At 42.4% G+C, this 67,234-nt stretch overlaps 2 long non-coding RNA genes across 3 annotated transcripts; one reads left to right on the top strand and one right to left on the bottom strand.

Moving 5' to 3' along the window:
- Positions 1-7,346: 7,346 nt before the first annotated feature.
- LOC113632491 (uncharacterized) lies at positions 7,347-37,734 on the bottom strand. 2 transcript variants are annotated; one of them, XR_003437832.1, is made up of 6 exons: positions 36,641-37,734; positions 34,628-35,118; positions 28,218-28,533; positions 27,254-27,344; positions 10,236-13,502; positions 7,347-7,521 (listed from the first exon to the last, which is right to left on the bottom strand). It is a non-coding gene; the product is annotated as an uncharacterized LOC113632491 (long non-coding RNA). The 2 variants fall into 2 exon arrangements; XR_003437831.1 differs by lacking the exon at positions 36,641-37,734 and having other exon boundaries at positions 34,628-35,786.
- Positions 8,053-32,959, top strand: LOC113632492 (uncharacterized). Its single transcript, XR_003437833.1, has 3 exons — positions 8,053-9,395; positions 31,019-31,478; positions 31,725-32,959. It is a non-coding gene; the product is annotated as an uncharacterized LOC113632492 (long non-coding RNA).
- Positions 37,735-67,234: the final 29,500 nt, after the last annotated feature.

The following is a 67,234-nucleotide window of genomic DNA, read 5'->3' as shown; positions in this document are numbered from 1 at the left end:
TCTGACCAGAGTTACTGACATACCTGCAACAGGCTTTATTTGTAACTGCACATACTCCCCTTTTCTCAGCCAGGAGATAATTAAGCACTTGCCTGTTGTCAAGAACAACATCTGCTAGTGAGTCTAGGGAAGTACGGAGGCCTTGTAAGGCATCCCCCATATTTTTAGATAAGTCCTTAAGGGCCAGCGTTGAGATTGTGTAGAGTGGTTTCATGCTATGTGAAACCTCCACAGGAAGCCACCAGTGTGAGGGCAATCTATACTTCTGCCAGAATGAGATCTATTGCCCTTTTATCTCAGGGTTGGGTGATATCATGAATGGTTATACCTAGGTTCCTGGAACACAGCTGGCCTAGCATGCATTGTGCACAAATTGGGGACTACCTAAACAAGGGTAGCCTAGAGCCCAACCTGGAGAAGGGTAGGAGTTAGGGTTGTTCTTATGGGGCAATTGGTTTACTCTCAGGCCACAAAGGAAGAGGTACCCAGGGGGACTGCATGCCTGGTGCACTTCTGAGGAGTTGAACCACCTCCATAAGTGGCTAGCCCAAGACGGGGTGCCCTTGCAGTGTGGGGAGAGAGGCCCACCTGCACAGCAGGGGTCACTGGGGTATTCTTGACTAGTGGTTTTCCCCCAGGCCTCAGGAGGGCCATATACTAAACACCAGACAACCAGTGTCTTCCCTCCCCAAAGAGTACATTTCCCATCTGGTCCTTGTGTGTATTCATGGAGTCAGTGTGGAGGGCACCAGTAGGAGAAATTTCCATAGAAGTCAATCCCGGGGCACTTAATTGTGGGGCAATGGAAGAAGCACTGATCAGAGTCCAGATCAGCCACACGGTGTTACTGGAAGTTCCGCCCTTTGGTAGAGGCTGTTGATAGGGGCAGTGGCAGCAAGACCGGTAGACAGATGGCACTGTAGCGTGAGTGCTCTGTACTCCTTAGAGGTGTTGATGCGAGGGGTGAGCTCCGTTAGGGATGACATATGAACTTCAAGAGGGGTAGGATTAGCAGACCTGTTAAGCAAGGTGAGAGTGAGGCTGTCATTCGTAGGAGTAAAATGTGATAGCTTTAATCCATAGGCATCACCTTGTGGGTGGGGGTGACAGACCAGCACTGGGATGGATTTTGTCCACGGGCTGTGATCCTCAAGAAATTTACTACTGCACTGAATTCGCATTCCGCGTGGATACTTATGAGGCAGAGCAGAGAAGGAAAGGAAGAACAGACAATAATGGCCACTCATGCTGCCACCTGTATTAATATCCCCTATATCCAGCATGGACAGAGATGTTTGCCAGAGGAAGGGGTTTCACAGAACAGCAGAGCCAAGTAAGACAAGGGCAACTACTCAGCCTGTCTGTCCCATTACTTATTGGTAAATTCGTCCTTTTGAAAAGTAATTTAAGGTCTGTGACAGGTTCACAGATATATTGAATGGGTGCCCCAGTAACTTCCTCAGGCACAGGTCTATGCCCTGTAATTGTAAGGCAGAATGAGTGGTCACTGTTACTAGATAAGGTCCTATCCGCTTGGGGTCTAACTGGTCTTGTGGATTTCCAGCCTTCCAGGTTTTCAAATAAAGCCAATCCCCAGGGGAGCAAGGATGTAAAACCGTGTCAGAAACGGAAGGCAGCTCTGGATTCCTGCAGGCATGTAAATCTGATTACTTCCCCTCCCTGTAAGGTATATTTCCATCGGTCCATAGCCCTAAGTTTCGTCTTGGAGCTGGGTCCTTCAGGAATGGGCCTCCCATGCATAGGCTCCTAAGGATTCAACCTGAGCTTTCCTTTAGGGGCTACTTGCATTCTCAAAAGTGCTACAGGGAGAAGCAAGATCCAGGGTTGATGAGTGTCTTGACAAAGTTTGGTTAAGTTTCTTTTGAGGGTTTGATTTGTTCTACTTTTCCTAGGGACTGTGGTCTCCAAGTGGAGTATAAACCCCATGTATACCTAGAGCTTAGACTCCCTTAGTAATTCGGGAAAGGCAGGCCCACTGTCACTCTGGATGGACTTACGGAGCCCAAACCGAGGGATTATTTCCTTAAGTAGGGTCTTAGAGACCTCCAAGGCAGTCTCAGTTTGGGGGCGGGGGGAATGCCTCCATCCACCGGGAGGTGTCACTAAAACCCAGCAAATGTCTAAAAGTTCCTTGTGCCCAGGGCCTGACTGTAAAATCACTTTGCCAGTCTTGACCTGGATATGTGCCTCTAAACTGGGTGGGGGGTCACTCCATTGACCTTGGGGTTGGGGCAGGGGAGTGTTGGGCTTATTCCAGAGGCAGATAGGGCAAGCTTCAACCACCTGTTTAAGGAGATTATGGACACTGGGAGTAGTCATGCATTTGATGAACCACTGATACAGGGCCTCCTGCCTGTAATGTGTGCTCTGGTGAGCTTGCCTGGTGGCCTGCAGGGTAACAGCTGATGGGAGGAACCGCTGCCCATGACCATTAACCATCCATCCCAGATATTCTGGGCTTTTAAAATAGCCCCATCTCAAAGCCTTTTCCCTTTCTTCTGGGGTACATATGGGAGTGTAGGAGTTAAGGTCTGGGTGAGCTGGTAGGAGTGGCATTTGAAGTCCGTCCCCATCCTCAGCTACTTGTTTAGCTGCCATGTCTGCTCTGTTAACTCTTTGTTTTTTGCTTCTCCCTTTAGTTGGCCTCTGCAGTGAATAACTGCTACCTCCTTTGGCAGGCGTATAGCCTCCAGCAGCTGCATAATTTCCCTCCATTCTTTTTTTTTATTGGAGTATAATTGCTTTACAATGTTGTGCTATACAATGATGTGAATCATCTGTATGTATACATATATCCCCTTCCTCTTGGACCTCCCAATCCCGCACTTCTAGGTCATCACAGAGAACCGAGCTGAGCTTCCTGTGCTTTATAGCAGGTTCACACTAGCTATTTTACAGGTAGTGTATCATGTCAGTCCTAATCTCCCAATTCATCCCACCCTCCTTCCCCCCCCCCCCCCCATGTCCACATTATTCATTCTCTACGTCTGTGTCTCTATTCCTACCACGGAAATAGGTTCATCTGTACCCTTTTGCTAGATCCCACATACACACGTTAATACACAGTATTTGTTTTTGTCTTTCTGACTTACTTCACTCTGTATGACAGATTCTAGGTCCATCTGCCTCAATACAAATAACTCAATTTCGTTCCATTTTATGGCTGAGTAATATTCCATTGTAGATATATACCAAATCTTCTTTATCCATTCATCTGCTGTTGGACATTCAGGTTGTTTCCATGTGCTGGCTGTTGTAAAGAGTGCTGCAATGAACACTGGGGTACACGTGTCCTTTTGATTACGGTCTTCTCAGTATATATGCCCACTAGTGGGATTGCTAGGTCATATAGTAGTTCTATTTTTAGTTTTTTAAGGAACCTCCATACTCTTTCTCCATAGTGGTGGTCTCAATTTATATTCGCACCAACAGTGCAAGAGGGTTCCCTTTTCTCCACACCCTCTCCGGCATTTACTGTTTGTAGATTTTTTGATGATGGCCATTTTGACCGATGTGAGGTGATACCTCATGTAGTTTTGATTTGCATTTCTCTAATGATTAGTGATGTTGAGCACCTTTTCATGTGCCTCTTGGCCACCTGTATGTCTTCTTTGGTGAAATGTCTATTTAGATCTTCCACCCATTTTTTGATTGGGTTGTTCTTTTGATATTGAGCTGCATGAGCTGTCTGTATATTTTGGAGGTATACCTGGTCGGTTGCTTCATTTGCCTATATTTTCTCCCATTCTGAGGGCTGTTTTTTGTTTTGTTTGTTTATAATTTCCTTTGCTGTGCAAAAGCTTTTAAGTTTAGGTAACCCATTTGTCTTTGTTTTTATTTTCATTACTCTAGGAGGTGGGTCAAAAAAGATTTTGCTGTGGTTTATGTCAAAGAGTGTTCTTCCTATGTTTTCCTCTAAGAGTTTTATAGTGTCTGGTCTTACATTTAGGTCTCTAATCCATTTTGAGTTTATTTTTGTGTATGGTGTTAGGGAGTGTTCTAATTTCATTCTTTTCCATGTAGCTATCTAGTTTTCCCAACACCACTTATTGAAGAGGCTGTCTTTTCTCCATTGTATATTCTTGCCTCCTTTGTCATAGATTAGGTGACCATAGGTGCTTGGGTTTATCTCTGGGCTTTCTCTCCTATACCACTGATCTATATTTCTGTTTTTGTGCCAGTACCATACTGTCTTCACTACTGTAGCTCTGTAGTACAGTCTGAAGTCAGGGAGCCTGATTCCTCCAGCTCCGTTTTTCTTTCTCAAGATTGCTCTGGCTATTCGGGGTCTTTTGTGTTTCCATACAAATTATAAAAGTTTTTGTTTTAATTTGGTGAAGAATGCCATTGGTAATTTAATAGGGATTGCATTGAATCTGTAGATTGCTTTTGGTAGTCATTTTCACAGTACTGATTCTTCCAATCCAAGAACATGGTATATCTCTCCATCTGTTTGTATCATCTTTAATTTAGAGTTTTCTGCATGCAGGTCTTTGGCCTCCTTAGGTATTTTATTCTTTTTGTTGCAATGGTAAATGGGAGTGTTTCCTTAATTTCTCTTTATGATCTTTTGTTCTTAGTGCATAGGAATGCAAGAGATTTCTGTGCATTAATTTTGTATCCTACAACTTTACCAAATTCATTAGTTTTCTCGTAGCCTCTTTAGGATTCTCTATAGTATAGTACAGTACCATGTCATCTGCAAACAGTGACAGTTTTACTTCTTTTCCTCATTTCTTTTTCTTCTCTGATTGCCGTGGCTAGGACTTTTGAATATGAGTGGCGATAGTGGACATCCTTGTCTTGTAGCTGATCGTAGTGGAAATGCTTTCACTTTTTTACCTTTGAGAATGATGTTTGCTGTGGGTTTATCATATATGGCCTTTATTATGTTGAGGTAGGTTCCCTCTATGCCCACTTTCTGGAGAGTTTTTATCATAAACGGGTGTTGAATTTTGCCAAAAGCTTTTTCTGCATCTATTGAGATGATCATATGGTTTTTATTCTTTAATGTGTTAATATGGTGTATCACATTGATTTGTGTATATTGAAGAATCCTTGCATCTCTGGGATAAATCCCACTTGACCATGGTGTATGATCCTTTTAATGTGCTGTTGGATTCTGTTTGCTAGTATTTTGCTGAGGATTTTTGTGTCTACGTTCATCAGTGGTATGGCTGTAATTTTCTTTATGATATCTTTGGTGTTGGTATGAGGGTGATGGTGGCCTCGTAGAACGAGTTTGGGAATGTTACTCCCTCTGCAATTTTTTGGAAGAATTTGAGAAGGATAGGTGTTAGCTCTTCTCTAAATGTTTGATAGAATTCACCTGTGAAGCCATCTGGTCCTGGAATTTTGTTTGTTGGAAGATTTTTAATTACACTTTCAATTTTATTACTTGTGATTTGTCTGTTTATATTTTCTATTTCTTCCTGGCTCTGTCTTAGAAAGTTGTACCTTCCTAAGAATTTGTCCATTTTTTCCAGGTTGTCCATTTTATTGGCATATAGTTCTTTGTAGTAGTCTCTTATGATCCTTGTATTTCTGCAGTGTCTGTTGTAACTTCTCCTTTTTCATTTCTAATTTTATTCATTTGAGTCCTCTCCCTTTTCTTCTTGATGAGTCTAGCTAATGGTTTATCAATTTTGTTTACCTTCCTAAAGAACCAACTTTTAGTTTTTTTGACCTTTGCTATTATTTTCTTCCTTTCTGTTTCATTTATTTCTGCTCTGATCTTTATGATTTCTTTCCTTCTACTGACTTTGGGTTTTCTTCTTCTTCTCTGGTTGCTTTAGGTATGAGGTTAGATTGTTTGAGATTTTTCTTGTTTCTTGAGGTGAGACTAAATTGCTATAAACTTCCCTCCTAGAACTGCTTTTGCTGCGTCCCGTAGGTTTGGGGTTGTCATACTTTGTCATTTATTTCCATGTATTTTTTATTTCCTCCTTGATTTCTTGAGCGAGCTCTTGGTTATTTAGCAGTGCAGTGTCTAGCCTCCATGTGTGTGGGTTTAATTTTTTTCCTGTAATTGATTTCTAATCTCAGAGTGCTGTGGTTGGAAAATATACTTGATACATTTTCAGTTTTCTTAAATTTACCAAGGCTTGATTTGTGACCCAAGATGTGATCTATCCTGGAGAACATTCCGTGAGCACTTGAGAAAAAAAGTTCCACTTTTGGGTGGAAGGTCCTGTAAATATCCATTAAATCTATCTGGTCTGTTGTGTCATTTAAAGCTTGTGTTTCCTTATTTTCTGTATGGATGATCTATTAGTGTAAGTGGGGTGTTAGAAGTCCCCCACTATTATTGTGGTACTGTCAATTTCCCCTTTTATGGCTATAAGCACTTGCCTTATGTATTGAGGTGCTCCTATGTTGGATGCATAAATATTTATAATTGCTTTATTTTCCTCTTGGATTGATCCCTTGAGCATTATGTAGTGTCCTTCCTTATCTCTTGTAACCGTCTTTATTTTAAAATCGCTTTCATCTGATATGAGTACTGCTACTCCAGCTTTCTTGTGATTTCAATTTGCATGGCATATCTCTTTCCATCCCCTCAACTTTCAGTCTGCATGTGTCCCTAGGTGTGAGGTGAGTTTCTTGTAGACAACACATATGGGTCCTGTTTTTGTATCCATTCAGCCAGTCTGTGTCTTTTGGTTGGAGCATTTAATCCATTTACATTTAAGGTAATTATTGATATGTATGTTCGTATTACCATTTTCTTAATTGTTTTGGATTTTTGTGGGTCTTTTTCTTTTGTGTTTCCTGCCTAGAGATGATCCTTTAGCATTTGTTGTAAAGCTGGTTTGGTGGTGGTGAATTCTCGTAGCTTTTGCTTGTCTGTAAAGCTTTTGATTTCTCCCTCGAATCTGGATGAGAGCCTTGCTGGGTAGAGTAATCTTGGTTGTAAGTTTTTCCCTTTCATGGCTTTAAATACATCCTGCCACTCCCTCTGGCCTGCAGTTTCTGCTGAGAAATCAGCTGATAACCTTATGCAAATTCCCTTGTATGTTATTTTTTTCTTTTCCCTTGCTGCTTTTAATATTTTTTCTTTGAATTTAATTTTTGTTAGTTTGATTAATATCTCGTTTGTTTGTTCTTTAGTTCTTCTAGGTCTTTGTTAAAGACCTTGATCTGTGCCTCCATTCTATTTCTGAGATTTTGGATCATCTTTACTATCATTACTCTGAATTCTTTTTCAGGTAGGTTACCTTGCTCCTTCATCTGTAACATAGTCTGTTGTCTCTTTTTTTGATGGGTGGGACTGCGTTCCTGTTTTACTGTTTGTTCGGCCTGAGGCTTCCAGCACTGGAGTTTGCAGGCAGTTGGGTAGAGCTGGGTCTTGGTGCTGAGATGAGGACCCTCTGGGAGATCTCACTCTGATTAATATTCCCTGGGGTCTGAGGTTCTCTGGTAGTCAAGCAGTTTGGACTCTGTGCTCTTACCACAGCAGCTCAGGCCCGACTTCTGGCCTGGGAACCAAGATCTCACAAGCTGCACAGCAAAAGAAAAGAAGGCGCAGTACAATAACAAAGAATAAAAAATATATTAAGAAAAATAAAAATATAATTGAAACAACTACAACTAGGCAAAACAGAACCACAACATAAAAACAGAAAAAAAGGGGGGCGGGAACAAGCCCAAAGGAGCAGAATAACAAAGTATAAAGATTAAAATGTAATTAGAAAAATAAAAAATTAGAAAAAATATAAATGAATCAACTAGAAGGTGAAACAACCACAACCTGAAAGAAGAAAAAAAAAAGAAAAATGCCAGACAAGGCCTTGGCTGTGGAGGCAGAGTTTAGACAGGGAGTGGAACTTAGGCAGCAGCGGGCTTTAGTGGGGGCAGCAGGGCCTAGGCTCAGGTCCTTGTAGCTGGAAAAAGCCTTGGGGGTGGGACCTAGGCAGGGAAAAGCAGCATGGCCTGAGGGGTGCCTTGCACTGTGGAGTTTGGAGATAAAGGGGTGTGTGGGCAGGGTTTAGGCCCAGCAGGGTTGGAGGGGGTCTTAGGGTGCTGGGTGTAGGGGTGGGGCTTAGGCTTTGTGCAGCAGGAAGGAGACTCTGAGGGTGGAGCATTAGTCCTGGGAGCCCAAGAGGCTCCCTGGGTGCCCAAGAGGGCAGGGGAAGCACTTGTTGCTCCCTTCCATTCCTTTGCTCTCCTGAGGGTCTCCCCTGTCACTGCTGAACCCCTAATGTGGGTGGGCCCCAGTGGGTGTAGAAACTCCTCCCCTCTCAGAGGCACCTGTCCCCTCAGTCTGGTCTTTACTTTTGCTCCCCCTTCCCTCCCTCCCACTCCCTCAAGACCCACATGGCTGAAGGGGGCCTTGGTGGGCAGAGGGTCAGGCCTGGGATCTCAGCAGGCTCCCTGGGGCCCAAGTGGGTAGGGGAAATGCTGGCTGTGCTCCCTTCTGATCCTCTGCCCTCCCAACAGTCCCCCTTCTTCCCCCTTGGGGCATGGGAGCCCCTCCCCTACCCCAGCTGCCTCTCAGGGGTGCTGGTTCTGCTCCCCACCACCTCTCCCCCTTCTTCCCCACAAATCCTAAGCAGTTGCTTAGGACATCCGAGGGGGTTTTCCTTCAGTCCCTGGATGACTCCTTGAATCCTATTCTAATTTATGGGTTTCTTCGCAGCCTATTGAATGCCCTGAAGTATCAAGTCCCTGAACTGTGTGAGGTGCTGCTGACCGTTTTCCTCTTAATGGTTCCACCCCTAGAGTCCATGTCAGGAATGGCCTGGATTCAAGTCTGGTATAGAGTGTGTCCTGCATTATTTTGGTCTTATCAGCTTCCTCCTTTGCATCAGTTATAATCAGTGCCTTTTCTTCCCCAGAGACTAAGATGTTCAGGAGGGTTTGGACACCCACCCAAGTGGGGAAAGGACTGTGGAATATTCCTCAGACTAAATTGGGCAGGGAGGCCAAATGCCCCTTTGGTGTGTGTCCAGTTCTCCATTTGCTCAGCTACAAGGACCCAAGGACTTTGGACGATTTGGGGGTCCTTTTCTTGTTTTCCCAGTAGGCAAGGTGATTTTCCTGAAATCTGGCAGAAACATTTGTAAAGAGTTTGTGTCTGAGAAGGGATCCCTAGGGATCTGCAGTGGAGGGTAGTGGGGAGAGACCTGTCCAACAGAGACATGTACCCTGCCCCGGGATGGCAAATTGGGATACAACAGACCAACACAAAGGATGTGCTCTAGGATGTGCTCTTGGGTTTTTGATTACAGCCTGAAGGTGGGAATGCACCAGGGGTTCTGGAGGCTGTGCGCATTCACAGTTGCCTACTTACATTTTTTTCAGTCAGCAGGATGCCTAGTGCTCATCTACCCTGCTCTGTGACAGACTTATCCTTTCGTGGAAGTCTTCCAGTGGTAAGTGCCCCAGTGGCCTTTAAAAATGCTCAACGTGTGCCCACATTTGCAGCAAGGGGTTTCAAGAGCATTAGGACAGACAACAGAGACTGAAGCTTCAATCGTATCAAGAACAGACTAGGACGTACAACACACACAGAAAACAAAGAGATGTTCTTACCATGTGGTGGCCTCTCGTCCAGTCTAGTCCCCTTTTGGGGAACCAGTTCAACGAGACAGCCAATTGTTCAATCTCACTCACTAGTAGAGGACTGGCTATATTTAGACAACTATGTAGCTGTATGGATCCCAAGGAGGGGTCCATACAACTTAATTTGGCAAAAAAAGCAGTGTACACATTCAATGTAATCCCTCCAATATTCAAACTGCATTTCTCATGGAAACAGAACAAACAATCCTACCAATTGTATGGAACAACAAAGAACCCTGAATAGCCTAAGTGAGCCTAAGAGAAAAACACAGCTGGAAGCATCTCCCTCCGTGACTTCATACTACACTATGAAGCTATAGTAACTAAAACAGTGTAGTTCTGGCACAAAAACAGGTGTATGGGCCGGAGGAACCGAAACCCATTTGTACGTCATCAGTTAATTCATGACAAAGGAGCCAAGAACACAAGACAGGGAAAGGACAGTCCCCTCAATAAATGGTGCCAAGAAAGCTCTACACCAAACATCAAAGAACACCAGACACTGTCAACACCACACACAAAACTAATATCCACAATTTTCCACATCAAGCCCTTCCTCTGCTGGGTCCTCTGAAAATGGACACCCCCCCCGCCCCCCGCCGCTTAGCAGTAAAGCACACACAGGAGGTTTCTCCCCACCTTTTCCTCACCTTTTCGTCCCATGGTGGTGCCTCCTGGCAGTTCCTGAAGACATCTGGTTCCTGCCTGCATGGACTCAACAGTGTTGTCCCAATGCTGAAACCATGGCGGATCCTGAAGAGACTGAACTTCAATCAGCAGCATGAGAAGCCAAGTTCCTTCACAAGCCAAGTTCATCAGTGGAGCACATATGCACCTCAAGGATCAGCAAGGTGGGCGTACCACCTCCTGCTGGTCAACTGGGAAGTGCAGGCCACAACCTCTCAGTTCAGTGGAGCCCATGCTCCAAGCTGGCAAGCCTGCAGAAACCACTAAATTTGGAAATTCAAACTGAAATGGAGCCAAATATCCCATGACTTCTCCAAAAAGAGTTACAGAATAATTGGAAACCATATGCAATCAAAAGAATGTAGACACAAACTTTACAGCCTACACCAAAACTCACTCAAAATTGTCCACAGACAAATTTAAAATGGAAAACTATAAAAACTGTAGATGAAAACACAGAAGCAAATCTACATTACCTTGGATTTGGTGATGGATTTTAACACAAAACCTCAAAAGCCTATCCACAAAAGAAATAAAATGAACATGGACTTTAAAAATTTAAAACATTAGACTCCATGAAATACCTTATTCAGAAAACCAAAAGACATGCCACAAACTGAAAGAAAAATTATTTGCAACATGATAAAAGATTTGTACTCAAATTACACCAAAAAATCTAGAACAAACCTCCTTAAAAATGGGTGAAGATTAGAACAGACACTGGCCAAAGAAGATTATACAGACAGTAAATAAGCATACAAGAATATGCCCAACATCATATACCATTAGGGAATTACAAATGAAAACAGAGATAGCACTGCACACCTATTAGAATTAATAAACTCCAAAAAAAAGCCACTACTGATTGATGGGAGGTGAACAGGAACTCTCCTCTACTGCTGGTGAAATGCATATACAGCTACTTTAAAAGATATTTTGGAAGTTTTTTCCAAAGCTAAATAAGACTCACCTCAGGATCCAACATCCTGCCTCCAGTATTTAGACAACTGCTTTTCAGAACTATGTCCAAACGCAAACAAGGATGTAATTAAGCACAGCACTTCTACTCATAATGGCTATAAACTTAAAGAAACCAGGATGTTCTTCAGCAGAAGAATGCATAAGCAAATTGGGGTACCTCCATTTCAAGGGGAGTGGAATATGCCACCCCAATATGCCTCTTGGCATAAGGATTATTTTGAGCTGATTATTATTTTTTTTTTAAAAAGAAGACAACATGAGAATCTCTGAAAACCAAGTCAAGATTGCCCTTTTGTGAGGGAAATATATATATTTATAAGGGAAATCTCCATTTGAAAGGTTATCTCCCTTTCCATTACAAGGAATAGGAAGGATGACTAAATCTCAAGAAACTCTACCAATGGAGAAAGCTACTACTTAAATCTGCACAACACCCATACCCTTCCTTTCTTTTGTCTTTAGATGAAGATGGTATTTAAGGTGATGGTTTGGGCCATTTCAGGGCATTACTCAGTGTTCCTGAGTATCTCCCTTGCATATAGGAGGTACATATGTTATTAAACTTCTGATTATTTGTCTCCAGTTCATCTGCCTTTCATTTTTTATGGGGGGTAAGGAGGGGACCTCAATGAAGAACAAAGAAGGGTAGAGGGAAAATTATTTTTCCTTCCATATATACAATGGTATAGCAAAGGAGTGAACCCTCAACCCATGCAAAAACATAGATGAACCTTACATGTATATTGCTAAGCAGAAGAATCCAGTCTGAAGTGCTAAACACTGTATGACCCCATTTATGACATTCGGAAACAGGTAAAACAGACGGTAAACAGGTTATGGGTGGGGGACTTAAATATTCCATACAATACTTCAGTGATGAATACCTGCCACTATGCATTTGTCTAAACCCAGAAACTTTTACAGCCCAACAAATAAATCATAATGTATTCAATTTTAGTTATTTAGCATATGGGAGTGCCACAGGATGCATTACAGAATTTAACAAAAACTGATTTAGTAATGTATGAGAAAACCTCACTGTTGGTAGTGGGACAAAAGGTGCTGACCTTAGTAATTCTGGAAGTAAATGGAATCTCTAGACTAAATGCAAAATGTACTGTACCCAAACAGTGGACTCAAAGTTCTTTCCCTGCAGGCAGGAGCTAAGAATGTTGAAGCCACTGTATCTGTAATCTGGAATGGAACAAGCAATGAATTCAAAAAATGGAAGCCAGGTTTCTAACCATTGGAATAGGAAGCTACAGATAAGCAAAGGGAGAAGGTTACAATATCCATGTAATAATGGATCAGGGTGATGACATCTATATAAATTCATCTTTAGTTTAACATGGATACAGACAGTTCCACATAGAAATCTTTATAATTAGGTGTATATGCACAGGTTGGAATACATGCATATGTATTTCAGTGCGTTATCAGCTGAGTACATTTAGCTTTCAAACGTAAGTTTTTAATACCATCCTCTAATTAAAGGAATCAGGGCTCTTTGAAGAAATGGCTGCTACTAGGACTCAGTAAATATATGAGCCAGGATAATCTTAAAGTATCAAAGTAAAGAAGTACCAGCAGGGGGCTGGGGGGATGGACGACTCACAAGATGTTTTCATTTGACGTAATTCCATGAGACAGTGGAGAAAGCGCTCAACAGTCAAAGCAAGAATGAACTAAGCACCCAAATACTGTACTGTACTGCTGAATTATAACCACAAGTGTAAAAACTATTCAGGTGTCCACACTAGTAAAATGACTACAAACACTTTTTATGAACTGTGTTGAATAGAAATGTGCTATGCAGAAGAATTCCAAATAACTGATGTAGACACACAGCCAGCCAGCCATCGAGGAGGGTAACCCTCTTCTGAAGTGTGGGTTCTTCCTAAATAAGATACACAGCATGGACATGGGAAAAATAACTTCACAGCAGGGAAAACTGACAAACAGGACCTCAGCCACGTGACCAAAGTTAACATGAATGGTGATAAGTTGCCTTGAGAGCCTGTTCCTTTGACCTAAAATGATGAGAACGCACTTGACCTCTGTGATTTGCTTCCTCAAAACCCATAAACCCAGTCTAATCGTGACAGAAAAACACCACGTAAATCCCAACATGGGACAGTCTACAAAATACCTGACGAGTCCTCCTCCACAAAGAACAAGGAGAGTCTGAGAAACTGTCAAAGGCCAGACAGACATGATGACTACATGTTATGTGGTGCCCTGGATGGGATCTGGGACAGAGAAAGGAAAAACAAAGGGAATTAGAATAAAATATGGACTTCAGTTAATATATAAAAAGGTATCAAAATGTGTTCATTCATTGTGACAATTCTGTAGGAAGCTAGAAGGAAGGAAAAATTAAAAGTCAAATAAGAGAAAGCTATTGTATCAAACTGGAAATGTAGAGGAAATGGGTGATTTTGTAATAAAAACACATTAACAAAATGCCCCTAAAATAAGGCAAATACAAACGGACCAATTAGCCACCCAGGGACCCCTTTCCCCTGCTGGTTCTCCTCTCATTACTCTGGGGTTTCCCTCTTCTAGACAGGGAAGGAACAAGAACAGAGATGCCCAGCAGCTCCCCTAAGATCTGACCCCACCCAGTGTTGCCACCTCTGCCCACCATGACCCCCCAGGTGAGGACACCCTGCCAAAGGGAGCCTCAGGGATTATTGGTTCTGATGTGTCAGCAAGGAATTTTTTGATTCCAAGGGACTGGACACACTTACTGACAGGAAATAAGTTAATTTAATAAATTTCTTAATGATAGAAAATAATATACTTGCAAGAGGCAGTTATAGGAGTGGTTTTGAGCCTGGTGAGACAAGCTCACACTCTCACAGTATGACCTGGTCCCTTTCTCTTACTAAGTGACTTTGTGGTGGCCCCATCCACAGGCACAGTCTCTCTGCATCAGGAGCCTTCAGCAACTGCAGGCTAACACCCACTCATGTCCATCCTACTGGGAAGGGTCTCTCCTTCTTTAGGTTCCATGAAAAGTCATGGCTTTAAATACCTTTGCTCTGGCTTAGGTCATGGTCTCATGCTTGAACCCACCAGAGCGCCAAGAGGATGGAACATGGGATTGGCTAGAGGTGGATCATATGTCCATCTTCAAGGCGGGGTGGAACATGGGATCAATCCTCTGCAAATGTGTGGACCGGAAGCAGGCAAGATGTAATTCCCAAAAGCTGAGATGTTGAGAATAGATGCTGGGTTGCGGAAAGCAGCAGATACCACGTTACTGACAGCCTACTGCATAGCTGTGTATCTGAAGCCCAAGGAAGGACGGGATTCACTTAGGGTCAGGGGCTGTGGCCACTCATCCAATCCTGTCCTCCCAGTTTGGCAAGAAGCTCTTCCATTTGCTGAAAAAGCAACTTTGTTGCTGGTGGTAAACTCAGGGTTCCTGGTTTGGGCATCCGGTCCTCACATTTTAAAGACTGGCCAAGAATAGCCTGTGTGCCCTCAGAAGGCACACAGACCTCATTCCTGGCCCTGGGGGGTGGGAGCCATGCCTACCCCTTGGCCACATTACTCACTCACCCACAAGGAACAAATTTGCTCATTTTCCAGTCTCTTCTCTCTATGAAGAGCAGAGACCAACTACTAGAGTTGCAGTAGTTGAAATGAAACAGAGGGAGTCTCATGGATTATTTTATACCATGATAACACAGTTGGTGTCTTTCCAGAGACCACAGGGTATGGGCCAGGGATGCACATATCTCCCCAAGGCCATATGGCCACAACATGAAACTGCCTGCTAGGAGGCCCAGATGCTTCCATACCTTTGATTCTCAATGAACATGAATGTCAATCTTTGTTACAACCAGAAGGTCAAAGAATTTCAGGGCCACAGTCTGTTCACTATTGTCATGACCAGGGCCAAGCTCAACATCTGGAGGGTTATTACTTGTCTTGGCAGGCTAAGAGGCTGTAAGGGAAGAGCTATTTGTCTCAATGACATGGATGCTGGGAACTGAAACATCCCAAGGAACTGTCTCGGCTGCCCAGGTAGTTGTTCAATTACCCAGCAGCACAGTCAGTAACTGGCCACAGGGGGCTTGAGGGGCCAAGGCTGACCTGAGCTGGAAGGCCATGGATGTCTGCCTGGATGCTCAGAGGCCAAGGGCTGTTCTGAGTCCTGTTTCTACACCCATGCAGATGGAACAAAGGACACATCCAGTCCCAGGAGGGCCCCACCAGACCTCAAGAAGGCAGCACCTGGGGGCTGGCAGCTCAATGCACCCACTCCTGTATAAAATCCACACGTCGGGGCTTCCCTGGTGGCGCAGTGGTTGGGAATCCGCCCGCCGATGCAGGGGACACGGGTTCAAGCCCTGGTCTGGGAAGATCTCACATGCTGCGGAGCAACTGAGCCCATGCGCCACAACTACCAAGCCTGCGTTCTAGAGCCCGTGTGCCACAACTACTGAGCCTGCGTGCCATAACTACGGAAGCCCATGTGCCTAGAGCCCATGCTCCACAACAAGAGAAGTCACCACAATGAGAAGCCTGTGCACCGCAACAAAGAGTAGCCCCCGCTCGCTGCAACTAGAGAAAGCCCGTGTGCAGCATCGAAGACCCAACACAGCCAAAAAAAAAAAAAAAAAAAAAAAATCCACACGTGTCTACTGAGTACCCTGCATGTCAGGGCTCTGCTGGACGTGGGGCTGCCCTGACAGAGTGGGGCCTGCATCACCCTTCCCAGGTGGGAGCGTGGAGGGAAACCCTGCATGACCTCTGAGACCCTAAGAACACTTGGCTGAGGTTGAGTTCAGTTTGGAACAGTGAGTGGCCAGAGCAGACATTTCATTCATCTTCTATCAGAGCCCAGAACAGGAGAAGGAGAAAAGCAATGGCCTAGCTCAACCCTGACCCCTAATCCTGACACTGACCCTAACCCTAAACTCTGACCCTGACCCTAAACCCTGACCTAACCTTAGCTCTAGCCTATACCCTAAACCTGTACCTTACCCTAACCCATATTCATACCCATATCCTACCTGTACCCTAATTCTAACCCATACCCTAACACCCATACTCCAACACAGAACCCTAAGGCCAAAGACCCTGAGACCAAAACCATAAACCTTAACCAATAAACAAAACCATAACCATAATCAAACCGTAATGCTTATTAATTAACCATATGCATAAATAAGTCATAACCATAAAAATTAGATCGCAACAGCAAACATAAACCATGACCCAACTTGGCCCCCACACCAGTCTCAGCCCTAATGCTAACCCTCCAAACCACTAACACCAAACCAAATGAATAAAAATCACACAAATACATCATAAAAAAGAAAACAACAGCAGTATACCTTATAAATAGGAATGTAAGAATCCTCCACAAATAAGAGCATGAAACCAACTGAACATGAAACGGATGATGCCACAAGCAAATGTCTCTACACCAGAAAGGTCAGGTTGTTCAACATTAAAACTAAGCAATGTATTAAACCACAATAAAGGTGTGAAGTAAAAACACATGATCATATCAATTATTACAGAAAAAGCTATAATCAAAATCCAGTGCTATTTCATGATACAAACACTCGAGAAAGTAGGAATAAAAGGAAATTTGTTCAATATGGAAAAGAGTAGTATACAAAGCCACAGGAAACATCATGCTCAAGTTAAAGATTTATTCTTGAAATCAGAAACAAGGCCAGGAAGCTGGCCTTCACCACTGTTACTCAATAGTGTACTAGAGGTTCTACCCAGTCTTGAGGAAACAAATAAAAGGCACCCATGTGTCAATGGAAAAATTAAAACTGTGTCTATGCATGGAACACAGACTACATCATCTTATAAATAAAACTTCCTTTATTAACAAAAAATTATTTGAGCTAGTCAACTAATTCAGCAAAATTACAGGAAAACTATCAGGCTCGGAGTCTGACGTGGCTGACTGTAGGGAGCTCCACAACCCATTGGTACCGAACCACTCCCCTCAAAAATGATCCAATTCATGTTCAAACTGACAGGCTCCTGGATTAGAACTCACCTTTAAATGGTAGCAATAAAAAAAGCTTGGTGGGGAGTTGACCTAAACCCAATCCTAACTTGCAAAAGAAGGAAAGCTGAAGTTGAAGGTTTGATGCCATCAATCTTGTGACATATCTTACATGAAAAACATTAGCACACTAGACAAGAAAAGGATTACTGACCAAAACTTAAGGAAAACAGCTAACAGGACTTATGTGAGATTGATTCATTATAAGGAACTGGCTGACTGGCTCATGCAACTGCAGAGGCTAACAAATCTGAAGATCTGTAAGAACGGGCGATCTAGGATTGGTTCAAGATGGCAGAGGAGAAGGACGTGCTCTCACTCCCTCTTGCGAGAGCACCGGAATCACAACTAACTGCTGAACGATCATCGACAGGAAGACACTGGAACTCACCAAAAAAGATACCCCACATCCAAAGACAAAGGAGAAGCCACAATGAGATGGCAGGAGGGGTGCAATCACAATAAAATCAAATCCCATAACTGCTGGGTGGGTGACTCACAAACTGGAGAACACTTATACCACAGAAGTCCACCCACTGGAGTGAAGGTTCTGAGCCCCATGTCACACTTCCCAACCTGGGTCTGGCAACAGGAGGAGGAATTCCTAGAGGATCAGACTTTGAAGGCTATCGGGATTTGATTGCAGGACTTCAACAGGACTGGGGGAAGCAGAGACTCTACTCTTGGAGGGCACACACAAAGTAGTGTGCAGATCGGGACCCAGGGGAAGGAGCAGTGACCCCATAGAGACTGAACCAGACCTACCTGCTAGTGTTGGAGGGTCTCCTGCAGAGTTGGGGGGTGGCTGTGGCTCACCGTGAGGACAAGGACACTGGCAGCAGAAGTTCTGGGAAGTACTCTTTGGCGTGAGTCCTCCCAGAGTCTGCCATTAGCCCCACCAAAGACCCTGGTAAGGCTCCAGTGTTGGGTCACCTCAGGCCAAACAGCCAACAGAGAGGGAACCCAGCCCCATCCATCAGCAGACAAGCAGATTAAAGTTATACTGAGCTCTGCCCACCGAAGTAACACTCAGCTCTACCTACCACCAGTCTCTCCCATCAGGAACGTGCAGAAGCCCCTTAGATAACCTCATCCACCAGAGGGCAAACAGCAGAAGCAAGAAGAATTACAATCCTGAAGACTGTGGACCAAAAACCACATTCACAGAAAGATAGAAAAGATGAAAAGGCAGAGGGCTATGCACCAGATGAAGGAACAAGATAAAACCAGAGAAAAACTAAATGAAGTGGAGATAGGCAAACTTCCAGAAAAAGAATTCAGAATAATGATAGTGGGCTTCCCTGGTGGTGCAGTGGTTGAGAGTCCGCCTGCCAATGCAGGGGACATGGGTTCGTGCCCCGGTTGGGGAAGATCCCACATACCGCCGAGTGGCTGGGCCCGTGAGCCATGGCTGCTGAGCCTGCGCATCCGGAGCCTGTGGTCTGCAACGGGAGAGGCCACAACAGTGAGAAGCTCGCGTACCAAAAAAAAAAAAAAAAAAAAAAAAAAAGAAAGTGAAGACCCGTGTACCAAAAAAAAAAAAAAAAGAAAGAATAATGATAGTGGAGATGATCCAGGACCTCGGAAAAGGAATGGAGGCCAAGAACGAGAAGATGCAAGAAGTGTTTAACAAAGATCTAAGAAGTAAAGAACAAACAAACAGAGAAGAACAACACAGTAACTGAATGAAAAATACACTAGAAGGAATCAATAGCAGAATAACTGAGGCAGAAGAACAGATAAGTGACCTGGAAGACAGAATGGTGGAACACACTGCAACAACACTGCTGCAGAACAGAATAAAGAAAAAAGAATGAAAAGAAATGAAGACAGCTTAAGAGACCTATGGGACATTAAATGCAACAACATTTGCGTTATAGGGGTCCCTGTAGGGTAGGAGAAGAGAGAGAGAAAGGACCTGAAAAATATTTGAAGAGATTATAGTCGAAAACTTCCCTAACATGGGAAAGGAAATAGTTAATCAAGTCCAGGAAGTGGACAGTCCCAGGCAGGATAAACCTAAGGAGAAACACGCAGAGACACAGAGTAATCAAACTGGCAAAAATTAAAGAAAAATTATTGAAAGCAACAAGGGAAAAATGACGAATAACATAGAAGCGAACTCCCATAAGGTTAACAGCTGATTTCTTAGCAGAAATGCTACAAGCCAGAAGAGAGTGGCATGACATATGTAAAGTGATGAAAGGGAAGAACCTACAACCAAGATTACTCTACCCAGCAAGGATCTCATTCAGATTTGATGGAGAAATCAAAAGCTTTACAGACAAGCAAAAGCTAAGGGAATTCACCACCACCAAACCGGCTCTAAAACAAATGCTAGAGGAACTTCTCTAAGTTGGAAACAAAAGAGATGAAAAGGACCTACAAAAACAGACCCATAACAATTAAGAAAATGGTAACAGGAACATACATATCGATAATTACCTTAAACGTAAATGGATTAAATGCTCCAACCAAAAGACACAGGCTTGCTGAATGGATACAAAAACAAGACCCATATATATGTTGTCCACAAGAGACTCACTTCAGACCTAGGGACACAGTCAGACTGAAAGTGAGGGGATGGAAAAAGATATTCCATGCAAATCAAAAGAAAGGTGGAGTAGCAATACTCATATCAGATAAAATAGACTTTAAAATAAAGAATGTTACAAGAGACAAGGACGGACACTACATAATGATCAAGGGATCAACCTAAGAAGATATAACAGTTATAAATATATATGCACCCAACATAGGAGAACCTCAATACATAAGGCAACAGCTAACAGCTATAAAAGGGGAAATCAACAGTAACTTAATAACAGTGGGGGACTTTTAACACCTCACTTACACCAATGGACAGATCATCCAAACAGAAAATTAATAAGGAAACACAAGCTTTAAATGACACAATAGACCAGATAGATTTCATGGATATTTATAGGACCTTCCATCCAAAAACAGCAGATTACACTTTTTTCTCAAGTGCGTACAGAACATTCTCCAGGATAGGTCACATCTTGGGTCACAAATCAAACCTCAGTAAATTTAAGAAAACTGAAATCATATCAAGCATCTTTTCTGACCACAACTCTATGAGATTAGAAACCAATTACAGGGAAAAAAACATAAAATACACAAGTACGTGGAGGCTAAACAATATGTTACTAAATGCCAAGAGATCACTGAAGAAATCAGAGGAAATCAAAAGATACCTAGAGACAAATGACAATGAAAACATGAGGATCCAAAACCTATGGAATGCAGCAAAAGCAGTTCTAAGAGGGAATTTTATAGCAATACAAGCCTACCTTAAGAAATAAGAAAAATTTCAAATAAACAATCTAAACTTGGACCTAAAGGAACTAGAGAAAGAAGAACAAACAAAACCCAAAGTTAGCAGAAGGAAAGAAATCATAAAGATCAGAGCAGAAATAAATGAAATAGAAAAAAGAAAACAAAAGCAAAGATGAATAAAACTAAAAGCTCGTTCTTTGAGAAGATAAACAAAATTGATAAACCATTAGCCAGCCTCATCAAGAAAAAGAGGGAGAGGACTCAAATCAATAAAATTAGAAATGAAAAAGGAGAAGTTACAACAGACACTGCATAAATACAAAGCATCCTAAGAGACTACTACAAGCAACTCTATGCCAATAAAATGGACAACCTGGAAGAAATGGACAAATTCTTAGAAAAGTATAACCTTCCAAGACTGAACCAGGAAGAAATAGGAAATATGAAGAGGCAAATCACAAGTAATGAAATTGAAACTGTGATTAAAAATCTTCCAACAGGGCTTCCCTGGTGGCGCAGCGGTTGAGAGTCCACCTGCCGATGCAGGGGAAATGGGTTCGTGCCCCGGTCCGGAAAGATCCCACATGCCGCGGAGCGGCTGAGCAGTAAGCCATGGCTGCTGAGCCTGTGCGTCTGGAGCCTGTGCTCCGCAACGGGAGAGGCCACAACAGTGAGAGGCCCATGTACCACAAAAAAAAAAAAAAAAAAAAAATCTTCCAACAAACAAAAGTCCAGAACCAGATGGCTTCACAGGTGAATTCTATGAAACATTTAGAGATGAGCTAACACCCATCCTTCTCAAACTCTTTCAAAAAAATTGCAGAGGAAGTAGCACTCCCAAACTCATTCTCTGAGGCCACCATCACCCTGATACCAAAACCAGACAAAGATGCTACAAAAAAAAGAAAATTACAGACCAATATCACTGGTGAATACAGATGCAAAAATCCTGAACAAGATACTAGCAAACAGAATCCAACAACACATTAAAAGGATCATACACCATGATCAAGTGGGATTTATCCCAGGGATGCAAGGATTCTTCAATATACGCAAATCAATCAATGTGATACACCATATTAACAAATTGAAGAAGAAAAACCATATGATCCTCTCAATAGATGCAGAAAAAGCTTTTGACAAAATTCAACACCCATTTATGATAAAAACTCTCCAGAAAGTGGGCACAGAGGGAACCTACCTCAACATAATAAAGGCCATATATGACAAACCCACAGCAAACGTCATTCTCAATGGTGAAAAACTGAAAGCACTTCCTCTAAGATCAGGAACAAGACAAGGATGTCCACTCTCACCACTATTATTCAACATAGTTTTGAAAGTCCTAACCACGGCAATCAGAGAAGAAAAAGAAATAAAAGGAATACAAACTGGAAAAGAAGAAGTAAAACTGTCACTGTTTGCAGATGACATGATACTATACGTAGAGAATCCTAAAGATGCCACCAGAAAACTATTAGAGCTAATCAATGAATTCGGTAAAGTTGCAGGATACAAAATTAATGCACAGAAATCTCTTGCATTGCTATACACTAATGATGAAAAATCTGAAAGAGAAATTAAGGTGAATTCTATCAAACACTCCCATTTACCACTGCAACAAAAAGAATAAAATATCTAGGAAAAAACCTACCTAGGGAGACAAAAGACCTCTATGCAGAAAACGCTAAGACAGTGATGAAAGAAATTAAAGATGATACAAACAGATGGAGAGATATACCATGTTCTTGGATTGGAAGAATCAATATTGTGAAAATGACTATACTACCCAAAGCAATCTACAGATTGAATGCAATCCCTATCAAATTACCAATGGAATTTTTTTTTTTTTTTTTTTTTTTGCAGTACACGGGCCTCTCACCATCATGGCCTCTCTCGTTGCAGAGCGCAGGCTCAGCGGCCATGGCTCACGGGCCCAGCTGCTCTGCAGCATGTGGGATCCTCCCGGACTGGGGCACGAATCTGTGTCCCCTGCATAGGCAGGCAGACTCTCAACCACTGCGCCACCAGGGAAACCCCAAGCAATGGCATTTTTTACAGAACTAGAACAAAAAATCTTAAAATTTGTATGGAGACACAAAAGACCCCAAATAGCCAAAGTGGTCTTGAGGGAAAAAAAACAGCTGGAGGAATCAGACTCCCTGACTTCAGACTATACTACAAAGCTACAGTAATTAAGACAACATGGTACTGGCACAAAAACAGAAATACAGATCAGTGGAACAGGATAGAAAGCCCAGAGATAAAACCATGCACCTATGGTCAACTAATCTATGACAAAGGAGGCAAGGATATACAATGGGGAAAAGACAGCCTCTTCAATAAGTGGTGCTAGGAAAACTGGACAACTACATGTAAAAGAATGAAATTAGAACACCCCCCTTCACCATACACAAAAAAAACCTCAAAATGGATTAGAGACCTAAATGTAAGACCGGACACTATAAAACTCTTAGAGGAAAACATAGAACACTCTTTGACATAAATCAAAGCAAGATATTCTTTGATCCACCTCCTGGAGTAATGGAAATAAAAACAAAAATAAACAAATAGGACCTCATGAAACTTAAAACCTTCTGCAAAGCAAAGGAAACTACAAACAAGACGAAAAGACAACCCTCAGAATGGGACAAAATATTTGCAAATGAATCATCAGACAAAGGATTAATCTCCAAAATATATAAACAGCTCATGCAGCTCAATATTAAAAAAACAAATAACCCAATCTATGGGCAGAAGACCTAAATAGACATTTCTCCTAAGAGGACATACAGATGGCCAAGAAGCACATGAAAAGCTGCTCAACATCACTACTTATTAGAGAAATGCAAATCAAAACTACAATGAGGTATCACCTCACATCAGTTAGAATGGGCATCATCAGAAAATGTACAAAACAACAAATGCTGGAGAGGGTGTGGACAAGAGGGAACCCTCTTGCACTGCTGGTGGGAATGTAAATTGATACAGCCACTATGGAGAACAGCATGGAGGTTCCTTAAAAAACTAAAAATAGAATTACCATATGACCCTGCAATCCCACTACTGGGCATGTACCCAGAGAAAACCATAATTCAAAAAGACACATGCACCCCAATGTTCATTGCAGCACTGTTTACAATAGCCAGGTCATGGAAACAACCTAAATGTCCATCGACAGATGAATGGATAAAGAAGATGTGGTACATATATACAATGGAATATTACTCAGCCATAAAAAGTAATGAAATTGGGTCATTTGTAGAGACGTGAATGAATCTAGAGACTGTCATACAGAGTGAAGTAAGAATCAGAATGAGAAAAACAAATATCGCATATTAACGCATATATGTGGAACCTAGAAAAATGGTATGGATGAACTGGTTTGCAGGGCAGAAACTGAGACACAGATGTAGAGAACAAACTTATGGACACCAAGGGGGGAAAGCAGCAGCGGGTGGTGGTGTGATGAATTGGGAGATTGGGATTGACATGTATACACTGATGTGTTTAAAATGGATGACTAATAAGAACCTGCTGTATAAAAAAATAAATAAAATTCAAAAAAAGAAACGTATCGAAACTGTGATTAAAAATCTTCCAACAAGCAAAAGCCCAGGACCAGATGGCTTCACAGGCGAATTCTATCAAACATTTAGAGAAGAGCTATCACCTATCCTTCTCAAACTCTTCCAAAATATAGCAGAGGGAGGAACACTCCCCAACTCATTCTACGAGGCCACCATCACCCTGATACCAAAACCAGACAAGGATGTCACAAAGAAAGAACACTACAGGCCAATATCACTGATGAACAGAGATGCAAAAATCCTCAACAAAATACTAGCAAACAGAATCCAACAGCACATTAAACGGATCATACACCATGATCAAGTCGGGTTTATTCCAGGAATGCAAGGATTCTTCAATATACGCAAATCAATCAACGTGATACACCATATTAACAAATTGAAGGAGAAAAACCATATGATCATCTCAGTAGATGCAGAGAAAGCTTTTGATAAAATTCAACACCCATTTATGAAAAAACCCTGCAGAAAGCAGGCATAGAGGGAACTTTCCTCAACATAATAAAGGCCATATATGACAAACCCACAGCCAACATCGTCCTCAATGGTGAAAAACTGAAAGCATTTCCACTAAGATCAGGAACAAGACAAGGTTGCTCACTCTCACCACTCTTATTCAACATAGTTTTGGAAGTTTTAGCCACAGCAATCAGAGAAGAAAAGGAAATAAAAGGAATCCAAATCGGAAAAGAAGAAGTAAAGCTGTCACTCTTTGCAGATGACATGATACTATACATAGGGAATCCTAAAGATGCTACCAGAAAACTACTAGAGCTAATCAATGAATTTGGTAAAGTAGCAGGATACAAAATTAATGCATAGAAATCTCTGGCATTCCTAACACTAAGGATGAAAAATCTGAAAGTGAAATCAAGAAAACACTCCCATTTACCACTGCAACAGAAAGAATAAAATATCTAGGAATAAACCTACCTAAGGAGACAAAAGACCTGTATGCAGAAAATTATAAGACACTGATGAAAGAAATTAAAGATGATACAAATAGATGGAGAGATATACCACGTACTTGGATTGGAAGAATCAACATTGTGAAAATGACTCTACTACCCAAAGCAATCTACAGATTCAATGCAATCCCTATCAAACTACCACTGGCATTTTTCACAGAACTAGGACAAAAAATTTCACAATTTGTACGGAAACACAAAAGACCCCGAATAGCCAAAGCAATCTTGAGAACGAAAAACGGAGCTGGAGGAATCAGGCTTCCTGACTTCAGACTATACTACAAAGCTACAGTGATCAAGACAGTATGGTACTGGCACAAAAACAGAAAGATAGATCAATGGAACAGGATAGAAAGCCCAGAGATAAACCCATGCACATATGGTCACCTTATCTTTGATAAACGAGGCAGGAATGTACAGTGGAGAAAGGACATCCTCTTCAATAAGTGGTGCTGGAAAAACTGGACAGCTACATGTAAAAGTATGAGATTAGATCACTCCCTAACACCATACACAAAAATAAGCTCAAAATGGATTGAAGACCTAAATGTAAGGCCAGAACTATCAAACTCTTAGAGGAAAACATAGGCAGGACACTCTGACATAAATCACAGCAAGGTCCTTTTTGACCCAGCTCCTAGGAAATGGAAATAAAAACAAAAATAAACAAATGGGACCTAATGAAACTTCAAAGCTTTTGCACAGCAAAGGAAACCATAAACAAGACCAAAAGACAACCCTCAGAATGGGAGAAAATATTTGCAAATGAAGCAACTGACAAAGGATTCATCTCCAAAATTTATAAGCAGCTCATGCAGCTTAATAACAAAAAAACAAACAACCCAATCCAAAAATGGGCAGAAGACCTAAATAGACATTTCTCCAAAGAAGATATACACACTGCAACAAACACATGAAAGAATGCTCAACATTACTAATCATTAGAGAAATGCAAATCAAAACTACAATGAGATACCATCTCACACCAGTCAGAATGGCCATCATCAAAAACTCTAGAAACAATAAATGCTGGAGAGGGTGTGGAGAAAAGGGAACACACTTGCACTGCTGGTGGGAATGTAAATTGATACAGCCACTGTGGAGAACAGTGTGGAGGTTCCTTTAAAAACTACAAATAGAACTACCATATGGCCCAGCAATCCCATTACTGGGCATATACCCTGAGAAAACCACAATTCAAAAAGAGTCATGTACCAAAATGTTCATTGCAGCTCTATTTACAATAGCCAGAAGATAGAAACAACCTAAGTGTCCATCATCGGATGAATGGATAAAGAAGATGTGGCACATATATACAATGGAATATTACTCAGCCATAAAAAGAAACGAAATTGAGCTATTTGTAATGAGGTGGATAGACCTAGAGTCTTTCATACAGAGTGAAGTAAGTCAGAAAGAGAGAGACAAATACCGTATGCTAACACATATATATGGAATTTAAGAAAAAAAAATGTCATGAAAAACCTAGGGGTGAAACAGGAATAAAGACACAGACTTACTAGAGAATGGACTTGAGGCTATGGGGAGGGGGAAGGGTAAACTGTGACATAGCGAGAGAGAGGCATGGACATATATACACTACCAAACGTAAGGTAGATAGCCTAGTGGGAAGCAGCCGCATAGCACAGGGAGATCAGCTCAGTGCTTTGTGACCGCCTGGAGGGGTGGGATAGGGAGGGTGGGAGGGAGGGAGACGCAAGCGGGAAGAGATATGGGAACATATGTATATATATAACTGATTCATTTTGTTGTGAAGCTGAAACTAACATACCATTGTAAAGCAATTATACTCCAATAAAGATGTTAAAATGAAAAAGAAAATGTATCAATTCATGAAAATCTATCTTATATGTATACACTAGCAATAATCTGAAAAAATTATGAAAAGAATTCCATTTTAAATGTCAACATTAATATTTAGGAATATATTTAATCAAGATACAAGACTTGTTTTTATGTATGTAGAGTTGTATGTTCAAAATTACTGGAAAGTAAATTACTTTTCAAAACACCATGTGAATACCATGCCAGAAAAGCAGAGAAAACATCAAACTTCATATAGAGGCCAGCCTTACCCAGATCCAGTTCACCCAAAGTCCACACGTAATTTAGAGGCACTGTGGGAAGATTATATTAGGAGCCACTTTCTTCCGTGTTGTGGATGACCTGGATGTGGTAGAAAGAGTTGGGTTTTTGAATTCCAATTTTACACATCATTCCACCAACAAATTACTAGAAATAATGCATTCAGTAAAGTAACAAAATCAATACACAAAAATCAGTTGCATTTCTAAACACTAACAATGAACCATCAGAAAGAGGGAAAAAACCCCTATTTACAGTTTCATCAAAAAGAATGGAATGGTATTCATTTAAATTTATGAATAAATTTAACCAAGGACGTGAAAGACCTGCACATGGAAAACTTTTATGATACTGATGAAGAAATTGAAAAAGAACACAAATAAAGGGAAAGATACCCTGTTCTCATGCAATGGAAGAATTAACGTTATTAAGATTTCCATTCTACCCAAAGCAATGTACATAGTGAATGCAATCCCTACCAAATTTCAATGGTACTTTTTACAGAAACAGAGCAAATCATCCTAATATTTGTATGGAACCACAAAGGACCCCAATTAGCCAAAGCGATCCTCAGAAAGGAGAACAGGCATCTCGCTCCTTGACCTCACACTACAGCAGGAAGCCACAGTCACCAAAAGTGTGGACTTGGCACAGAAACAGGCACGTGGGCAAAAGGAACAGAACAGAGGGCCCAGAATTAAACCCACGTGGATGGGGTCAGTTAATTTATGACAAACGGGCCAAGGACACACCAAGGGGAAGGACAGTCCCCACAATAAGCAGTGCTGGGAAAAATGGACACCACATAAGTCATGCCGGTTACACTGCCCACAAAACTGACGAAAACCCAGTTTTCAACATGAAGCCCTTCCTGGGTTGTATGAAGATGGACCGCCTCTCAGCAGTCAGTCGCACATAGGAAATTCTCCCCACTTTTCCTCACTGTTTTCTCACCTTTTCCTCCCGGTCGTAAGGAAACTCAGCTCCAGTCTGCATGGACGCAGTCCTGTGTTGTTCTGAAGCTGAACCCCAGCGAGCCCTAAGGAGACTGAGCTCCTGTTGGCAGAGACGCTGTCAGCGAGGCATCCCAGGCCCAAGCGGGTGCCTGAGGCAACAGAATTCCTTTCAGGCGCGCAGAGCCAAGTCCCAGGTGGAATGCGCATGCGCCGTGGGTCAGCGAGGTGGGCTTGGCCCCCCTGTGGACAGTCCCGGAACTGCAGGCCGCGCCTCACTCACAGTTCACTGGTGACAGCGCTCCCTGCAGGCAGAACTGCTGAATCCATTAAACTGTGGAAATTCAAACTGAAATAGAGATAGCACTCCACAACTTTCTTAAAAATAGTTAAGGAACAATTAATTGGAAACCGCATGGAATGAAATGAATGTAGATGCAAACTTACACAAAATTCACTCAAAATTATTCATAGAAAAATTTTAAATACAAAACTATTCAAAATTATAGAAGAAAACACAGAAGAAAATTGACAGGAGCTTGGGTTTGGTCATGTAGATCATGAGCTCCAAGTTTTAACAAAAAACACAAAAAGCCAATCCACAAAGAAGGAATATCATGGACTTTGTAAAATTAAAGATTTCTACTCTGTGAAAGGCCTTATTCAGAAAATCAGAAGACAAGCCACAGACTGAGAAAAATATTTGTAAACACATATCTAACAAAGGATTTGTTTCAAAATATACAAAGAACTCTAACACAAACCCCATTAAAAATAGGGAAAGCTCTGAATAAACACCTGATCAAAGAATTACACAGATAGTACACAAAACCAGGCCCATGACCAGGGGCAGAGAAACAATGGTCCAGCTCAAGTCCCTAAGTCATGTGTGACCCTAGACTAGTCCTGTCCTTCCTGGAGGCCTCAGAGAGATGGAGAGGGAGGAAGGGAAAGAGGGCCAGTTATGCTTAAACCTAACTCTAACCCTGAACACTCTCGCCACTTTCGTTCCAAGGTCTAGGAAGTCCTAGCCATACTAATTAGATGAGAAAAAGAAATAAAAGGAATCTAATGGCAGAGAAAAAAGTAAAACTGTCACTGTTTGTAGATGACATGGTACTCTATAGAACAGCCTGAAGAAGACACCCCAAAACAGATAGGACCCATTGGAAAATTCAGTTAAGTTGCAGGATAGAAAATTAATCTACAGAAATCGGCTGCATTTCTATACACTCACAACAAACTATCAGAATGAGAAATTAAGAAAACAACTCCACTGACAATAACATTAACAAAAATAAAATACCTAAGGGTTACATCTAAACCAGGTAGTAAAAGACCTGTACTCAGAAAACTGGAAGACCTTTATGAAAGAAATTGAAGACCACACAAACAAATGGGAAAATATGCTGTGCTAATGGATTTGAACAATTCTTATCGTTAAAATGATTCCACACCTCACGGCAATCTAGAGATTCAATACCATTCCTATCCTATCAAAATACCAATGGGATTATTTGGAGAGCTAAAACAAAGAATTCTAAAATGTGTATGGAAACACAAAAGAACCTGAAAAGTCAATACAATCTTAAGAGAAGCACAAATCTGGATATGTTACACTCCCTGATTTCAAACTATACTACAAACCTAGAATCATCAGAACAATATGGTATTGGCACCAAAGAAACACATAGATCCATGGAACAGAACTAAGAGCACAGAAATAAACCCACACATTATGGTCAGTTCATCTATGACAGAGGAGGTGAGAATATACAATGGGGAAAAGATAGCCTCTTCGATAACTGTGTTGGGAAAACTGGACAGCTACATGCACGAGAATCAAACTGGAATCCTTACTCATACATCTATAAAAACCTTAAAATGAATCAAATACTTCAATGTAAGACCTGAAGCCATAAAACTCCTAGAAGAAAACATATGCAGTATGCTCTTTGACATCAGTCTTAGCAATATTTTGGGGATCTGTCTCCTTAAGCAAGGGTAACAAAAGCAAAAGAAGCCAATGGGACTCCATCCAACTGAAAAGCTTTTCAACGGCAAAGGAAACCATCCACAAAATGAAAAGGCGGCTTACTGAATGTGAGACAATATTTGCAAACAATATATCTGGTAAGGGGTTCATATCCAAAATGGACCAAAAACTCACACAATTCAACCTCCAAAAAAAAAAACCAATTAAAAAATTGGCAGAAGATCAAGCATTTTCCCAAAGAATATATACAGATGGGCAACAGACACATGAAAGGATAAACAATATCACTTATCATCATGGAAATGCACACCCAAACCACAATGAGGTTATTACCTCACACCTGAAAGAATGGCTATCAACCAAAAGACAACAAATAACAAGTACTGGCAAAGATGTGGAGAAAAGGAAACACTCATGCATTTTTTTTTTTTTTTTTTTTTACCCTCATGCATTTTGTTGGGAATGTTCATTGGTATAGCCACTATGGAAAACAGTATGGAGGTTCCTCAAAAAATTAAAAGTAGCACTACCATATGATGCAGGAATTAATTATACCAGGCCACCACTCTGATTCCACCCAGGTAACCCTATGTCCCCTCCTTGTATGTGTGGACGTCGGGGTTTTATGTGGAGTGGGTCTACTTCAAGCAAGAGCAGGTCAGAAGCCTGGTGAGCTGGTCATATCCACACTCCAGGTCAAAGCTGGCTGGGTGGGATGTGGAGAGCTGGGGCAGCGCCCTTTTGCCCGAGGTTTATCCCAAGCCCTCTAGAGGCATCTCTTTCCTCCCAGGTGGATATCTGAGCAGGTGGATATCTGAGCAGACACGGGTCTGTGCCTGATCTGGAAGCCGAAGGTCTAGCAGGCAGGAGAAGCAGCGATAAGATAAAGGCCTGGCAGGGCTCTGATACATCCGGGCCAGGCTGGCTGCTGGTCACTGTCATTGCAGAGCCCCACCCCACAGAGCCACGAGGAGCTTGTTGATGGCGACACTTAATCCATCTCCCCAAGTGAGGGGCCACTGCACCACACTGCCAACGAGGGCCAACGCAGCATCCTGGTGAGTGTGTCCATGGAGGGTTCTCCAGAACCAGGGCCCAGAGATGAATGGGAAAGGCCTCCTGCCCGCATACCACCCAAGCCATTCTCCAGGGTCCCTTCCTGGGCTTATGTGCAGCTCAGCACATCCAGCTCTGACCTGGAACACTATGTCAACCTTCCCCTGAGTCAGCTGGAGGACCTGGAGCCCACCAAGGCAGAGACCAAAGGTGGGAAGGCCGGGGGTGGCTGCATGTGAGTGTGTGGGAGGGGTGAGTTCTGGGCCACACAGGGAGGAGTACCCAGAGGCTGGTGTTGGGCCAGGAGCAAAGACTGGCCCCAAACCACCCATCTGGTGGACTGCAGTCTGAGAAGTTCCTGGGCTGGGCCTTCTCTGGAAGGTTCTGGGAAGATTTCTGTCCTTGGAAAAGGACATGGAAAGGCAGGCATGTGGGTAATCTTTTCTTCTCTCACAGCTCCAGCCAGAGACCCAGAGCCAGGTCAAAATTCACCACCCCTGCAGGGAGAGCATGCACCAGCTCTTGCAGGAGACCTAAAGCCATTTCAGAAACCACCACACACCCAGGCAGAGCTGGCTCTGCAACCACCACTGCTGTCAACTCCCGATCTACACCATCAACCCACTCCCCCACCCAAAATTTACTTTCCTTCCCCTGTAGTTGTTTGCGTTTGTGTGGTTTGTAATTTTATTTTTTTTCCCCACATTTATGGCATCCCGTCCTTTATGTTTTACGTGTGAAATAATAAAATTTAAACTTTTTCTATTTTAAATTGTGAAATTAAGTATTCACAACGCTGTGCAAATATCACCACTGAATAGTTTCAAACTATTTAATTCCCCCCAAATAACACCCTGTATCCAAAGCACGCACTCCCCATTCCTCCCTCCCCCAGCCTCTCACAACCCCTAATCCTCTTCCTTTACCTGTTTCTTTACCTATTCTAGATGTTTCCTATAAATGAAACTATACAAAAGGTGACTTTTTGTGTCTGCCCACATATTTTAAGAGGGGACTGGTGAATTTTTATTTTTTTAAAATTTGAAATAGCATTTTTGTTATTTGAAAGGGAAATCCAGATGGATTAAAGATGAGAGGTATAAAACGAAGCCCTTTTAGTAAATATATGCAGAATCTCGGGGTAGACACTCTTCTAAGTGTGACACCTAAGCCAGAAGATAGGAGGGAAATGCTTAGCTCCTCCTGTGGCATTAGTCTAAAACCATGGATTTTTACGACCCAACAAGTAAGTAACATATTCAAATATAGTTATTTATGATATGGGAGTGTCATAGGGTAGAACAGAGAATGTGAAAAATAATCTGATTTAGAAATGTATGAAAAAAACTCAACTGTTATTGGGCAAAAGGTACTTGACCTAGTTAGCTACAGAAAAGAATGGAATCTGTAGAACAAAGGCAAACTGTGCCATACCTAAATACTGGACTCTGTAAGTTCTTTCCATGGTGTTAGTGGCTAACAGTACTGAAACTACTATATCTGTACTAAGCTGGAACGGAGCAAGCAATAAATTCAATGAATGACAAATGTTGGAAGCCAGGTTTCTTACCGTTGGAGTGGAAAGTTACAGATAAGCAAAGGCAGATGGTTACAATACTCATGTAATAATGGACAGATTACATTTCCTCAACTTTAAAAAATTTTGTGCATCAGAAGGTGCTATCAGGGCTTCCCTGGTGGCGCAGTGGTTGAGAGTCCGCCTGCCGATGCAGGGGACACGGGTTCGTGCCCCAGTCCGGGAGGGTTCCACATGCCGCGGAGCAGCTGCGCCCGTGGGCCATGGCTGCTGAGCCTGCGCGTCCGGAGCCTGTTGCTCCGCAACGGGAGAGGCCACAACAGTGAGAGGCCCACGTACCGCAAAAAAAGAAAAAAAAAAAAGGTGCTATCAGAAAGTGAAAACACAGCCCACAGAACTGAAGAAAATATGTGCACATGATATATCTGACAGGAGTCTCCTTCAGAATACATCAAGAACTTTTACAAATCATCCACAAAAAGACAACCCAAATTTTAAAATGCAAAAGGACTTGAACACACCTTTCTCCAGACAAGAAACATAGATGGTCAACAAGCACATAAAAAGATGTGTACGAAGATAGAAAGAAACCCACAAGATGGAATTATGTCAGAGGAAAGCAGCAGCAAATAGAAAGAGCTCTCAATAGCCGAAGCAGGAATGAATTGAGCAGCCAAATACTGCACTGCTGGATTATGACCAAAAGCTTAAAATAACTTTCTGGGTGGGGTGTCCACGCTGGTAAAAAGAAATGATTAGATAGTGTTTTGTTGTTTTTTAATGAGTACCACTGAATAGAAATCTCCTACGTTTAAGTATTCCAAATAGCTGATGTAGATATTCAGCCACTCATTAAGGAGGTGGGGCTAACTCCCGCTCCTGAAGTGTGAGTGCCGCATAGTGACTTCATCCTGAAGAAGACGCAAAGTACGGACTTGGGGAAAAAGTAACTTCACAGTGGGGAAAATATGACAAAAACTACCTCAGCCAGGAGGGCAAAGTTAACATGAACAGTGTTGCTTTGATGTATGTTCCTATGATATAAAGTAAGGAGAAAGCACTTTACCTCTGTGATATGCTTCTTTAAAACCCATGACCCCATTCTAATCGCAAGAAAAACATCAAGTAAATCCCAATGCAGAAGAGTCTACAAAGTAGCTGACTAGTCCTCCTCAACACTGCCTAGGTCACTGAGAGAAGGACAGTGTGAGAAAATGTCCAAGCCAGAAAGATCCTAAAGTGACATGATGACTCAATGCCATGTGAGACCTTGGATGGGATCCTAGGACAGAAAAAAGGGAGAACGAAGGGAACCCGAATAAAATATGGATTTTAGTTAGTAGTAAGGTATCCATATTTGTTCATTAACTGTGACAATTCTGTAGAAAACGAATGAAAGGTGAAATTAAAGGTCAAATACAACAAGCTATTGCATCAAACTATAAATCTAGGATAAAACAGTGATTTCCTAACAATATACAAACAAAATGAACCGTAAAATATGGAAAATACAAGCAGACCAATTAACCATGCTATGACCCTTTCTCCCTACTAGTTCTCTCGTTGTTCTGGGGTTTTCCTCTCCTGGGACATAGAAGAACAGGGATAGAGCTGTTTGGCAGCTCCCCTTAGATCTGACCCCACCCAGTGTCTTCATCTTCCCCAGACATGCCCTATCCAACGAGGACACATGCCAGAAGGAGTCTCAGGAATCACTGATCCTGATGAGTCAGGACTTTCTGGCTTACAAGGGACTAGACACACTTGCTCAAGTAAAATAAATTAACATTATTTTAAATGATAGAAATAAATTAATACTTACAAGAGACAAGTTGAAGAGTGGGTTTGGAGATGTCAGGTCCAATGGCTCACGTTCTTGTAGTATGTCCTGCTGAATCAGTCCCGCTGAATGCCTTGGGGTGGTCCCATTCACCGGCACAGTCTCTCTCACTGCATCCACAGCCACCAGCAACTCCAATATGACACCCACACAACATCCATTCTACCAGCAAGGGTTTCTCCTTCCCTAGGGTTCCATGAAACTCATGACTTTGAATGCCTTTGGCCTGGCTTGGGTCACATTCTCACCCTTGAACCGATCACAGCAAGCAGAGGATGAAAAATGGGATTGGCTAGATGTGGATCATACAGCCATCTTCTAGGTGGGTGGAATATAAGGTCAGCCCCCTGAAACTGTTTGGACTGGAAGCAGCTGAGATGTAGTTCCAAAAGGAAAGCTGAGGTGCTGCAGCTGGTCATGAAGACAGATGCTGGCTCGGCAAAAGCGGCAGATTCCGTATCACTGACAGTCCACTGCATGGCACAGAATCAGAAGCACAAAGTAGGAAGGGATTCACTTAGGGTCAGGGGCTGTAGCCACCCATCCGCTGCTCCCGCTATTCTCCCACGACAGCAAAAAGTTCTTCCATTTGCTGAAAAGCAAGGCTGCTGATGATGGTAAACACAAGGATCCTGCCTTGGTCACCGGGCCCTTGCATCATAGAGACTGTCCCAGAATAGCCCAGGTGCTCTCAGAAGGCACACGGACCTCGTTCTTGTTCCCAGGAGGTGGTTGCGCAGGATGCATATGCCTGCCCGCTGGCCACATTAATCACCCGTCCCCGAAGAACAATATTGCTCATTTTTCCAGTCTCTTCTCCTGCCTTTACAAAGAGCAGGTACCAAATGCTAGGGTGGTAAAGAAATTATTGCTCAATGAAGTACGGGGAGGCTCAAGGATTATTCAATACCATGGAATTCATAATCGGCAGGCTTTCCAAAGGCCGCATGGGTGTATATGACTCTCTAGTAACACGCAGTCCCTGTGAAACTGCCTCTTGGGAGGCCCAGCTGCTCCCATAGCTTTGATTCTTAAAGAGTATGAATGTCAAAAGTTTGTAACAGGGCTTCCCTGGTGGCACAGTGGTTGAGAGTCCGCCTGCCGATGCAGGGGACAGGGGTTCGTGCCCCAGTCCGGGAGGATCCCACATGCCGCGGAGCGGCTGGGCCCGTGAGCCATGGCCGCTGAGCCTGCGCGACCGGAGCCTGTGCTCCGCAACGGGAGAGGCCACAACAGTGAGAGGCTCGCGTACTGTAAAAAAAAAAAAAAAAAAAAAAAAGTTTGTAACAACTGGAAGGCCAAAGGACTGCAGGGCCACCGTCTGTTGTCTGTTGTATGGTTTTTGTGGCCAGGGCCACATTCAACATTTGGAGGGTTATTACCTCTCTCGGCAGGCTAAGAGGCTGTGAGGGAGAGGACCCTTTTCTCAACCACATGGATGTTGGGAACATAAACATGCCAAGGGGCTGTCTATGCTGCCCAGGTTGTTGTTCAATTGCCCAGCGGCAGGTTCAGCTCAGTAACTGGCCAGAGGGCTTGACAGGGCCCAGGCTGGGCTGAGCTGGAGAACCACAGATGCCTGCTTGGATGGTCAGAGGTCAAGGGTTATCCTGTCTGAGACTTGATTTTCTACTGATGCCCGCTCAGATGGGACAGAGGATTCATGAAGTCCCAGAAGGGCCCCAGCTGCCCTCAAGAAGGCAGCACCTGAGGGTCAGCCTGTCACTACCCAGTCCTGCGTAAATCGGCACGTCTTCAGAGTGCCCTCGCGTCAGGGCTGTGCTGGAACCTGGGACTGCCCAGGCAGAGTGGGGCTGGCACCACCCCTTTCAGGCAGGAGGGAGGGAAGAGAGAAACCCTACATGACTTCTGACGGCCTCCACAGCCCCTGACTGAGGTTGAGGTCTATTTGAAACAGAGACAGTACAGACATTTCATTCGTCTCCCAAGAGCCCAGGACTGGGGGGAAGACAAACAATGATACAGCTCACCTACCTGACTCATGTGTGACCTTGGGAGAATCCTGTCCATCCTGGAGGCTTCAGAGAGATGGAGAGAGACAAGAACGGTGAGAACAGGTTATCCTTTAACCTAACTCTAACCCTCACCCTAACCCTAACATCCTAACCCTTTACCCTATTACCCTAAACCTAACAATCCTAACCTTGGATCCTAGACCCTCGATCCTGACACCTCAACTCTAATCCCTGACCCTGACCCTTTAACCATCACCCTAAACCCTGACACTGACTCTAAGCACAGACCTTAACCTTAGCAAAGTGGATGCCAAGGGATGACTCTATAATCTCTAAAATAAACCAAGGGAATAAATCCTCATGACCTTGCATTTAGCAGTGGTTTCTTCGATCTGACATCAAAGCTTAAGCAATGAATAAAATATAGATACACTGGATTTCCTCAAAGTTAATAATTTTATCACATCAAAACTGCTATCCAGAAAGTTAGACAGTCCACAGAATGGAAGAAAATATTTGCACATGATATATCTAATAAGAGTCTGTTATCCAGAACGTATCAAGAAACTCATCAACAGAAACACAAAGAACTCAATTTTTAAAATGCACAAAGGACTTGATCAGACTCTTCTCCAGACAAGACATGCAAATGGTCAACAAGGACATGAAAAGATGTCAAACATCAGTAGTCATGATGGAAATGCAAATTCGTACCGTAATGCAATACCCCTTCAAACACACAATTGTTATAGTCAAGAAAAATTAAAAATAATGAATATTGGCAACGATGTAGAGCAAATGGAACTTTTAAACATTGTGGAAATGTAAAATGGTGCAGCCTACGTGAACAATACTTTGACCTTTCTTCAAAAAGATAAATGTACTGGGTTGGCCAAAAAGTGCCTTCAGTTTTTAAATAAAAATAAAACACACATTTTTCATTTTCACCAAGAACTTTATTGAACAACGTATTCACCCTTTTGTTTCACTAGCTTCTGCCCTTTTTCAGGCAACCTCATAATTCTGTCTTCCCAAAACTTTTTATCTTTTTGAGCAAAGAACTGTTCCTGGTGCCTTTTACAGTCTTCCACGGAATTGAAATTTTTTCCATCAAGAGAATTTTGTAAAGACCAAAAAAAATGGAAATCTGAAGGTGCAATGTCTGGTGAATATGGCGGATGAATCAGAACTTCCCAGCCAAGCTGTAACAGTTTTTGCCTGGTCACCAAAGAAACATGAGGTCTTGCATTATCCTGATGGAAGATTATGCATTTTCTATTGACTAATTCCAGACGCTTTTCGTCCAGTGCTGCTTTCAGTTGGTCTAACTGGGAGCAGTACTTGTTGGAATTAATCATTTCGTTTTCTGGAAGGAGCTCATAATAGAGGACTCCCTTCCAATCCCACCATATACACAACATCACCTTCTTTGGATGAAGACCGGCCTTTGGTGTGGTTGGTGGTGGTTCATTTCGCTTGCCCCACGATCTCTTCCGTTCCACATTATTGTACAGTATCCACTTTTCATCACCTGTCACCATTTGTTTTCAAAATGGAACCTTTTCATTGCATTTAAGTAGAGAATCACATGCAGAAATTCACTTAACTTATGTGGAACTCAAACATCAAAGCAATTAATAAAATCAAGCTGGTGCAAATGATTTTCAGTGCTTGATTTGGATATTTTGAGTATGTTGGCTATCTCCCACGTGGTATAATGTTGATTGTTCTCAATTAATTTCTCCATTTGATCGCTATCAACTTCAGCTGGTCTACCAACCATGGAGCATCGTCCAGCGAGAAATCTTCAGCATGAAACTTCACAAACCACTTCTGACACGTTCAATCAGTCACAGCACAAATCCATACACTGCACAAACCTTTTTTTGCATTTCAGTTGCATTTTTACCTTTCTTGAAATAATAAAGCATAATATGCCAAAAATGTCGCATTTTTCCCATCTTCAATACTAAAATGGCTAAACAAAAATTCACCAACTTTGATAAGTCTTTTGCTAAATGCATGCTGATATGACAGCCATCACATAGAACCTCACAAAATTGTTTTGAATGAAGTTAAAGACAACTAAGGGCTACTAGAGCCATCTTACGGAAAAAGTCGAATAAACTTTTTGGCCAACCCAATTAGGGTTCAACAACTCCACTCCTATACAGACACCAAAGAATTGAAAACAGGTGTTCAAACAAAAACTTGTACACAAATATTCATAGCAGCACTGTTCATATAGCCAAAAGGAAGAAACAATTAAAATGTCCATCAACAGGTGAATAAACAAAATGTGGTACATCCATGAACTACCATACTATTCTGCCATATAAATGAATAGAGTAAAATGGTGCAGCCACTGTGAAAATAAAAGCTCCTTAAAAAGTTACACTCTGGGTTAACATATGATCCATAAATTTCACTTTGGGGCATTTACTCAAAATATTTAAAAGCAGGGACTGGAACAGGTATTTGTACACTCATATTCATAGCAGCATCGTTCACAATAAGAAAAGGTGGAAGCAACCCAGGTGCCCATTGATGGATAAATGGATAAACAGAATGTGGTATATACACAAAGGAATATTATTTAGCCTTGAAAACTAAGGAAATTCTGACACATGCTACAATGTGGATGAACCTTGAACTTACTATACTGAATGAGATAAGTCAGTCACGGAAGAACAAATTCTATGGTTCCACTTACATACGGTATCTGGGGGAGTCAAATTCAAAGACAGAAGGAATGTGGTTGCAGGAGCTGAGAGGAGTCAGTGTTCAATGGATACAGTTTCACTTGGGGAAAATGAAAAAGTTCAGGAGATGAGTGGTGAGGATATTTTTATAACGATGTAGATGTAGTGAGTGCCACAGAACTGTACACACCAAATGGCTTAAACGGTAAATGTTATGTGTTTTTATTCGCAGTGGGAAAAATGAAGTACTGATACATGCTACCATATGGAGGAACGCTGACAACACCCTAAGTGAAAGAAGCCATACAGAAAAGGCCACACAGATAACATACTCATTCTGTGCTTTAAATCCATCAAGGTTTTGAACATAAGGGAAAGTCGTAGTCAAGGTTTCAGAAAAAAAAGAAAACTGGGTCACAATGAAAAAAGATATTGCCATAGAGTTGGGGCAGGTGGTGAAAGGGGAAGTGGACCTATGGACCAGATTATTATAAGAAATTATAATCCTCCTCATTTGGTGGTTAAAAGTGCTTGTTCCCTGGGAGTGTATCCATGTTTTGGGTAAAACACACTGAAGTGTTTTGTGTGAAGTGGCAAATGTGAGTACTTTGTACTGCTATGGAAAATTTTCTATACATTTTAAATTACTGTAAAATAAATTACTTTTCAAAGCAACTGTGTCAATAAAAGGACAGAAATGTAGAGAAGACAACGATCTTTGTATAGAGGCCAACCCTACCCAGATCCTGCTCACCCAAAGTGATGATGTAATTTGCCATTGTAAAATTTCACGTGTTTTCAAGGGGCAGTGTGGGAAGATTATAATAGTAGCCACCCTATCTTGGGTGTTGTGGATGAGCTGGATGTGGTAGAAACAGTGGGATTTCTAATTCCAGTTTCCCATATTAAATCACCAAAACACTGTCAGAACCAATAAATGAATTCAGTAAAGCTGCAGGATACAAAATCAATACACTAAAAACACTTGTTTCTATACAGTAATAATGAACCATCAGAAACAGAAATTAAGAAAACAATCCCATTTCCAATAACATCAAAAGAAACAAATACCCAGGAATGAATTTAACCCAAGATGTGAAACAGCTGCACACTGAAAACCTTACGACATCAATGAAGAAACTGAAGATGCAAAGAAATGGAAAGATATCCTGTGCTTATGGATGGAAAGACTTAGTAGTGCTAAAATGTTCATTCTGCCCAAAACAGCATACACATTTAATGCACATCCTACCAAATTTCCAACGGAATTTTTCACAGGAGCTGAACAAACAATCCTGACATTTGTATGGAACTACAAAGGACCCTGAACAGCCAAGGGGACCCTGAGAAAGGAGAACAGCAGCTGGAGGAAACTCACTCACTAACTTGAAACCATATCACAAAGCTACAGTAACCAAACAGTGTAGAAATAGCACAAAAAGAGGCATGGGCCACAGGAATAGAATAGAGTCTGGGAAAGAAATCCACATATATGTGGTCAGTTTATGACAAAGCCGCCAAGGACATACACCAGGAAAAGGAGAGTCCCCTCAATAAATTGTGCGTGATAGAGAGAAGGGAGAGAATTACTGTGTTGGCTTCTTGGGGACACTTGGAGGACTTTCTGACAGTGGGGATGCAATCCGTTTGTCTTTTCCCTCCTTGGTAAGAAATCTCCGTATGACATGAGCCTCTCTAAGAATCCTCCCTGAATCGAGGCCTGAAGAAATCAGAGCTGAGATTCAAGTTGTCTTCACAGACAATATCTCAAGGTTAAGTATAAGTATGACTTCAACAAGGTAATTTAAAGTGCCATTATTGCCCTCCATTCCAGATGTGTAAGAGGGGAAGTGTTGGCAGAGGCCTAGTGTTTAAAGCTGTCTGGTTTGACTGGACATGCTCATTCATCCCCAGCTGGCCTCACACGCATTTGAGTTACTAGCGATGACCAAGCTGAATTCAGAGACTCGTCAGCGGGAAGGACACTGACAGAAACTCTGTTACCTGTCCTGTTGGTTTCTCTGTACCTTCTGCTCACTAGGTTGTGTCACTTGCTATGGTGCCTGGGCATCAGGTTTTTAATACAGTTATTACCAGTTGTGAGACTAGGAAGAACAGAAATCAGGCCATTCCACGAAATCTGAAACTGGAGGACAGGGTCACTTTCTTATTTTCCTGGTTTAACAGGCCAGTTAGTTGCTGCTCATGACTAACTAGCCCTGTTTTACTATCACACTGGGCAGTCGACTGAGATTTACCCATATATATACTTACACTAGTTCTACCTCAAAGAGCCTTCTTGATCAAACATGTCAACAACTTCACCTCAACCTGGAAATACTGGAAAGGCAGAATAAATTCAGTTTAAGGTGATTTATGTAAATCATTTATTACAGGAAATTTTCGTGGTGGGAAAGGCCAATATTTACCACCCAGTAAAAATAAATACTGATCTGATCTCAAAATCGTGTCTTCTACACACACACACACACACACACACACACACACTGGCGTGGGCACACACTCACGTGCACATGGGCAGATACAGACCCTCTGCGGAAGTTACCAGTAGCTTGTGAGGTCAGTGAAACCCCATGATTACGAGCTTACGCTGTGCAGTGAGCTGGCTCTGGGTTTAAATCCTGCCCCTGGCTGTGGGATAGGGCACAGACCACTTCAGCTCCCTGCACAGTTTTTCTCTTCTCTTAAACAACACCCACTACAGAAGGGTTAGTGTGAGGATCAGGTGGAAGGTACCTAATAAACTGGTGCTTCTCAAACTCCAAAGTTCACACAAATCATCTGGGAATCTTGTTACAATGCAGATGCTGATTCAGGTTCTCAAGTGGGGCTGGATGTTCTAAGTTCCTAGGTGATGTTATGTTGCCAGTCCACGGACCAAACTTTGCGTAGCAAGGTACATACTGAAAGCAAAATCGCTATCCTGTGGTCCTGCCAGCCAAGTAAGAGAAGAAAGCTGAGAAAGGATTTTTTGGTGCCCAGTGTGAGCTTGGCATGAACTCAGTTTCTCTAGGTACGGAGAAAATAACACATTTGGGGCCAGGCTTTATTCTGTCCCCTCATGAGCCTCAGCATGACTTAATTTCCATTCTTCTGCCCAGAGCCAGCCAGGGGCCACGGGAACACACAGAGATGGGGAGTCTCATACCTGTCATAGTCCTGGCAAATCTGCCCCATGGCCACCAAGGCCTTCAGGTACTCGCTGGCTGGCAGGGGTGGGTATAGCGCAGGGAACAGCTGTTACTGGGGTCCCTGTTGGAGCCAGTGGAATCTATAGCTACCTAGAAGAGAAGAGAGGCAAATAAGTGAATTTAAAGCGAATGCATCTCGTAAGAATTGCCACGTGCTGTGAGAGAGACACGGCCTGCGGGGGGAAAAGCAGCATATTACACACCCTGCCAATAAGCAGAGTTAGAGAAGAACTTCATTAGCTTTAAAAACTAGTTATTAATTTGGTTGAGGCCATTTCTGTAGTCTCCACTCTCCCTCTCCCCCGATGCCCTCTCTTCTCTGTGTCCAAAATGGAACTTGAGATTGACATACAGGTCAGAAAGCCCAACCACCGCTGCTCCACATCACCAGGCGCCAAGAGCAACGGTGGAATATCATAGTTCACTAAGAAGAGTCTTCTGTGCTCTCCCAGCAGGACGATTCCATCTCCGAAGCCTAGGTAGGCCCCCTTAAAACTAAACTCTGTGTTAGAGATGCAGTCTGTATAACAAAGCCAGTGTTACTTTCATGAGTGGCCGGCTGCAGAGAGATGTGCTTAAGTGGTTGTAATAAAATTTCTGCCAGAAGCAGAAAGTCTCTGCTTCTGTGTAAGGCTCCACTCATGTGAAAATTCCTGCCCACGCCAGAGAAGATGCATGAATCTAGGGCACTGTCAGTGGCAAGTGGAGAGAAACCTCTGTTTTGCCACCAAGTCGTCATTATCCTTGAACTTCTTAAATTTTTTCTGACCTCCAACATCATCATGATCTAAATAATGGTTGACTCATCCAACACTTAACAACTACTACAAATGCTTAAGCCTGAGGCGGGCTCAATCGGGAAGGAGGATTTCTTCTGATTTTTCAAGATCATCACCATTTAAATGAAAGTTAACCTAGCAAAACCCTAGTCAAGAACTGTGTGAAAAGCTAGCGGGGGTGGGGCGGGGCTAGGGTGGGGAACCTACATGCATTTTGTGAACAAAAAGGAGGTGTAAAGCACTCCAGGATCCACCCATGAGGGCCCAACCAGACAGAGGTCTGGATACATGCAGACAATCCTGGAAAACTCCTCCAAGAAGAACACTCGAGAGGTAGCTGAGAGACAGTGGTTTGGAGAAATCAAACATCTCAGGGCCTCCCGGATTTACCAAGCTCTAATACATACCCACTATTCTCTGCCTTTTTGTCCTACGTAGAGACACTTAAGAGATCACGGCACCTCACACGTGTGTGCATAGTGTTTAAAAGGTAAAAATAGTGCTGGGAAGGCTAGAAGTAAAGCCACCTCTTTCCTACTGAGGAAAGCATTTTAGAACTCTAGAGAATTCTAGAGAATGCAAGGATGTTATTAAGGAAATAACCTTGATTCTGCTCTGATTTATTATTATCATTGCAAGCACTGCAAATCATTGGCATGTGTTGATACTTAATTATTAATAACGAGTACCTGTGGCTCCCCTCACTTCTGTTTATGATGGCTCTCATCGTGGAGCATCCCCCTCTACCTGTGCTTCTTAATACTGCAGCTGACACCCTGTCCTATGTGTTGATTCCCTGATTGTCAAGGGTATCCTGTGATGACAAAAATATGCTGTTTTCTTGATTTAAAACCAGAGAAGGAAATCAGATAATATAAAGAGCAGAGGGAAAAACTTCCATAAAGAAAAATGGCAGCTCAAGAAACATAACTGAACACTTTATCCTCCCCAGGTAGGGGCAAGATCTCCAAGCATGGAGGCACCAAGTGGCAGCATCTGAGCCCAGGTGTATCACCTGCATGAGTACCTGTGGTATGGGGAGAAGTGGATGTAACATCTGGATGAGTGTTAATAGATTCTGGCAATAATTTATACTAAAATTAAAGAAGAAAAACATAGGGCTGGGATTAGGGTAAGACAAGAGAGGTGACTAGGGCATAAACTCAGAAAGGCACTCTCATCTGAGCTGACCCTACACTTGCTCAATCCTGAGAGTGATGCCTCCTTAAATTTTGCATCCTAGGTGCCTTTCTTCACTCTTGTCCTGGTACATCATTTCATTTCTATCAACTCTTCATCCTCAGGCTTGGGATAATTCCCTTATGCTTAACAAACTAGGGTTGGGCAGAGATGATGGTGAGAAGAAGATTGTGATTGAAGATATTAAAGACAGAAAATAAATAGGATTTGGTGACTGTCTGTGAAGTTGGATGCCAGGTAGGGTAAGGGAGCGGCCAGATCTCCTTGGGGATGGAGGAAATTGCACAGTGTGACAACTTGAGCTGCCTGTTCCTGGTGGTGGTGTAGGGACATACAAACATGCCTGATGGAGACTGTGCTTTTTTTCTGCAGGCAGGCCTCTGCGGTTTCCACTCTTCCTGTGGGGATGGCCCCTGTGGGCTGTGACCACAGAGCCTATTCCGACTCAAGAGACGCTGATATAACTTTGGTGAAGGGTATGAACTTAAAAATTATCTGATGAAAAAGGAAATAAACCAATGATCCTTATCACTCACTGTTTTCTCTAGTTCCCATTGCTTATAAAAATATTTTTTCATTTGACTAGACAGCAAATGGACAGCCTCAAGTACATGGCAGCTAAAAGATTATTTTTTTTTTCCTGGCAAGTGATGGTTTCTGAAGTCTCCCAGATGAGGCTGGAGATAAAATCTGTCTTCAGGAGGTGGCCTTCTACCAACAATTCTCTGTGTTCTTTAAGTTAGCATTAGTGCAAAGGGAACAGAGCAAAAGGTTAGGTTTATTTTATTATTATTTTTTGCGGTACGCGGGCCTCTCACTGTTGCGGCCTCTCCTGTTGCGGAGCACAGGCTCCGGATGCGCAGGCTCAGCGGCCATGGCTCATGGGCCCAGCCGCTCCGCGGCACGTGGGATCCTCCTGGACCGCGGCACGAACCCATGTCCCCTGCATCGGCATGTGGACTCTCAACCACTGCGCCACCAGGGAAGCCCTAGGTTTATTTTAAAAAGCAACAGGGAGGCCATGAAAGATGAGATTAAATTGAAAATAAAAGCAAACAATGACTGAAAAATGCCAGTTTGTGGAGGAGGCTTCCGACTCCTGGCTTCCTGAATGGGGTAGGCTTGCAGAGCCACCGTTTTCATCTTCTGCTACGAAGCATTTAGGAAAGCCTGTGGTCTGGTGTGTGCTCCAATCTGCCCAGCAGGCAGCCCCGGAACAGGCCTCCTTTGCCTCCCCTTCTGCCCAGGAGGCCTTGCTCTTCATTAAGCAGAGCCTTGAAACAGTTTTGCAAAACTTTGTAAAGTAAGAAAGCAAAATGCTTGCTCCCTCCATGTCACCAGATCCCCAGTATGTGGAGCTGCTTCCAGAAAAGGCTGGATGCTAACGATGAGTATCTTTCCTTGGATATTTTTAGCTTCTTATGTGAAATGAGCCCACGCCTCACATCCCTTCCCTGCCTGTGACAAACAGGCCATTTGAGAACCTCCTGGAAGTTTTCTGATGAAAGCTGCTGTGAACCCATCTCTGGTTAGCTGCCTGATCTCTCTGCCATCAACCTTTGTGATATCACCTGCTACAGGACAGCTTTTATTTTAAAGACTTGTATACAATTTGGACCTATACAACATGCCTTGTACGTTGAGATGCTGTTTAGTCTGGACCACTTCTTAAATAATAGGTCTAATTCTAGGGCTTTCCTGTTTCCTCAAAACTCCACAGTAGGCAAAGAAATAGGACCCTAGGCAAGGTGGTAAAGACCCTGGAGGCCGCCTGGTTCATTTCCTGGGAAAGGCAAAGCATTCTCCTCTTCAACCCAGGACTCATCCTTATTTCTCAGAGGTCTACACCAGAGTCCATTAGTGTTTAATCTGGGATATAAAATCAGGATTTAAAACTTAAACTGAGACACAGCATGGGCACAGGATGTCCTAAATGTGTTAGGGTCAGAAAAGATTACGTGAGAGAACTTTAACAGGTGGTCTTTTCGTAGTCTTGAAGGTTAATCTGGGAGAAGCCACATTCAACTTATATTATTAAATTATAGCTGGTAAAGTCAGAGACAAAAGAAAGCAATACCATCTTTAATTTTAAATACAAATAATACAAAGGGCCAGTAAAGCTGTCACTGTTTGCAGATGACATGATACTATACATAGAGAATCCTAAAGATGCTACCAGAAAACTACTAGAGCTAATCAATGAATTTGGTAAAGTAGCAGGATACAAAGTTAATGCATAGAAATCTCTGGCATCCCTATACACTAATGATGAAAAATCTGAACGTGAAATCAAGAAAACACTCCCATTTACCATTGCAACAAAAAGAATAAAATATCTAGGAATAAACCTACCTAAGGAGACAAAAGACCTGTATGCAGAAAATTATAAGACTGACTGATGAAAGAAATTAAAGATGATACAAATAGATGGAGAGATATACCATGTTCTTGGATTGGAAGAATCAACATTGTGAAAATGACTCTACTACCCAAAGCAATCTACAGATTCAATGCAATCCCTATCAAACTACCACTGGCATTTTTCACAGAACTAGAACAAAAAATTTCACAATTTGTATGGAAACACAAAAGACCCCGAATAGCCAAAGCAATCTTGGGAACGAAAAACGGAGCTGGAGGAATCAGGCTTCCTGACTTCAGACTATGCTACAAAGCTACAGTAATCAAGACAGTATGGTACTGGCACAAAAACAGAAAGATAGATCAATGGAACAGGATAGAAAGCCCAGAGATAAACCCACGCACATATGGTCACCTTACCTTTGATAAAGGAGGCAGGAATGTACAGTGGAGAAAGGACAGCCTCTTCAATAAGTGGTGCTGGGAAAACTGGACAGCTACATGTAAAAGTATGAGATTAGAACACTCCCTAACACCATACACAAAAATAAGCTCAAAATGGATTAAAGACCTAAATGTAAGGCCAGAAACTATCAAACTCTTAGAGGAAAACATAGGCATGACACTCTATGACATAAATCACAGCAAGATCCTTTTTGACCCAGCTCCTAGAGAAATGGAAATAAAAACAAAAAAAAAAACAAATGGGACCTAATGAAACTTCAAAGCTTTTGCACAGCAAAGGAAACCATAAACAAGACCAAAAGACAACCCTCAGAATGGGAAAAAATGTTTGCAAATCAAGCAACTGACAAAGGATTAATCTCCAAAATTTATAAGCAGCTCATGCAGCTCAAAAAACAAACAACCCAATCCAAAAATGGGCAGAAGACCTAAATAGACATTTCTCCAAAGAAGATATACACACTGCCAACAAACACATGAAAGAATGCTCAACATCACTAATCATTAGAGAAATGCAAATCAAAACTACAATGAGATATCATCTCACACCAGTCAGAATGGCCATCATCAAAAACTCTAGAAACAATAAATGCTGGAGAGGGTGTGGAGAAAAGGGAACACTCTTACACTGTTGGTGGCAATGTAAATTGATACAGCCACTGTGGAGAAGAGTATGGAGGTTCCTTAAAAAACTACAAATAGAACAACCATATGACCCAGCAATCCCACTACTGGGCATATACCCTGAGAAAACCATAATTCAAAAAGAGTCATGTACCAAAATGTTCATTGCAGCTCTATTTACAATAGCCCGCAGATGGAAACAACCTAAGTATCCATCATCGGATGAATGGATAAAGAAGATGTGGCACATATATACAATGGAATATTACTCAGCCATAAAAGGAACGAAACTGAGTTATTTGTAATGAGTTGGATGGACCTAGAGTCTGTCATACAGAGTGAAGTAAGTCAGAAGGAGAGAGACAAATACCGTATGCTAACATATATATGGAATTTAAAGGAAAAAAAACTGTCATGAAGAACCTGGGGTAAGACAGGAATAAAGACTGTGTCCTACTAGATCTACTAGAGGATGGACTTGAGGATATGGGGAGGGGGAAGGGTAAGGTGTGACAAAGCGAGAGAGAGGCATGGACATATATACACTACCAAACGTAAGGTAGATAGCTAGTGGGAAGCAGCCGCATAGCACAGGGAGATCAGCTCGGTGCTTTGTGACCGCCTGGAGGGGTGGGATAGGGAGGGAGACACAAGAGGGAAGAGATATGGGAACATATGTATAACTGATTCAATTTGTTATAAAGCAGAAACTAACACACCATTGTAAAGCAATTATACTCCAATAAAGATGTTAAAAAATATATCACTCAGGTATCTCACCTCCCTTTGTATTTAATTAAAAAAAAATAAGGGCCATTTGAATATAATAAGAAAAAAATGATGACTCAGTATTCTACTAGCCTGGTAAGTTGTATGCATATATATAAACAAAATATTTTAAAAATGTATACATAAAATAGTTATATATAATATATATAAATATTCAACATAGCTGTAATCATAGGGTAACTGCTTTATATTCTTTTTTTCTTCACTTAACACTATGTCATAAACATATCCTCATGTTATTACCAATCATCATAATTATCACTTAAAATGGCTTTACCATAGTCCACTTAAATGAGTGAACTGCAATTTACATAGCCATTACCTTACCGTGGGACATTTATGTTCCTTACAACCTGTCTCTGTGAAAATCCATTTTACAGTGAACATTTTCTTGCATCTGGAAAGAAACATTTAATTCTGCTACCATTTTCTTTCCAAATACCTTATGGAGTCTGTCTGGTCTATGCTGTCTATACTTGTGTATTTTGTATGTGAAATTCTAGTATCTGGCTTTCTTTTTAGCTGCTGGGCCGTGTGCCAAACACATGGAACCCCATCTCTCTCCCTGAAGTCTCTGCTTCACCTCTGCCCAGCTCCTCCAAGACCACAACGTGATGTTGCCCCAGAGTACTTATGATTCAAGGATTCACACGAGGAACAAAGGTTGTCCTCAGGACACCCTGGACCTCCCGGAATTGTGTGCGCAATTGGGTGTATGCACTTTCCAGTGAGGGATATAGACCCTGTATCAGATTTCAAGTGGTCCATGTGACCAAAAAAAGAAGAAGAATCATTGACAGGGGCCCTTTTAGCATGCTTTATATCTCCTTCCCTCCTCAGGGCTTTCGCTGCTTATTTGACAGCCTAAAACTCCCCTCTTCCTCAGGTTGCTACCTACTTTCCACCTCCTGCCTTCCCTTCACTGTTGGCCTTCTTGTACAAGTAGTTATGCCCACTGTGTTCACCTCCTGTCTGTTACACCCCAACTCCTAGGTCTCCCGTCTCATTCTGCTGAAGTCGCTCTTCTGCAGATGATTTATGCCTACTCATCACATGGCCCAGTCACTGGTTTTCATTCTTCATCTTGTGTCTTCTCTTTAGCATATGGGATATTGCCCTCGACCTTGTAACATTTCCTCCTGATCATGAGTTACTGCCTCCTCCAGGACCTTTTCCTCTGGCATCTCCTCTTACTGTTTGCCCCTCTTTCCTCTGCTGCCAGTGGAGGTCTTCTACAATTTTCTGTCACCAGGTCCCCTTTCTGTATTTTTCTCTTTGGCCATCTCATCCAGACCCATGTATGTGCAGCTTCTACCTCTCTCCTGAAACTGAGATCCGTATTTATAAACGCCATCTCCACCGGGATACCTGAAAGTACCTCCACTACGTCCAGGAGGAAGCTCATCCTGTTGTCTGGCAGCTCCTCTTGATTTCCGTATTTCCGTGAACAGGACTGCCATGCTTTGTCTTTAGGCACAAGAGATCTGAGTTATCCTGGGCTCATTATTCTCCCGTGCTTTCCGTCTCCTCATGTATCATAAGTCAAGGCTAATTGACTCTTTCCACAGTGCCCCTTCCTACTGCTGCCCCTACTGTTACCTCTTATTACCTGTCACCAGGATGGTTGCAGTGGGCTTTAATCTCTTCTTTCAGAGTCCCTTCACCACCACCGATGCCTTTCACCAAATACCCCCAGATTTACTTCCCTAAAGCATGTGCCTGATTGTTCCAGTCTTGCCCAAGACTCTCCTGAATGTTCCCTTATCCACCAGATTACCTCAAAATTCAAAGCCCTTCAAGTTCTCAATCCCAATCATTTCCCCAACAATCCCCTAAACATATCCTGTATAGTCACATTAACCCAAGTAAGGAAACGTATTTATCATTAGAATATATGGATACATAAATATTTAAGTTCATAGGGGTGCTTTTTAAAGCAAAAATCTAGTATCACATTTATCTGTCCAATTTCTTCTTTTCCCTAAACCTTATCTCTTCTTGAAGATTTAGGCTTCGGTCCATCATCATTCAACGGAAGTATTTTGAGCACCTTATATGCATCGGCCTGGGATCCGAAGGGAAAGATGCTTTACTCTTGATATTCTTAAGAATATCAAGGAGCCCTGGGCATCTGTGGAAGGTGCAAAAGCTTTTTCCTCACCTATTTGTAGTGTGTACTAGTCAGTCTTGACAGCAAGCAAATGGTCCACTCAAAAGGGCTGACTGCGGAGAATTTAATAAAAGGACAATTCAAAAAAGGTTAAAGGAGGCTGCCTAGAAAGGGTCGAGAGGGGCAGTTAGCAGAACCGAGTGACAGTAGTGTCTGCAGAGCAGGACACCTGATGGGAAGGGTGTCCTTTTGTAGAGGAATGTGGTCCCTGCCGAACAGCAGCCTGGCAAGCAGAGAGCTGGGAGGAAGCACCCCAACTTCATTCTCCTCCAATCGTTTGACCTCTGGCTGCTGACCCCAAAGAGGAAGGCCTCCTGGGGCACAGGGGAAGGGCTGAGAAGAGTGAGGAAACGCGCAGAACTCTACTCCACTGCTGGCTCCTGAAGGTCTGTCTCCAGGGAGACGGAGGCTCATCCTGGCTGAAGCTCCTGGGCCTGCTCGGGAATCTCAGGTCATCCTGTGCCAGCAGGAGATTTCGACTCCGGAGGGCTCAGGGGTTGGGTGACTGCAACGCATCCTCGTTCCTCCCTCCCTCTGCTCTGCCCGTCTGCACACCAGGAAGCCCTCCTCTCATTTCTCATCCCTCTGCCACTTTCCCTTCATTTTGCCAGATGGGTTCAATAAAATAATTGGGCAGATAATAAATACTTAGAGGCCAAGTTAAATAAGACATGTTAATTGTTATTAATAGCTTGCATTACAGCTTATCATTTACAGTAGACGGTACTGCTTGAGTAATAAGGAATTAATAATGAGGAAGTTGACTTTTAGAGGGAAATGACAATGAAGCGGCTGGTATGTTTTCTTTAATAGAAAGCTCAAAACAGAACACCTAGCAACCGTCTCCTGCGACCCAGGCCCGAAGCCCTCCAGGAGGAAGGGCTTTGTTGCAGGCGCTGCTGATGATCTGGCTCCTCCTCCTCCTCAGCATTTATCTGTACGTGCTCCCCCTCTTCTCATGCCTTGCTCCAGACTCACTCCAGACCTCCTACAGGTCCATCATTGGACCCTGGAGGGCTGAGAAGCTGGGGCTGGGAAGGTGGTGGAGAGAACAAAGCCAGGAGGGCAATCCTCCTGTTTCAGGCAGGCCAGATGACCCCTCCTCCCCTCCATGAGTCAGGGTGTGGAGCTGGGAACCCTGTGGGGTCAAACTTCCAGTTTTTACCTGGACTGATTCTTTGCAGCCCAACTCCAAGGGCAGAGTAAGCCCTTGGAGTCTCTCTGTCCAAACCTAGGAGGATTTTGAACATGAAGGTTGAATAAAGAATTGTTCAAAAGCATGGGATCCCTAGACTATAAAACAGACCCAAATCAATAGAGCTTTCCTTTGAAAGCCTGTAACAGTTGCCTAAGATTGTAGGACACTATCTCCTCTGTGACACTGCTGACTCCTCTACCTCCATTTGCCCAGGACAGCTGGAGTTAGGTGTGTGTGTGCCCACAATGCACATGTCTGCTACCTTCTAAACGTGCCAGTGTATATATGGGAGGGCTGGGTGGGTGTGTCTTTAAAGAACCTTAGACTCTAAAGAGATGACCGAAATCTATAATTAACTCCTGTAAGTATTCAGGGGCAAATGAACAATGCCCTGAGTTTAGGCAGGACATAGGTAGACCCCTCTGAGGTTACAGTAGAGGACCTGCCTCTATCTCGGGAGATGCCTTATCCCATTCCCCTCTAGTCCTTTGGGTACCACTATCCCTAGTCCCAGTAATACAATGGTCCTGTCTATTCTCTTGGGCTCAAACCGAGACAAAAAAGTTAAACCCATTTTCCTTGCCTTCCTCACATGACTGAGCCAGTCCAGGAAGCTGATAAGCAGGGCTGAGTTTCACAAGTACGCTTCTGTAAGACGAGGAAAAATGCTGCACGAATTGCATTCCTCTTGTTTACATCCATGTTGCTTTCCCATAGGTTTTAGCAGATCTCTCTCTTGCCATCTGGGTATTCTCTTTCTGGAGGTCATGTCTGTCAAAACCTAGGAGGATTCTGAACATGAAGCCACTGAAAGCAAACTGTTCCAGGGCAGATGGACTCACAAGCTTGACCTACCCAGGCACTTTAAAAAGATCCAGTCCACCCACCCAAATACGTATTAGGAGTGCGTAAATCCCACGGGCTCAGTCAGATTCCATGTAGGAGATGATACTCAATCCACCATCTCATTCTATTTCTCAATCTTGAGAGACTGGTTATCCAATCTTTTGGAATTCACCTTTTCATTGCCTGATGAACCATTTGGATGGCTTACTCCCCCCCCCCCCCCCCCCCCCCCCGGCTTTCCACTCAAACACTCAATAATTTTATTTGCCTACGGTTGGTTTCTTGGGGATGTGAAGGACGGGGCTGGCAGCAACCTGGGCTTCATGCGCCCTCTGGTGGGCTTCAGAGGCAAGGAGCAGAATTGTGACCAACCCGAAAGGACTTGCCAGTCTGGAGGCCACAGTCAATACAGCCTAGGGGAGGGTTGCAGTGTTCCTCACGACTGCGGGATGACCACATGTTCTGCCGAGACTTCATCTGCTTCAAACAGTCCTTGTCCACTTCCCACTTGGGGAGGATAAAGAGGAGGATACCACGGGGGAAGCTGATGGCCCAGGCGAGTCCCACAGCTTTCATGGGGTTCTTGCCGCTCTTTCTGGGAATGTATTCCAGCTCAGGGGATGGGGCTTGGGCTCCTCCTTGCACTCTGTGGAGCTGTGGCTTTGCAGTGCCCGGGTCCTGTTCTGGGAAGCCTTGTTAGCTGTGGCTCCTGACAGAATCCCTTCGAAAGCCACTTCCACATCACTGAGGGCTCATCACCCTGGTGCCAGGAGAGTGACCTTCACTGTTATCTCCTCGGACACAGGACGTGAAGGACTGCAGGAGGGCTCACGTGAGACACGTGAAGGAAATCTGAGAAAAGGTTTTCAAACCTGGAGGACATGGGCATTTCTTGCCCCCCTGGCCCTTCAGTGCCACAGCAGCTACCACCGCCGCCATGTTCAGATCCCACCCCCATTCCTGGATGGCTCACTCCTGGCACTGACCATTGGGCATGACATGGATACTTGTGTTCTGGCCAGGTTAGGTTAAATAAGACCAAGAGCCTTCAAAGCCCTAAGCAAGTATAATTTTAAGTTAAGTATAATTTTACTTAACCCCTGCCCAATAAGGATTGCAAGACCATATCTCACATCAATTGAATGCAAATCAAACACTTTAATTAAGCTAAATCCTCACTAGATTGGAGGGATACATCTCCCACGAACTTTTAGTTAACAGCTAAATACCCTAGTAAACTGGCTTCAATCTACTTCTCCCGCGAGAAAAAAAAGGTCCCGGCAGGATTGAAGCTGCTTCTTTGAATTTGCAATTCAAAATGATTACTCACCACAGGACTTGGCAAAAAGAGGACTTTACCCCTGTCTTTAGATTTACAGTCTAATGCCTACTCAGCCATTTTACCTATGTTCATAAACCGATGACTATTCTCTACCAATCACAAAGACATTGGTACCCTGTATTTACTATTTGGCGCCTGGGCAGGAATAGTGGGTACTGGTCTAAGCTTGTTGATTCGTGCTGAATTAGGTCAGCCTGGCACACTTATCGGAGATGACCAACTTTATAATGTTCTAGTAACAGCTCACGCCTTCGTAATAATTTTCTTTATGGTTATAACTATCATAATTGGGGGATTTGGAAACTGACTAGTTCCCTTGATAATTGGAGCCCCTGACATAGCATTCCGTCGTCTAAACAACATAAGCTTCTGACTACTTCCCCCTTCCTTTCTACTACTGATAGCATCTTCGATAATAGAAGCCGGGCGCAGGTACAGGCTGAACTGTATATCCTCCTCTAGCCGGAAATCTAGCACACGCAGGAGCCTCAGTAGACCTTACTATTTTCTCTCTGCATTTAGCCGGTGTATCTTCAATCCTTGGGGCTATTAACTTCATTACAACTATTATTAATATAAAACCACCCGCTATAACCCAATACCAAACACCTCTCTTCGTCTGATCGGTCTTGGTCACAGCAGTCTTACTCTTACTATCACTACCCGTCTTAGCAGCCGGAATTACCATATTATTAACTGATCGAAACCTAAACACAACCTTTTTCGACCCGGCAGGAGGAGGGGACCCAATCCTATATCAACACTTATTCTGATTTTTTGGCCATCCCGAAGTATATATTCTAATTCTACCCGGCTTCGGAATAATTTCACATATCGTTACTTATTATTCGGGGAAAAAAGAACCGTTTGGGTATATGGGAATAGTATGAGCTATAGTTTCTATTGGTTTCCTGGGTTTTATTGTATGAGCTCATCATATATTTACAGTTGGAATAGACGTAGATACACGAGCATATTTTACATCAGCTACTATAATTATCGCAATTCCTACAGGAGTAAAAGTTTTCAGCTGACTGGCAACACTTCACGGAGGAAGTATTAAATGATCTCCCGCCCTAATATGAGCTCTAGGCTTTATCTTCTTATTCACAGTAGGAGGTTTAACCGGTATTATCCTGGCTAACTCATCCCTAGATATCATTCTCCACGACACCTATTATGTAGTTGCCCATTTTCACTACGTGCTTTCAATAGGAGCTGTCTTTGCCATCATAGGAGGTTTCGTCCACTGATTTCCACTATTTTCAGGCTATACACTTAACCCAACATGAACAAAAATCCAATTCATAATCATATTCGTAGGTGTAAATATGACATTCTTCCCACAACACTTCCTAGGCCTATCTGGAATACCTCGCCGATATTCCGACTATCCAGATGCCTACACAACATGAAATACCATCTCGTCAATAGGCTCCTTTATCTCACTGACAGCAGTCATACTGATAATCTTCATTATCTGAGAAGCATTCGCATCTAAACGGGAAGTATTAGCAGTAGACCTCACCTCCACAAACCTTGAATGAGTAAACGGATGTCCTCCACCATACCATACATTTGAAGAACCGGTATATGTCAACCTAAAATATTCAAGAAAGGAAGGAATCGAACCCCCTCTAATCGGTTTCAAGCCAACATCATAAACATTATGTCTTTCTTTAAGAGCGAGATATTAGTAAAGTCTTACATAACTTTGTCAAAGTTAAATCACAAGTGAAAATCCTGTATATCTCCATGGCATATCCCTTCCAACTAGGCTTACAAGACACAGCATCACCTGTTATAGAAGAACTTCTACAATTTCATGACCACGCATTAATGATCGTCTTCCTAATTAGCTCCTTAGTTCTTTATATTATTACACTAATACTTACAACCAAATTAACACACACTAGTACAATAGACGCTCAAGAAGTAGAAACTATTTGAACTGTCCTCCCAGCCATTATCTTAATTATAATCGCCCTACCTTCTCTACGAATTCTCTACATAATAGACGAAATTAACAATCCCTCCCTTACCGTAAAAACAATAGGACATCAATGATACTGAAGCTATGAGTATACCGACTACGAAGACCTAAATTTTGACTCATATATAATTCCAACCTCGGATCTAAAACCAGGAGAACTACGATTGCTAGAAGTAGATAATCGAATGGTCCTACCGATACAAATAACAATCCGAATACTAGTTTCCTCAGAAGATGTATTACACTCATGAGCTGTTCCTTCCCTAGGTCTAAAAACAGATGCAATTCCTGGACGCCTAAACCAAACAACCCTAATATCAACACGACCTGGCCTATTCTATGGACAATGTTCAGAAATCTGTGGCTCAAATCACAGCTTTATACCAATCGTTCTCAAATTAGTACCCTTAGAGAATTTTGAAAAATGATCTGCATCCATATTATAATTTCATTAAGAAGCTAAACTAGCGTTAACCTTTTAAGTTAAAGATTGAGAGTTATAAACTCCCCTTAGTGATATGCCACAACTAGATACATCAACATGGCTCCTTACCATTCTCTCTATGATCTTTACTTTCTTCACATTACTTCAACTAAAAATCTCAAAGCATTTTTATTCTCTTTCCCCCAAACCAATGTGCACTAAATTACAAAAACAACAAACCCCTTGAAACCACCACACATGAACGAAAATCTATTTGCCCCTTTCATAATCCCGATTATACTAGGTATTCCTATTACTACTCTAATTATTATATTTCCCACCATACTATTCCCAACACCAAATCGATTAATCAATAACCGTATAATCGCTATCCAACAATGACTAACCAAACTCACACAAAGCAACTGATAGTTACACATAGCCTCAAAGGACAAACCTGATCTCTAATACTTATCTCACTTTTCCTCTTCATCGCTTCCACAAATCTTCTTGGAATATTACCCCACTCATTTACACCTACTACTCAACTCTCTATAAATTTAGGCATAGCTATTCCATTATGAGCTGGCACTGTCTTTATCGGCTTCCGTAATAAGACAAAAATATCCCTAGCCCACCTTTTACCACTAGGCACACCTACTTTCCTGATTCCTATACTAGTAATAATCGAAACTATTAGCCTATTTATTCAACCTTTAGCTCTAGCAGTACGACTAACAGCGAACATCACAGCAGGTCCCCTATTACTACACCTAATCGGAAGTGCAACTCTTGCATTAATAAATATTAGTCTATTCACAGCCCTCATCACATTTATCATCCTCACTCTATTAGTCATCCTCGAATTCGCCGTAGCCCTAATCCAAGCCTACGTATTCACCTTACTAGTGAGCCTATACTTGCAGGACAATACATAATGACCCACCAAACCCACTCATATCATATAGTAAACCCCAGTCCTTGACCACTTACAGGAGCTCTCTCAGCATTTCTTATAACATCAGGCCTAATCATATGATTCCACTTCAACTCAACAATTTTACTGACTTTAAGCTTTTTAACAAATACCCTAACAATATACCAATGATGACGAGATATTGTCCGAGAAAGTACCTTCCAAGGCCACCACACACCAAAAGGGGCTTCGATATGGTATAATCTTATTTATCTTATCAGAAGTCCTATTCTTTACAGGCTTCTTCTGAGCCTTTTACCACTCAAGCCTCGCCCCTACTCCCGAATTAGGAGGCTCCTGACCACCAACGGGTATCCACCCCCTAAATCCACTAGAAGTCCCACTCCTCAATACCTCCGTACTATTAGCTTCCGGTGTATCTATCACTTGAGCCCATCATAGTCTCATAGAAGGTGACCGCAAACACATACTCCAAGCTCTTCTCATCACAATCATACTTGGCCTCTATTTCACCCTACTCCAAGCATCAGAATACTATGAAGCCCCATTTACAATCTCAGACGGAGTCTATGGCTCTACCTTCTTCGTAGCCACAGGCTTCCACGGACTACACGTCATTATCGGATCCACTTTCCTTATCGTCTGCTTCATACGCCAAATAATGTTCCACTTTACATCAAACCACCACTTTGGCTTCGAAGCCGCCGCTTGATACTGACATTTCGTAGACATCGTGTGATTATTCCTCTATGTATCAATCTATTGATGAGGTTCATAGTCCTTTTAGTATTAACAAGTACAACTGACTTCCAATCAGTTAGTTTCGGTACACCCCAAAAAAGAACAATAAACCTTCTATTAACGTTACTGACGAATACAACCCTAGCCTTACTACTCATACTTATCGCTTTTTGACTCCCCCAACTAAACGTCTATGCAGAAAAGACCAGCCCTTACGAATGTGGCTTTGACCCAATAGGATCTGCTCGCCTACCCCTTTCCATAAAATTTTTTCTAGTAGCAATTACTTTCCTCCTCTTTGACCTAGCAATTGCTCTCCTACTCCCCTTACCTTGAGTAATCCAAACAAATAATCTAACAACAATACTCCTTATGGCCCTATTCCTAATCTCCCTACTAGCAGCTAGCCTAGCCTATGAATGAACCCAAAAAGGCCTAGAATGAGATAAATATGATACTTAGTTTAAAATAAAACAAGTGGTTTCGACCCACTAGACTGTGATCTAAACTCACAAGTACCAAATGTCTCTAGTCCACATTAACATTTTAATTGCCTTTACAGTATCCCTCACAGGCTTATTAATATACCGATCCCACCTAATATCTGCATTACTATGCTTAGAAGGCATAGTACTATCATTATTCATCTTAGCAGCCCTTACAATCCTAAACACACACTTCACCCTGGCCAACATGATACCAATCATCCTCTTAGTATTTGCAGCCTGCGAAGCAGCTATTGGACTAGCCTTACTAGTCATGGTTTCCAACACGTATGGCACCGACTACGTACAAAACCTTAACCTCCTTCAATGCTAAAATTTATCGTTCCTACTATTATACTTATACCTTTAACTTGACTATCAAAAAGTAACTTTATCTGAATTAATACTACAACCCACAGCTTACTTCTACTTAACCAATTTAACGATAACAGCCTTAACTACTCTCTAACATTTTTTTCTGACTCCCTTTCCGCACCACTCTTAATATTAACAATATGACTTCTCCCCTTGATACTAAGAGCAAGCCAATCTCACCTCCTAAAAGAACCACTTGCCCGAAAAAAACTCTACATTACAATACTAATTATACTACAAATCCTCTTAATTATAACCTTCACTGCCATAGAACTAATTATGTTTTATATTACATTCGAAGCCACATTAATTCCTACTCTCATTATTATTACCCGTTGAGGCAACCAAACAGAACGACTTAACGCAGGACTCTATTTCTTATTTTATACACTCATAGGATCTCTCCCCTTACTAGTAGCACTAACGTATTTACAAAATACAGTAGGCTCCCTAAATTTCCTATTATTACAATACTGAGCTCAACCATTATCAACCTCCTGATCTAACACTTTCATATGATTAGCTTGCATAATAGCCTTTCTAGTAAAAATACCCCTTTACGGATTACGTCTTTGATTACCCAAAGCACATGTAGAAGCCCCCATTGCAGGCTCAATAGTCCTTGCAGCTGTACTACTAAAGCTTGGAGGCTATGGGATACTACGAATCACATCAATTCTTAACCCCCTAACAGAACACATAGCCTACCCTTTCCTTGTACTATCCCTATGAGGAATAATCATAACCAGTTCTATTTGCTTACGCCAAACAGATCTAAAATCACTAATCGCATACTCCTCAGTCAGCCACATAGCACTCGTCATCGCAGCTATCCTTATCCAAACCCCTTGAAGTTACATAGGAGCTACTGCCTTAATAATTGCCCATGGCCTTACATCCTCCATATTATTCTGTTTAGCAAATTCAAACTACGAACGTATTCATAGCCGAACCATAATCCTAGCACGAGGCCTACAAATTTTTTCCCCACTAATAGCTACCTGATGACTGTTAGCATGCCTAACAAACCTCGCCCTACCCCCTACCATTAACCTGATCGGAGAACTGCTCGTAATTATGTCAACTTTCTCATGATCAAACCTCACTATCATCCTCATAGGAACAAACATTGTAATCACAGCCCTCTACTCCCTATACATACTAATCATAACACAACGTGGCAAACACACACACCATATTAATAGCCTTACCCCTTCTTTTACACGAGAGCATACCTTAATAGCCCTACACATTATCCCTCTCCTACTCCTGTCACTAAACCCTAAAATCATTTTAGGACCTCTTTATTGTAAGTATAGTTTAAAAAAACCGTTTGTTTGTGAAACTAAAAACAGAAGATAAAAGCTTCTTACTTACCGAAAAAGTATTGCAAGAACTGCTAATTCATGCGCTCCACACTTAACAATGTGGCTTTTTCAAGCTTTTAAAGGATAGTAGTTATCCATTGGTCTTAGGAACCAAAAACTTGGTGCAACTCCAAATAAAAGTAATAAACTTATTCACTTCCTCCACCTTACTCACACTACTCATACTGATCGCCCCTGTCATAGCATCTAGTACAAACCTCTACAAAAACAACAAGTACCAACATTATGTAAAAAATATAACCCTCTTTGCTTTCATCACCAGCCTGATCCCAATAATAATATTTATCCACACAAATCAAGAAGTACTCATCTCAAACTGACACTGAATTACTATCCATACCCTTAAACTAAAGCTCAGCTTTAAAATAGACTACTTTTCACTTATATTTATGCCCGTAGCGCTATTCATTACATGGTCTATCATAGAATTTTCAATATGATATATGCACTCCGACCCTTACATCAACCAATTCTTCAAATATCTACTTATCTTCCTCATTACCATACTTATCCTCGTCACAGCTAACAACCTCTTCCAATTATTTATCGGATGGGAAGGAGTAGGAATCATATCTTTCCTATTAATTGGCTGATGATTCGGACGAACAGACGCTAATACAGCCGCTCTTCAAGCAATCCTATATAATCGTATCGGAGACATCGGATTCCTTCTGTCCATAGCCTGATTCCTACATAATACAAATGCATGAGACTTACAACAAATCTTCACACTCAACCAAAATCCCCCAATCCTCCCTCTTATAGGACTCACACTAGCCGCAGCTGGAAAATCAGCCCAATTTGGTCTACACCCCTGACTACCCTCAGCAATAGAAGGTGCCACTCCAGTTTCAGCCCTACTCCATTCAAGCACAATAGTCGTAGCGGGAATTTTCCTACTTATCCGCTTCTACCCTCTAACAGAAAATAACAAGTTTATTCAAACAATAATACTTTCTCTAGGTGCCCTCACCACCCTATTCACAGCTATCTGTGCCTTAACCCAAAATGATATCAAAAAAATTATTGCTTTTTCCACCTCCAGTCAACTTGGCCTAATAATAGTGACATTAGGCCTCAACCAACCACACCTAGCATTCCTGCACATTTGTACACATGCTTTCTTCAAAGCCATGTTATTCCTATGTTCCGGCTCCATCATCCACAATCTAAATAATGAACAAGATATTCGAAAGATAGGAGGGCTATACAAAATCCTTCCCTTCACCACAACTGCCCTAATCATCGGCTGCTTCGCACTAACAGGAATACCATTTCTCACAGGATTCTACTCTCAAGACCTCATCATTGAAGCCGCCACTTCGTCTTATACCAACGCCTGAGCCCTACTACTAACACTAATCGCCACCTCCCTAACAGCTATTTACAGCACTCGCATTGTTTTCTTTACTCTACTAGGACAACCTCACTTCCCTCCTCTCATAAACATTAATGAAACTAACCCCATACTGATTAACCCCATTAAACGCCTATTAATCGGAAGCATCTTTGCCGGATTCATCCTCTCCAACAGCATACCCCCAATAACTACCCCTATAATAACTATACCTTTATACCTAAAACTAACAGCCCTTATAGTAACAACTCTAGGCTTTATTCTCGCATTCGAAATTAACACCTACTCAAAAAACCTAAAATATCCCTATCCATCAGACTCTACTAAATTCTCTACCCTGTTAGGTTACTTCCCCACAATCATACATCGCTTACCCCCTCACCTAGTCCTGACAATAAGCCAGAAATTCGCAACCTCCTTACTAGACCTAGCCTGAACAGAAACAATTCTACCAAAAACGGTAGCTCTCATTCAACTAAAGGCCTCCACACTAACTTCAAACCAAAAAGGGCTTATCAAACTCTACTTCCTATCTTTCCTCATCACTATAACCCTTAGTATACTACTATTTAATTACCCCAAGTAATCTCCATAATAACCACTACACCAATAAACAAAGACCATCCAGTAACAATAACCAACCAAGTGCCATAACTATACAATGCAGCAATCCCTATAGCTTCCTCACTAAAAAATCCAGAATCCCCTGTATCATAAATGACTCAATCCCCTAACCCATTAAACTCAAATACAACATTCACTTTTCCACCCTCTAAAACATACAACACCACTAAAAACTCTACCACCAAACCCAGAAGAAATCCCCCTAGTACAACTTTATTAGAAACCCAAACCTCAGGATACTGCTCAGTAGCCATAGCCGTTGTATAACCAAACACAACTAACATTCCTCCTAAATAAATTAAAAACACTATTAGACCTAAAAACGAACCCCCAAAACTAAAAACAATTCCACATCCCATAGCACCACCCACAATCAACCCTAAACCACCATAAATTGGTGAAGGTTTTGAAGAAACCCCCACAAGACTAATTACAAAAATAGTGCTCATAATAAAAACAATATATATTGCCATTATTCTCACATGGACTCCAACCACGACCAATGACATGAAAAATCATTGTTGTAATTCAACTACAAGAACCTTAATGACCAACATCCGAAAAACACACCCACTAATAAAAATTCTCAATGACGCATTCATTGACCTACCCACTCCATCTAACATCTCCTCATGATGAAACTTTGGCTCCCTACTAGGCCTCTGCCTAATCATACAAATCCTAACAGGTTTATTCCTAGCAATACACTACACGCCAGACACCTCAACTGCCTTTTCATCAGTCGCACACATCTGTGGAGACGTTAACTACGGTTGACTCATTCGCTATTTACATGCAAATGGAGCCTCTATATTCTTCATCTGCCTTTACGCCCACATCGGACGCGGCCTATACTATGGCTCTCATATATTCCAAGAAACATGAAACATTGGCATACTCCTACTATTAATAGTTATAGCCACTGCATTCGTAGGCTATGTCCTACCCTGAGGACAAATATCATTCTGAGGCGCAACCGTCATCACTAATCTCTTGTCAGCAATCCCTTACATCGGCACTACCTTAGTAGAATGAATCTGAGGCGGGTTTTCCGTAGATAAAGCAACACTAACACGTTTCTTCGCTTTCCACTTTATCCTCCCATTCATCATCACAGCATTAGTAGCTGTTCACCTGCTATTCCTACACGAAACAGGATCCAACAACCCCACAGGAATCCCATCCAACATAGATATAATCCCATTCCACCCCTACTACACAATCAAAGACATCCTAGGCGCTTTACTATTAATCCTAACCCTGCTAGCACTAACCCTATTCACTCCTGACCTACTAGGAGACCCCGATAACTATACTCCAGCAAATCCACTAGGCACTCCTGCACACATCAAACCAGAATGATACTTCCTATTTGCATATGCAATCTTACAATCAATCCCCAATAAACTTGGAGGAGTACTAGCACTACTACTTTCCATCCTCATCCTAATCTTTATTCCAATACTTCAAACATCCAAACAACGAAGCATAATATTCCGACCCTTTAGCCAACTCTTATTTTGAACTCTAATCGCAGACCTCCTAACCTTAACATGAATCGGAGGCCAACCTGTAGAACACCCATACATCATCGTAGGCCAATTAGCATCTATCCTATACTTTCTCCTAATCTTAGTGCTAATACCAACAATCAGCCTTATTGAAAATAAACTCTTAAAATGAAGAGTCTTTGTAGTATAACAAAATACCCCGGTCTTGTAAACTGGAGAAGAAGAACCCCATTCCTCCCTAAGACTCAAGGAAGAGACATTAAACCTCACCACCAACACCCAAAGCTGGAATTCTACATAAACTTTCCTTGAAAAAGGCTTATTGTAGAGTTACCATAACATTATAGTACTATGTCAGTATTAAAAGTAATTTGTTTTAAAAACATTTTATTGTACGCATCACATACATATATACACATGCATATTAATATTTAGTCTCTCCTTGTAAATATTCATATGTACATGCTATGTATTATTGTGCATTCATTTATTTTCCATACGGTAAGTTAAAGCTCGTATTAATTATCATTAATTTTACATAATATGTATGCTCTTACATATTATATATCCTCTAACAATTTTATTTCCATTATATCCTATGGTCGCTCCATTAGATCACGAGCTTAATCACCATGCCGCGTGAAACCAGCAACCCGCTCGCAGGGATCCCTCTTCTCGCACCGGGCCCATACCTCGTGGGGGTAGCTAACGGTGATCTTTATAAGACATCTGGTTCTTACTTCAGGACCATCTTAACTTAAAATCGCCCACTCGTTCCTCTTAAATAAGACATCTTGATGGACTAATGACTAATCAGCCCATGCTCACACATAACTGAGGTTTCATACATTTGGTATCTTTTATTTTTTGGGGGGGGGCTGCACCGACTCAGCTATGGCCTTAGAAAGGCCCTGTCACAGTCAGATAAAGTGTAGCTGGGCCTGTGTGTATTTTTGATTGGACTAGCACAACCAACAGGTGTTATTTAATTAATGGTTACAGGACATAGTACTCTATTGGGCCACATGTTCTGGCCAAGATGTCTGCAGTGGCGCAGTGGGACATCCTAGCACAGTTCACTTCCCTGCCATCCTTCTCACCAGGTGATGGGATCTGGCAACCCGCCCACTGCTCATGTCTCATGCAGTTACTGAAAGAATGGAAAGCACTAGGCTGGTTCCCCAAACCACCTGAGGTTGAATGGCATGAATTTCCTGATATGATGTGGAAAACCATATTCACTGGGGAAAACAGAAGTATGAACTCATTTAAAAAAACAAGTTGCTGTACGATATTTCCGCGGTGAGACTTGAGCAAAGCTGACCCCGCGCCTTTAAAGGCTTTTGTCTCCTCACGCCCCACACCCAGCGCCACTCCCCGCCCTCACTCCCTGAATAAGAACAAACATGGAAACAATTCACTGTAAGCTGGGTTTGGCAGCCACCCATGGTGTGGTCCAAGAAAGAAGGCATCTTGTGGGTCTGCACAGGAGGAAGAGAGGAAACTGTATTAGGAACAGTATGATCTGTGCTGTTATAGATGAGAGGCCTAGACTTTGGGTGCTGACCTAGAGGGAAGAGCAGAGAAAGATCTGTGGGAAAAAGAGGGGTCAGCTGATTTTGTTCCATGAAAGGAGAGAAAGAAAGCAATGCTGAATTCAGATGGGCCTGTGAGGGCTGCAACCATGCACCCCCTGCTACCCTCTCTTTTGGTTTATGCATGATTTTAATCAGCCTCTGGCTCTGGGGTGGGACTAACACTATGTTTTCAAGGGTCACCACTGGTTTGAAAAGAACAAAGATCTCACACCTGGCTTCGGTCTTTCTGCCCATGTCTAAGTCCCAGTTCTGGTAAGGTTCCTAAAATCATAGTAATTTAGATGGGCAGCTTCAAGATCACAGTTACCTGAGAAGGTCTTTACCGCCAGCTAGTCAGATTCCTCCCATGCCATGAACAACAGGGATTACCATTTACTGAGCACTAACTGTACGCCAAGCACTTAACATCCATTACCTAATTTAATTCTTAGAACAAGCCTGTGAAGGTGATGCTATTATTATCGTGCCCATTTTATAGATGAGGAAATTGAAGCTAAGATCACCTATCTAGTGGGGGTGAGGCTCAAGTGATGGCAGTCTGACTGCACAGTCCATCCTTTTGACCTCTAGGCTGAAGTCAGCACATTCCCTGCCTTCTGACCAACTCCCAGCACCTGTGTTCTCACACGCCTTACTGATTTCTAGTCTCAATTTCTGCTTCGTTATGATCCTGCTGCTTGAGTCTTGGTGACATTCATCTATTCATTTATTCAACAAGGATTTATTGAGCCCTTACCATGCACTGGATGCTACGGATACAGGGATGAGAAACACAGGCATGGTACTCGCAGTCACGGAGCTCACGATCGGGATCCTTTTACCAGGACAGCCACTAGCTGATTTTTGACCCTCACTTCTCAGACTCCATCTGACACTGAGGGCAGCGTTTCAGAGACTGACGCACAAAACCCTGTGGTTGTGTTTCCAGGTACCACTTCCAGGAGGCACACATCTATCAGCAGCTTTGTCTCAGGGCTGATGCTTACTGGGGCCTCTGAATAGTTCCTGCTCCCGGCTTCCTTATGGTGATGCTTTGCCTGATAGCTGGGATACCTTCCTACTGTCTGTATACCAAGAAAATGAGTTCAATAACCAAGGCCTCTGAGGGCCGAACTCTTAGATCAAAGCAGATATATGCACAGTCACCTTACAGAGATGGACAGTTGAACTGGTTCATCTATATCTTCCTTTCTCTTGCTTCTATGGTCACAGGACTATTCTGAATGTACTAGGATATGGTCTGTACAGGTAGGTAAGATGACGAGAAACAACTGCCTTTGAAAGAAGAGTTTATCACTGACAGCTCCCCAAGGGACAGGAGGTATGTCCTGCCACACAAGGGGGCCACATGGAGAAGCACTAGGGTCAGTCAGGAGACAGGAGGAGTGAGGGGAAAGCACGGGCAAAAGTCTTTGTTGTGGTTTTTGTGGGAAGGACTGTGTGAAGCAAGGCAAGCAGTTAAGCACGTTTAAGGTTGAATAGTCTGGGACTT

This window comes from Aethalodelphis obliquidens, unplaced genomic scaffold (assembly GCF_003676395.1).
Source record: "Aethalodelphis obliquidens isolate GAN/ISIS:26980383/991018 unplaced genomic scaffold, ASM367639v1 scaffold37, whole genome shotgun sequence".
Taxonomy (NCBI): domain Eukaryota; kingdom Metazoa; phylum Chordata; class Mammalia; order Artiodactyla; family Delphinidae; genus Aethalodelphis; species Aethalodelphis obliquidens.
Note: the sequence above shows the minus strand (reverse complement) of the source record. Positions and strands in the feature narration are given on the sequence as shown.